Here is a 72,089-nt window from a genome sequence, read left to right as displayed (position 1 = left end):
TGTAAGGTGTTTCATTGAATGAGGCATATACTACTGTCAGATAATTTTTTATTCCTGTTACCAAAGACATCCCAAAATGAAACTTACACCAAATAGCGACCACATTAAACTGTGTAACCATACTTCATTCTCCACAAATTGAACATATACAGGGTGTCGCAAAACATAAACGCTAGGGTGCTGGTAGATATCATAAAACAAGTAACTTTTCCCTATAAAGTTTACCTCGAAAGCGCTTAATTTCTGGGCTATAAGCGCTTAAAATCTATCCTGTACGTATGAAATCCAACACACCAAACACTTGCTCTGACATAACTACCAGGGGCGCGTGCCAGGGTTGCCACTAGCGTTCTTCGCTAAGAGAGACGACTTAAAAACAACAACTTGGGAGTATTGCCCGAGCGAAATCCTAAACGTTAATGATACTTGCGATGTTGTAAGAAGCATTGACAGTATTTATAAACTGACCAAGACAAATAATGGGCAGACTGAAATTCAAGATTACTCATTCCAAAATATCTCTATGATTGATTAATTGATTTGGTTTATTTTAATTCGCTTATCTGCCACCTTTGACTAATCGCAAAGATGAAGATGTTATGATGAAATAACAAATGATACCAATGTCTAGACCAGGATTTAAACCCGAGACACCTGGCGCCGTAGCGAGCTGTGCTAACCACGTTACCAGGGAGTGTTTCGTGTATCATGCAATATCAACAATTGCAAGGGACACGTGAGGTAGGGGAAATCTACGAACGAACAAATGTAAATAATACGCAAATGTGCAATACGAGTGTCCTTTACAGTTCAGCTCTTGATATAAGTATGCATTTCTTTGCTTTGGTTTTTAATAAGCACTAGTTTTAATGCGTGAATTTGAAACGACGTTTTTCATTAAATTAAAAGTCGGGCCCCTTGGTGGAGTAGTTAGAACATCGAGCTACGATGCCAGGGGTCTTGGATTCGAACACCGGCTTGGGCATGGATGTTTGTGAGTATCCATTCATCAATTTCATCATATCATCACTCATCCCCATCTTCGCAAATTAGCCAAAAGTCGCACAAAAAGCGCGAAGTAAAATAAAGCAAATCAATCAATCATTAAATTAAAAGACCCTTGAAATTATTTCCTTATGAGAGGAACACGATTAGCAATAACGCTAGCACAGATAGGAATAATTTTCAAAATTGTAATAACATTACAGTCTGCGTGTTCGATACGAGGCAGCAAACACATTATGTATACATTTGTTCGTTCGTGGAGTTCCCCTACCTCACGTGTCCCTTGCAATTGTTGATAATGCATGATACACGAAACACTCCGTGGTGACGCGGTTAGCACAGCTCGCTACGGCGCCAGGTATCTCGGGTTTAAATCCTGGTCTAGACATTGGTATCATTTGTTATTTCATCATATCATCCTCATCTTCGCGATTAGCCAAAGGTGACAGAAAAGCGAATTAAAATAAACCAAATCAATCAATCAATCATGGAAATATTTTAGAATGAGTAATCTTGAATTTCAGTCTGCCCATTATTATTTGCCTTGGTCAGTTTATAAATACTGTCAATGCTTCTTACAACATCGCAAGTATCATTAACGTTTTCGATTTTGCTCAGGCAAGACTCCCAAGTTGTTGTTTTCAAGTCGTCTCTCTTAGCCAGTAACGCTAGTGGCAACCCTGCCACGCGCCCTGTTATAGTTATGTCAGAGCAAGCTTTTGCTGTGTTGAGTTGCATACGTACAGGATAGATTTTACGCGCTTATAGCGCAGAAGTTAAGCGCTTTCGATGTAAACTTTATAGGGAAAAGTTACTTGTTTTTATGATATCTACCAGCACCAAAGCGTTGTTGAAAGAGTTTTGCGACACCCTGTATATGTTAATATATGCAAGGTCAAAGATCACATCATGTGACCGTGAGTGAAAGTTTCAATATTTTCATATAAAGATATATATTTTTGAAAACTATGCTCCATTAGCTTAACCAAGCCCAAGGTGAAAGTTATACCATAATTGGAAGCAAAGTTATGAATTGTTTTATTTGACCTTGTAAGCACGTAAATTCTACATACATTTGTTATAATGTTAGCAATTCGGCTGTATGAATACTGTGTATCACTGAGGGCTAAAGTTTTACACATGTAAGTTAATTCATGTCTTCTACCATCCTAACAAATTTCATGAAAATCAGAAATGATCGGGTTGTAAAGTTTATTTTTTGTGATGATTTGGCATGGAATAACGCATATCCATGTACATAAAGTTTGAATTATGAAGATTTATTAATAGAAGCAGTGAAAATGCCACTAATGTTGTTTTATAGTCTTTTAGAACATACTTTGAGCATTAATTCAAGAAAAAATACCAATATGACTGTAAGGCCTTTCAGTAATAATGCAATTTTATTAACGTCAAACGTTGACTCAAAAAACATTATTTACAATACAAGATTTTCTTCTGACTCTCAGTGCAACAACTTTTTAATTGAAATATAGCTACATATATCTATTAACTTTAGAAAAAAAATCAAAGTGATATATCGATTTGACTTTGGGATATAACTTTTCTTTTAAGTACAGCAGTCCACCACAATGGCCTCAACAATGATCGATTCCTGAAGTATTTAAACTCCTCTTTCTCAGAAACCATGAGGTTTAATGAAGAAAATAAATTGATTGATTGATTGAATTGTTGTTTTAAGTCTACCTTATGCACAGAAAGTCTAATCGGGACTAGACATACAGTTTAAAGTAGGATCGGAACCACTATGTGCCTCCACCGGGTATCGAAACCGGTATCACTAGATAACAAGGCGACGACGCAACATTTAGAAAAGAAAAATTCTCCATGTGTTCATACATTCGTAGTATTAACAAATACAACAAGTTTCATTAAAATCTGAATCTGTGGGATCATGGCCTGGGTGATTTGACGCAGAATCAGTAACTTTCAATAACTTTAACTTGATTATTTACTTGTACAATCAATTGAAGTTGTCAAGTTGAACATTATAGCAGAGCGTATAGAAGAGGAAGTGTGCGCACTTCGGTTTCTTCCCGTAAGCCAAGTGAATAGAGCGGTGTCCCACCGAAACACTGGCAGCACCTTCGCTTGCGACGAGCGTCTTCTGCTTGCAGTGCGGCCGCGCATTATGTAGAGCGTTGTGTTGTGTTGTGCTAGAATAACATTGTGTACTATTATTAATGACAACGTTGTTACGTTATTCAGTTTAGTGTCGTTAGATTTGTGATTGATCCGTTGTGACTAGTTTGTGTTGTGTTCAACGCATTATTATTGTGTTTGAGACAGCAGCGAGCGAAAACTACAAGATGCCTACGTGTTTCGTACCCGGCTGTAGATCTGGATATGACTCCTGCACAGGCAATATATAAAGGATCAGAAGCACATACAACTTTAATAAAATGGAATGCTGTCCTTAGAGATAATCGAAATTCCTTCGCTTCAGAAAAAAAACGCTAGAGTCCTTAAGAGTGACTTTAGAAAGTACTTTTGAAGTGTCCGAATATTTGTGGAAGAACAATTACAAGTACGTTTTGACAGGAAAATTTAATCATTAATTTGGGCCATTTTGGTATATTGCGGTCGTTCACTTGTGATGATCATCCCTCCACTGTGGATTTTCTGCACTTACATATGTGCAATCAATTTACGTACCAGCAAAACTTGCTTTATTTTCGGGCGGAAACTGTGAATACAGTGTCCTCTGACGTATTTTGTTAATGAAATGCGAACTCTGGCAAGAGCAACCGAAAATAAAAATCTTTCGGTGAAGAAGCAACCTGAAAATAAAATAAGGGAAAAAATTTCCATTGTTGAAGATGAAATTCAAATACCGGACTGGGAAAGCAACATACCGTACTTAAATGAACAAAGTGTTGGTAAAGAATACTTGGTGTATCATTTGGCAGGATACACAGTGCGGTATATTTCAAAAGTGACGCATTGTAAACTGTGTACAACTTTTCTGCACGGGAACCAACTAACGTACCTGCCTCACTTACGCTAATCCAAGACCATAGGCGCCGACTCCATGGGGCTTAATTGTGCCCCATGAACTTAACTTTAAATTCACATTTGAAATGTACTAGACCATCAACTTTGGGGGGCTGAGACCGCTAAACCATCAACTTTGAGGGGGGGGGGTATGACCAGAGACAGCAAAACACATGACTTATTATTATATGCTAAGTATGTAATTATGAGTATTGTTAAAATTGATATTTTTGAGAAATTCATGGACTTTTATGAGATTCCGAACACTGAGGCCAAAACTTAAAAAAGGGAGAGTGATTCATTCATTAATTTATTTCAGTGATCAGAGCGCCCCCCCCCCCAATAATTTTGACAAGTCGGCGACCCTGTCCAAGACTATGGTTCGGGTGACGGCTGTAAATACCTTACCTATGCATCGAAAAGTGTTTATGATGTGCTGTTACGAGTGGAAGATGTTGTTGCAGAGAAATTATCATGTGCTAATAGTTTATGGGGGGATATATTTTTTGAGTATTTGGACAATTTAAATATAAATGCTGTAAAAACTTCGCAATTAGGATGCTGTGAAGATCATGTGCTGCGTACGCTACCTAAACTCGTATTTCACTATCTGAAATGTCGATTTTTCTTCCGCACCAAGGAGATAAGAAAGGAATTAAGTGCCTCGAAGACAGCAAAATCATCTCCGAAATTCTTCAAACTATCCAGCTGCTGAGCTCTTCTCCAAACGTAAGTAACATGCATTTTTGTTTCTTATGTAATTAGCTATGTAAGCAACGCGAGCATCTTTCGCGCAGTCTCAAACGTCACCACTGCCATCTAGGCTGTGGACCACGGCAACTCAGGGAGTGCACACACTATTCCTTCTATACGCTCTGATTATAGCTTGCGTTCTGATAAACATCGTAACATTTTAACGAACGTTTGATTTTTTTTAAAAGTAAACTTAAGACTTTTTGAATATGGGTTTCCAAATAATTAAGTTAAATAGAATGCTGTTATGTTCTTCATTTGGCACTATCCCTCGTGTATTTTACAAACTACAGTGACTACAAACTACAAACTACTACTACTAAGGACGTTTGGGTTCATGTTTCACTCTTTGTCTTGAGATTGTTCAACATGTTTAAATGCGTGCTATGTTAAATACGTAATAAAATACACTAGAAGACAGGGAGGGACGGTTTTGACAAGGAAATTATTAGTTCTCTTACAATTTTAACAATCATTATAAACTCACCAATTTTTCCATGCGAGTATTTGATTCGAGAAACAAAATTTTCTTCTATGCAAAAATAAAAGCAACAGTAACTGCAAGAGTTCTTATTTCACAAAAGTATGTGTCCTCTCTAATTTCAAAAACTGTCGTTTAAATAGTGATGGGTATATCTGTTGATTCACCTAATACTTACAATTGCTTGAATAACCCTGTGTCGTTTCAAACCTGAATTGGAAACTTGGCAGATTCAGGTCTCGAGCCCACTCCTTCTTTGTTATCCACAGAGATTTTTCGACTGGCCATGTCAAATTCACGAAGTCCTGCTCTGTAGGTTTAACAAGAGCATATTGTAAATCGCTTAGCAAAAGTTTTCAGACAACAACATTTTACACTAGAGAACTCAAACAAACAAACAAACATTTTATCAAAAATAATGTATTTATTTTTCAGCAGCAATGTTATATTATCTCATTTTACACACCACTGAATATTTGGCTAAACGTCTGTAATGGTTGCTTTGTATGTTGGTAATAATTACGTGAAGCGGAGTGTATCGACCCCCAAAAACAGTTTTTGAAAATTTTGAAAAGGAAATATCCAAATTTTTACCATTATACGAACATTGTGTTATATTAGGCGACCTAAACTTCGACTTCCTGAGCTCCAAACCGGAAGTACGGAATTACAAAGACACCATATCGTCTCTCAACCTGTCAGCCTGCCCGTTAGAAGCTACACATCGTTCTCAACAAAGCGATACTCTTATTGACCACATATTAACAACTAACCCACAAAAAATTCTAAATTTAGGACAATTCCCAGTCCCAGGCATATCGAAGCACGATCTTATTTTTATGTCCTATTCTCTTAAAACATATAAATACAAACCAAAAGTAATCTCCCTCAGAGATTTTAAACGACTTGACATTCAAGCCCTGAATATTGAAGCAGAAAATATGCCATGGCACCTGGTCGCTTCTCTTCAAACGGTGGATGAGAAAGTGAACTTCCTAAACTACCTCATCCTACAGATTTACGACAAGCACGCGCCCGTGAAAAGAAAGAGAGTTGCGAGACCTCCCAGCCCGTGGATTACCTCCGAGATCCTGCAGATGATGTCCCGCAGGGATGCAGCATACAGGCAATATAAGTCCGCACTCAAATCGAACCTGCAGTCAGTGCGTGATTATTTCGAAGAATACCGCATTCTTCGGAATCCGTGCACGCAGGAAATACGAAAGAGAAAGTTTTCTTTTGCCGGACAACTCTTAAACTATAGATCCCAACCGAAATCGCTGTGGAATAAACTTAAAATGTTCGGCGTTGGGAAAAAACGTGATAGAAATGAAATAATTGGCATTTCCACTGAAGAACTAAATGGTCATTTTCAGAACTCATCAGACATAAATCCTAAAATTAAGAAACGTACTATCGACTCCATAAGTGTTCACAAAAGCAAAAACAAAAATTGTTTTGATTTCTCTTTTATAACTCATGCTAAGGTTCAAACTGCAATTAATAAAATCAAATCCAATGCAACCGGAGCAGATGAAATTTCTATAAACATGTTAAAATGTATCGCTTCCCACATCTCGTTTGCAATTGCAGACGTTTTCAACACATCCCTGTATACTGGCACGTTCCCAAATATTTGGAAACTCGCTCACATACGCCCCCTGGCTAAAATCACCAACCCAGTAAGCGCCCAAGATTTTCGACCGATCAGTATTCTCCCCACTTTGTCAAAAGTATTTGAACACATCGCGCACGAGCAAATTTTTAATTATGTAAAATCGAAAAATATGTTAAACCCCTTCCAGTCCGGTTTTCGCCCACAACACAGCACCAGCACAGCGCTCATTAAAGTGGTGGATGATGTAAAGTCAGCAATGGATAAGAGATATCTGACAGTGTTGGTTCTCCTCGATTACAGCAAAGCCTTCCAAACCGTCGACCACGATATCCTGCTGGCAAAATTGTCATCGTATTTCAATTTCTCCCAACACGCTGTTGACTGGACTCGATCATTCTTAGCAGCCAGACAGCAATGCACATTAGTTTCTGAAAATAAGTCGTCATGGCTGCCGATAAATTGCGGTGTTCCCCAAGGAAGCGTTTTGTCTCCGCTACTGTTCTCCATGTACATAAATGATATATCGGAAACATTTCAATCAACGAATTACCATCTGTACGCTGATGACGTCCAATGTTACTTATCGTTCCCTAAAACAAACATCAATATGGCCATCAAAGCCCTAAACGCGGATATTATGAACGTCTGCAAGTGGTCTCAGGTAAACGGTCTACGAGTAAATGCTGAGAAAACTAAATGTATTTTAATTGGCTCAAGGCACCTCATATCCACAACAGCGAAGTCCTCAATCCCGGACATTCTTGTAGACGGAAAACCCATATCACTATCACTTTCGGTCAAAGACCTGGGAATTGTTGTGGACGAAAACCTCACCTGGAGTGACCATGTGAAGGCCATATGCAAGAAATCTTACGCAGCATTACACTCACTGTACCGCCTAAAAAACATCTTACCACAAGAGGTAAAGAAAACACTTGTGGAATCGCTAGTTTTGTCGCAAATAGACTACTGCGACTTGACGTATGTTGACCTCAACGGTGAACTAGCAAGACGTCTACAGCGAATACAAAATGCATGTGTACGTTTCATTTATAACATCAAACATTTTGACCACCTTACCCCGGCTTTCAAAGACCTAGGCTGGTTTGACCTTTCAACACGCCGTCGCTTCCATGCTCTTACAGCGCTCTACAAAATAGTGCATTCAAGAGAACCCCCTTACCTATTTTCACGATTTCAACCCCTAAGCGCAGCACACACCTTTGCTACCCGTTCACGAAACAACTCCCTGCTCACCATCCCCTCCCACAAGACAGAATTTTACGGCAATTCCTTCACTGTCAATGCCACCAGAACGTGGAACGACCTCCCCAATGACATAAGAAACTCTTCTTCTTTTCTCGGCAATTTCAAATCAAAATTAAGAAAGCATCTTCTGGAGGCAACTTACCAGTACTGAAAACAAGGAAAGAAAATAGAATGAAACCTTTCTTGATCTAAATTTGTAGGACAAACACCGACCGACTTTTGTGTATTTTAAGTATTTTTGTTATGTGTGTGTTCATGCTGCACGTGCATTTTTTACGTTTCTTACAGCATATATATGTATTTTTGTATTTTGACTTTTTGTGTTTTTCTTTCTTTTTTGTGTTTTTTCTTCTTTCTTTTTTGTTTTTTCTCTTTTTATGTTTTTTTATTTTCTTTGGTATTTTGATCTTTTATATTTCGCAAACTTTTAGATATTTCAACTAAATTTGTAAAATGTGAAGTAGATGGTTAAGTGTAAGAAAAGGCTTGTGCCTTAACTTCGCCATCCAAAAGAAGAAGTAAATAAATAAATAAATAAATAAATATAAATAAATATGTTTAGTGTGGCACGGATAACTAGTAACATGAGGACAATTGGATAGACCAACTTGTAGATATCCAATGGACAATGAGTTTTGCCGCTAAGTGATACGAAACTGGTCCTCCGAAATTCTGCTATGCTAAAAGGACTGATGACGTCGAGAGATTAGTCCTGAGTTTTGGAGAAAAATATATTTCCTTGAGCGAGTTGCTCGAAAATTAGTTCCTGTATATGCATTTATTTCAGAGTAAGAATAATAATTATTATCTCAAATTAGACATAGTTATATCCTGATCAGTTACAAGTAAATTTATTCGTTTGTATGAAATACAATATTCAATTAATTCAATGACATGTTGGTGCACAAGCTTCACGTAATTATTACCAACATACAAAGCAACCATTACAGACGTTTAGCCAAATATTCAGTGGTGTGTAAAATGAGATAATATAACATTGCTGCTGAAAAATAAATACATTATTTTTGATAAAATGTTTGTTTGTTTGTTTGAGTTCTCTAGTGTAAAATGTTGTTGTCTGAAAACTTTTGCTAAGCGATTTACAATATGCTCTTGTTCTACCTACAGAGCAGGACTTCGTGAATTTGACATGGCCAGTCGAAAAATCTCTGTGGATAACAAAGAAGGAGTGGGCTCGAGACCTGAATCTGCCAAGTTTCCAATTCAGGTTTGAAACGACACAGGGTTATTCAAGCAATTGTAAGTATTAGGTGAATCAACAGATATACCCATCACTATTTAAACGACAGTTTTTGAAATTAGAGAGGACACATACTTTTGTGAAATAAGAACTCTTGCAGTTACTGTTGCTTTTATTTTTGCATAGAAGAAAATTTTGTTTCTCGAATCAAATACTCGCATGGAAAAATTGGTGAGTTTATAATGATTGTTAAAATTGTAAGAGAACTAATAATTTCCTTGTCAAAACCGTCCCTCCCTGTCTTCTAGTGTATTTTATTACGTATTTAACATAGCACGCATTTAAACATGTTGAACAATCTCAAGACAAAGAGTGAAACATGAACCCAAACGTCCTTAGTAGTAGTAGTTTGTAGTTTGTAGTTTGTAGTCACTGTAGTTTGTAAAATACACGAGGGATAGTGCCAAATGAAGAACATAACAGCATTCTATTTAACTTAATTATTTGGAAACCCATATTCAAAAAGTCTTAAGTTTACTTTTAAAAAAAATCAAACGTTCGTTAAAATGTTACGATGTTTATCAGAACGCAAGCTATAATCAGAGCGTATAGAAGGAATAGTGTGTGCACTCCCTGAGTTGCCGTGGTCCACAGCCTAGATGGCAGTGGTGACGTTTGAGACTGCGCGAAAGATGCTCGCGTTGCTTACATAGCTAATTACATAAGAAACAAAAATGCATGTTACTTACGTTTGGAGAAGAGCTCAGCAGCTGGATAGTTTGAAGAATTTCGGAGATGATTTTGCTGTCTTCGAGGCACTTAATTCCTTTCTTATCTCCTTGGTGCGGAAGAAAAATCGACATTTCAGATAGTGAAATACGAGTTTAGGTAGCGTACGCAGCACATGATCTTCACAGCATCCTAATTGCGAAGTTTTTACAGCATTTATATTTAAATTGTCCAAATACTCAAAAAATATATCCCCCCATAAACTATTAGCACATGATAATTTCTCTGCAACAACATCTTCCACTCGTAACAGCACATCATAAACACTTTTCGATGCATAGGTAAGGTATTTACAGCCGTCACCCGAACCATAGTCTTGGACAGGGTCGCCGACTTGTCAAAATTATTGGGGGGGGGGGGGGCGCTCTGATCACTGAAATAAATTAATGAATGAATCACTCTCCCTTTTTTAAGTTTTGGCCTCAGTGTTCGGAATCTCATAAAAGCCCATGAATTTCTCAAAAATATCAATTTTAACAATACTCATAATTACATACTTAGCATATAATAATAAGTCATGTGTTTTGCTGTCTCTGGTCATACCCCCCCCCTCAAAGTTGATGGTTTAGCGGTCTCAGCCCCCCAAAGTTGATGGTCTAGTACATTTCAAATGTGAATTTAAAGTTAAGTTCATGGGGCACAATTAAGCCCCATGGAGTCGGCGCCTATGGTCTTGGATTAGCGTAAGTGAGGCAGGTACGTTAGTTGGTTCCCGTGCAGAAAAGTTGTACACAGTTTACAATGCGTCACTTTTGAAATATACCGCACTGTGTATCCTGCCAAATGATACACCAAGTATTCTTTACCAACACTTTGTTCATTTAAGTACGGTATGTTGCTTTCCCAGTCCGGTATTTGAATTTCATCTTCAACAATGGAAATTTTTTCCCTTATTTTATTTTCAGGTTGCTTCTTCACCGAAAGATTTTTATTTTCGGTTGCTCTTGCCAGAGTTCGCATTTCATTAACAAAATACGTCAGAGGACACTGTATTCACAGTTTCCGCCCGAAAATAAAGCAAGTTTTGCTGGTACGTAAATTGATTGCACATATGTAAGTGCAGAAAATCCACAGTGGAGGGATGATCATCACAAGTGAACGACCGCAATATACCAAAATGGCCCAAATTAATGATTAAATTTTCCTGTCAAAACGTACTTGTAATTGTTCTTCCACAAATATTCGGACACTTCAAAAGTACTTTCTAAAGTCACTCTTAAGGACTCTAGCGTTTTTTTTCTGAAGCGAAGGAATTTCGATTATCTCTAAGGACAGCATTCCATTTTATTAAAGTTGTATGTGCTTCTGATCCTTTATATATTGCCTGTGCAGGAGTCATATCCAGATCTACAGCCGGGTACGAAACACGTAGGCATCTTGTAGTTTTCGCTCGCTGCTGTCTCAAACACAATAATAATGCGTTGAACACAACACAAACTAGTCACAACGGATCAATCACAAATCTAACGACACTAAACTGAATAACGTAACAACGTTGTCATTAATAAAAGTACACAATGTTATTCTAGCACAACACAACACAACGCTCTACATAATGCGCGGCCGCACTGCAAGCAGAAGACGCTCGTCGCAAGCGAAGGTGCTGCCAGTGTTTCGGTGGGACACCGCTCTATTCACATGTAATAACAATATGATTTTTTATTATGTCACTGGACTATTAAATTTAAAATGTATTATTACTTATTTTATGGATATTATTGCGTGCGAGACAAATGTGAGGACAACTACAAATAACTTCAAATACGTGTGTGGCACACGAGCGCGCATGCAGTTACACACATACGTACACGCACACACATACTTACTTGTCGAGTTATTTGTGCGTATAACAGGTGGTATATTCTTGTTATAATCCTCGTCCAAAATTACAGTGTACAGAGATTCAGCTTCTTCTTCGGTTAAATTTAAGTAAAAATAACCGAAGCACAGACGTACACTATAAGGAAGAAATATAAAACACATTAAATAAATGTAAGTGCGATTAACGTTCAGTTGTTCTCTAACACTTAGAGTTGCAACATGCTATAAACCATTGTAAAAATGTATTAAGGGGGTTCTAAAACCATGCTAAAGCATAGACCTAAATTTCTAAGGGTAACCGTACAACTAATATAGATTCGGTAAGGAAGAAATTTTCCGATATAAAAGATTGTTTTATTCACTAGAACATGTGAACCTTAAAATTTTGTTACGATTAAAGGGATTTAAGTAAATAACAGAAAATATAAGGTCTCCGTCATGTTCAAACTGCTGCGTACAGATGGCGCTGAAGTGGTAGTTTTGTTAATACCGGTGCATTTTCTTTCTTTTATGACTAGTATGGAAGATTTCGTGGTGAAACAAAGATCACATGTTCTTCCCGCAAGCATCTTAAATACTATGTGAAAAAATGAAAACATTTCGTACCTTCAGAGAGTAGTGCCTATCATTAAAACTTTTGAAGTGGCGTTTCGTCGTAATATACTACGTGGTGCAGATTTAGCATACACTGTTGCCAATATTTCATTCCGTGTTGTCTAACGATATGATCAATGCAAGTTCTTGAAAGAGTGAAAATCAAACCAAGCTACCAGAGGATATCGAATCCCGTACAGATACGAGAACAAGGGAACAAATATTCCACGGAGGATGTTAAAAGGCTGAACAAGCTCGAAGGTAAGTCTTAATATTTAATTGCTTGTTGCTTAATATTATCCATCAAAAGCAAAATGTTTGAAATTTAGGCAAAATGTATAATTTATTTACATGTTGAAGAAATATCTTCTGATGTAATATCGGTGAGAATATCGCTTGACACTGCATGATTTTTTTAACTTCCAAACGAAGTTGATAATTCTTTGTAAATGTAAAATCATAATAGAATGTTATATTTTACGTTAGGCATAATCCTAATAACTACCGTTTTGAGATCATTACTATAACATAAAATATACGTAGCTTAATATGGATTATATCTGATGTCATTAAATCAATATTGAATAAAATGCTCTATTTTCATTCCTGTAAGTTAATTTCCAAACCTACGAAACTCGTGCTATTCACATGTACAACATCGGAATGTTTATTACAAATCAGTAGTTTGTTTAAATGTTTTTTACTTTGTCCTTGTACATGGTTGAAACGAGTACTTGCTGACCTATTTTCTACAAGAGTTTGTGGCTCAGTCTGTAACGCGTCTCACTACCATGCTAAAGGTCCCGGGTTCGATCCCCGGCCGGTTCAAATCCGGGAACTTTTCTAACGATGGAAGCGGCCCCGGCGCCCACCCAGCGTCGAATAACATGGGTACCTGGGGGAAACCCTGGGGGGTAAAGGCGGTCAGGGGCGTGATGCTGATCACTTCACCTCCACTCACGACCGGATCAAGAAAGTGTGGGGCGTTACCCCCACACCCCCTATACGCCTTCATGGCGGGGTGCTATGCACAGGGGAGCACTTTACCTTTTTTGTTTGTCTCTTTTTATTTTTGAAGCAGCTCGCAAATATTCATATGTATTAAGTAGGTCAGGCTAAGTTAGGTTTGATTCGAATAGATGTAATGTGAGATCCCTGACTGTTGCAAGTTTCGGACACAGTTCTGTTATCTTCCTTTACAGAAACACGTCAGAAAACCGGTTTTGTATACTGTATGAACCTCTTCTGTTTTCTTGCCCTTTTATAATTTAGGACTTCTCATAATGAGAGTGCATTTCGTCCAATAACTTGATGCTGTATATATTTAAAGTGTAAAAGTACACCCTAACAGTTATGAGACTAAAATCTTACCGTCTATCGAATACAAGTCTGTATGTTTACTTAGAATTTCAAAATGAGTACCGGTATAGATAAATGTTCCCATACTTGCAAGTACAAGGGCAATAATTTAATTGTGGATGACACAGAGCTTCATAGAAATCATAATTTGTCCTGATTATGCTACGTATATTTGGTTCAATATCAGATTGGATTTCAGTAGCCGTTTGTACTAAATAGTTTACTTCAAATATCAGTGAGTTTGAAGCTTGACTAGTTTTTCTCTCAGACCTATGACTAATTGATTTTGCATGGATGCCTATTATTAACATTCCATGCAGATAAAAGTTTATTGAAGCTTTTTTTGCTTCTTGGCTGGTCTAATATAATAATTCAATAAAAATATAGTAGGAACTGAATTTGCATTTCATAATGTATTTCTGTTATTTTACCTCCAACTTCTGCTCCTTGGAACAATGATGATGAATAATGATTTGATAAAATGGATGATTGGAACAAAGATAATGATTAAATACATACATGAAACCATGATTCGAACCTGGAGGAACCTCACTCCATATAGCGTTGCAATCATCACTCTACTATGAAAATATTTCTAACAATTATTTTGCCAATTTCTGTTTTAGGCTCATCATATTTAACATTCATTATAAAGTTAGATCATTAAAGTGAGCTCATATCGTGAACCAAACTGCCCTTTAATAACAGGACGATATCGTTAAGCATTATAGTGCAAATTGGATCCATTATTTTCAAATCCATTTACTCAACATCTCTGTAAGTTCCATTATTAACTCAACTTGTCTAAGGTTGTAACAATGTAATATCAATATTTTTTAAACATGTTTTGTAAGTTCATAGTCTCATATACGATGTTAAAACTATTTTTATTTGTTCCTTTTGCAGATGAGCATTTGAGAAACTAATCGAAGTGTCTTCTACCAATAGTAAAGAGCACTATTGAAATTTGTACAAAAGGACAATAGGTTTGACCGACAATGGCAGTTGCGTACCATGGCAGTTGATGTATAAGCTTCTACGGAATATACTGTAAATCAACAAAGTGGACTGTTTGAACTTTACATGGAAGAGTACATACATTTTTGCTTGCTAGCGTAGACACTTGATTGAATGGTGATGATTTACTAGAAATCAAGAGTCCAAAATATGCACAAGAAATTATGTTTCAAGCTTTAATAATATCTGATAGCAAGTGGTCATCAATTGTAAATTGTATATTAGGGGAAACAGGAGAATAAAAAACAGTGCCAGGGGTGTGACTTACTTGTCTTGTATGTCAAGCATTGGTACGCATTCATTGATATTCTTGCAAGTTTAAATTTTTAGAGGTATTTTCAAAAATCCTAAGGAAATAAATTTCTTCCTGAATACGAAGATGATTTGCAAAAAGCATATCTCTCAGACAGTGGCGGCAATTAGGGGGAGGGGCAGATGGCTCCCACTTTTACCCCAATACTATACAAAACCTGATCTACCAATGAAAATTAAAGTGTCCCTGCCCTCTCCCAGTTTTGGAACCCAATCGCCAACACTGCTCTCAGAGAACGCAATAATGTTTTGCAGGGTACGATAAAGAAAAATAATAAATATGCATTGAAACAACAACGAAAATATGATTTTATATATCCCGAAAATCTAGTTTTAGTAGTCCCTGTAAACAATTATTTTGTAAGCTATTGACCTTTTATTCTAATTGTATTTATTACTGTATTGTATCTTCCCTCGAAATACGTTTTTTAAATCTTCTTTATACACAGAAAGGCTAATTGGGACTGGACCTACAGTTTAAAGTGGGATCCAAACCACTATATACAGTCACCGGCAATAAAAATGGGACACCTATATTCTGAAATACCTGCATCCCTGCAATGCGTTATGTGTGTTGCCTAACTCAACGGCAGTGACAGAACTTGCCATTACATCACTCATCGCCGTAGATTTAGACAACACACAAGACGCATTGCAGAGAAGGGAGACTTTCAGGATCTAGTTGTCCCATTTTTATTTGACGATCACTGTACACTCACCGTCAATCGAACCTGGGACTCCTGTATTACAAGGTGATTACGTTACCACTTTGCCAAGGGGGAGGCTCAACTTCCCTCGCAATTCATACTAATATGTTGCTGAACTCGATGATATATCAGCGGTGTTTGAATAGTTACTCTTTAAAAGTAACTCCGAGTTAATCACTTGAGAAAGTAATTCGCATATAATTACTGTTATTACTGTTCTTTAGAAAGTACTTGACATAGTTATTATTACATTTACTTTACTCTAAATTTGTTTAATTTCGTAAGACGTTGTTCGGATCATGAGTTGCAAGCGCGATGTTCTTTTCGCCACCGATGACCACTAAATGCTAGCATTAAGTTTCATGAAATTATAACTTATTTCTTACATTTCATGTACAAACATTGAGGCAATAAAATTCACAGTAAACTTCTGTTACAAAGCAATGACGATTAACATTTCATTTCATTTTGTTGAGCAAACCAAATATTTTTTAGAATTTTTGTTGAACTATAAAATTACTGTCCATGAGGATTGTTGGAGATTATGTATGTAGTCTTATATGGTAAGTGTTCTAATAAAAATAAACTTGAGATACATCCTGGCTCTTGACGAAAAAAATACAAACTTGTCCTCATGGTCTCGAGATTTTAATAATCATCAATTGATTGATTTGCTTTATTTTACTTCGCTTTTTGTGTCACTTTTGGCTAGTTTACGATGATAGACATGAGTGGATATGATGAAATTGATGAATGGACACTCACGAACATCCATGTCCAGGCCAGGATTCGAAACCGGGACCCCTGGCGTCGTTGCGCGATGTGCTAACCACTCCGCCACGGGGGCCGGCTTTAATAATCGTCAATTTACCCATTCTTTGAGGAGAACATTTGGTTCAATTTAATATTTCTTTCCATGCAGTAAAGTAATTGTACAACTTACTAGTTAGGTGGAAAAATAACTGAGTTACAATTACTAATTTCATAACGTAAGTAGTTTACAGTTACTGTTACTTGAAAATGTTATTGATACTTCCAAAGATTCTACATCAGCTCCAGAACTGAAAACCAGAATAGACCAAATCCGTAAAGAACTATGAAACAGGACATTGTGTGGTGACATGACATGCAAATAAATTAGATGCGCTACAAAACTGTATTTAATATTCAACTATTACAAAAATAACAAATATGTCTTCTATTGTGTATCCAGGATTCTTCTGACATTTTTCTTTCAAAATCGCGATATTAAAACTCAGTAAAAATAAGGGTGCAGAATTACATGTTTATTCACTTGAAGGATAAAAGATTGAGGATCGTTAGAGAGCGCTAATATTTATAAATATTTACAAGATGTTCACTGAAATTCTGCAAATTTATGAAGAAAATCTGCTAACGTCACCAATAAAAGATATAAATATGTTCAAGTACTGTCATATAAAGTGAATTCTACAGTCAATGCAGCATTCGCTTTAAACGTAATTGCAAAATGTTTTCAATTATTTCAATTACTCTTCTTATTTTATGCATTTCGTGTTTGAATTAACTACAGCTATCTTTGTATGTTCTCTTCTGCTTTCGAAATATTAAAAGAAATACATAATACAATACAATACAAGGGATTTTATATTACTATTACGACTATTACTATCTTGCATTGCTGATAAATTGTTGTATTTTTTTTCAATAAGAACATACAACTAAAATCTCATGATAAACAATTACGTTGCTCCACATCTAGTTAGATTTTTCAATAAAATCTGTTAACCAACGTGACGTCATATCCCATCAAGGAGTACCCTAATCAACCAACCTGTATGTATCTACCTTGATTACGCGGAGATCTGGCAACATGGCCCTCGGTTGCCATGGCAAACTGTGCTGCCATCTGTTAGCGAAAAATTACCACAAAATTGCCTTTAGTACGGCCTTAACGTACTTATTAAAGATTGTTGATTATGGGTGAAAGTTTGTTCTTGAATGAAGTGTGTAAAAGTTAATAACAAAATAAAATAACTATGCATTTCAATGCATTGTCTGGATGAAAGATATGATGGAAGCCACTTGTGCAGTATATTGACTCATCTAGTGGATCGAAGATAAGTTTGACCAAGGATAAAATAAGAATAATAACTTTGGAATAGAATTGGTCTATTATTAACAGGTTATAATAGTTATTATTGTAAAAATCATTAGCATGCTAATAATAATCATTCTTGTTATTAAGTTTGCTATTCAACTTTTCACAAAACTTTTTGGCGACACCAAAGACACTCGGTGATGATGTGTACGGTGGTTTAAAATGATTATCGGCACAAATGCTGCCAATGAGATGTAAAAAAGGACCTTTCTGGTGAATTGCCAAGAGGTAATTTCACTTTTACAGGCTAATAAAACCTTGGTATATGGGTCCACAGGCATCATAATCCTCTGTTGATGAGTTGTCGTTACGTATACTGAGTGTCCCTCACAAATATGGGAATTATATCTTCACCCTATGTTTTACAGTATTGTTAATAAAACATTGATGATGAAGAGGAGTTCTAATCAGAACACACTTTGTAGATATTTAACGAAAAATGCATGCTCGATCACGAAGTTTGGGATACATCGTGCTACTTCATGATCGTTCGCTTTATGCATTTAGTGATACTTGTGTCTCCTAAAATTCTAAAATCGAAAATCAAGGTTTCACTTTAGCTTTAGAGAGGAAACAAGAGAGCGCAGGTATCTTCTTGACACCTCCTACAGGTAACAATGGATGTGGAATACAAATGCATCAGCAGAAATTTGAGGACGAAAACACCCATGCCCAAGGCCTTGATTCGAACCCTGGATCCCCTGGCGTCGTAGCACCTGTACTAATCACTCCATCATGGATTTTGGATTATTCAAGTAAATGATTATTTTATCAATCTTACATTTCAATATCTAAAATAGCCATATAAATCATGTTTCATTAATTTAAGAAAATTTGATTATAATTTTAGGATATTTTGAGTAAATTCTTAAGTTATCAACTTCCGAACCCTGGTTATGAATGATGAATACATAACAAATGTTTGCTTTCGTGCAATAAATAATATAGCAACGGGTCCCGTGTTTGAATTCCAGTCTGGGGATGAGTATTGTTTATGAGCGTCCCTTCATCAATTTCATCATATCAGCACCCATCCTCATCGTCGCAATTAGCCGAAAAATGCAGAAAATCGACGAATTACGAATTACCTCCTCTCACCACCCACCCACAAATATATTAACAATATAAAGGGTTTACGTGATTCCAATGTACCCAAAAGTTCTAATTCAATTCAATTACACGGTATATACAGTGGTATATTTTAATTATTTAAGGTGCGGAGTTTAGATTTGCCATTGCACATACTCAGACTCGAAATCCATCTACAAATACAAGTCACAAATTAAGGGATATACTAATCCATGAAAATTTGTTAATTGTATGAGAAATTCAAACTCAAATTTACGTAATGAACTTCAAGATGTATATATATATATATATATATATATATATATATATATATATATATATATATAATCTTGCAATAATATTCGGTCTGCCAGATAGATTGTTCTGAAAAGGACACTAGCAAAGTAAACGAACTGCGAGAATTCTGTTATATGTTCCACGCATCTTTCCTTTTCTTTCTCTATAAAAAATAAAACCTAAACTGCGAAAAACTTGCCTCAGGGCATTTATAAATATATATAAATTAAATGACATTTGGATTAATAGAACTTAAAGTGTACTATGAAACGGCCCCGGCGCACACCCAGCGTCGAATAACATGGGTACCTGGGGGAAACCCTGGGGGGTAAAGGCGGTCAGGGGCGTGATGCTGATCACATCACCCCCACTCACGACCGGATCAAGAAAGTGTGGGGCGTTACCCCCACACCCCCTATACGCCTTCATGGCGTGGTGCTAAGCACAGGGGAGAACTTTACTTTTTTTTTTACTTTTGTACTATGAAAAATTCACGCTTAATTCCAGGAGTTAATAATTCACGCATACTTCCCGAAATTCAAGGAATTTGCGGTGAGTAGCTACCCTGACCTAATAAGCTCCGTAAGCAAAAGGTCTTTCACGCACGCGCGCATACACACACACACACACACAGAGAGAGAGAGAGAGAGAGAGAGAGAGAGAGAGAGAGAAAACAAGACTATATTGCAAATATACAAGATAAGAAAAGTATACGAAGTGCTAACAAAGACCACATACCTTAACAAGAGTATTGCGAATATTGCTGCACCCATCACATCTAATTACTTCATACTAGGAAACCAAGTGATACATTGCGTTTTGCTTTGCGTTCAATGGTAAAACCTGAAAAATAAATTAAAACATTGAAGACAACTAGACAAGTCGAAATTTAGATTTTTTTAAATATTTCCATTTGTTATTTTTTTAAATTCACATGTGAATAATAATTGTGCACACTTTTATCTCTCTCAGTTATTTTAACTCTTTTAACATTATGGCTACACTAAATCTTGGGAAAGTTTCTTTAACTTAATCATGTTTATTTGTAGGCCTACCACGTGTATTTTTCTTATATGTGTGAAATTTGGTAGGGAGCATACAATAAGCCGTTACATAAAGGGGAATATTTCAAAGAATAATGTAAATAATAAAAGTGACCTTCAGGTTTCAGTTTATAGAAAAGCACGCGCACACACACACACGTGCTAGAGGCGCCGGGTTTGAATCCCGAACTGTGCATCGGTGTTCTTTGTGAGTGTCCCTCTACCAATTTCATTATATCACCAATCACCCTTATTTTCGCGATTAGCCGAAAGTGTCTACACCAAATCTAAACCAAATTAAATTAGCCTCCCCGATGGCACAGTGGTAGCGTCGCCGCCTTGTAATCAAGGGGTCCTTGGTTCGATACCCGGTGGAGGCACATAGTGGTTCGGATTCCACTTTAAACCGTAGGTCCTTTCCCGATTAGTCTTACTGTGCATAAAGTGGACTTAATACATTAAATCAACCAAACAACCAAATTAAATTAAATCAATCAATTCGACACAGATATATGTATGATTATTTAAGTTACATCTGTGGTACATAGTTTTTAGTATGGAAGAGAACGTGCAATACGCAGAGACACAATAACTGATTGATTGATTTGATTTGCATTCTAGCATTTACTACCATCGTGCTATTCTTTTGTATGGAACACAAGCTGGAGTGTTATGAAACCATTATTATTATTATTATTATTATTATTATTATTATTGATAATAAGAAAACCTTAAAATAACTCGCAGAGAATTATTTCTTCGCCCAAATATGTTTCTCGATCATTCATGGTCCATTCTCATCTCTATTTCTCACAAATTGTTACTGCATTTTACACATTTTCTCTAGCAAAATGTCTCTGATTTTGTTGGACCAATATATTATCGTTTGTTCTATCTTTATGTATGGATTGCCAGGAACATATGAAAATTTTCGTCTTCTTGTACAAGAATGTAATGTGAGAATGGCTACAAAACTAGTTTAGGCATAGATTTAACTACATATTATTGTTTTCTAAGAAATACTTAAAACATTATTGAATACGTAAGGTGGGTTTTGGAATGGTCAATTATGGTGTACATGAGGCTTGAGCAACTAACTTACAGTTGTGGAGAGCAGCTACCGATCCGTGCGGTGAGAACATCCCGCCCGCACACTGCTTGATCGCGACGGACGAAGTCTGCTGCCTCGCTCCTTTCCAACGCTCTTATAACGCTGCAGTACCGCTGCTCGCTCTTCAGTCTCACGTGCATTCGAGATCACTCTTACACAAATACAACGGGTTATGAGGTCAGGTGGAGTCAATTCGTTGGAATCAATATGGTCGACCTCATCACAAAGTGTCGTATCTCAATGTTTGCAATTTGTCAGCTGAGCCATTTAACGGTTTTTACACATTTTAAAACTATTACTACAGAAATAATATTTCACTTCTGAAACTAATATATCGAATGCAGCAATTACAGATTTTAGTACTTACATACCGTGAAACTGTAGTTAGCAAATCGTCGATTATAACATAGTGTAGTTTCCTGGCATTTAGACACGTAAACAATTTGTTGTGAATCACAGTCAACACATCTCACATTGGTAGTTGACAAGAAAACAATTCTCAAACCCTCCTTTTTATCAATTGCACTCTGACGACCTGTTAATTTTTTCATGTAGGTAAGATTTAGATTCAATTTTCAATCATGAAAGGTTTATCAGAGAGTGCACGGTAATTTTTGGGTTGATGTAAAGTCAAATTCACACTGTTAAGTTTTTTTGTCGTGTTTTGAGAAACTACACCGAAGAAGGAATATTGCACAGTGATTCGTATCACACAAACTGTGGGTCCAGTCGCGATTAACCTCTCGTTGCACAAAGTGGACTTAGAACAAAACTCGTTTTGTGAAATTTGTGCCTTGTCTCTTGGGGATGGATAACTGTCATACATTTTAATGATAGTCAAATCTGGATTCCAATGTTATTAGAAGACTGAATACTTCCAAAATGACATTCTACTCTTAGAACTCTCTTTAAATAAACGATAGGCGTGGAATCCTACAGAGCCCGCATAGGACTTTTCAACTCTTCTAAATGGAAGAAAATCACATGAAACGGGGCTGGTAACGGGCAATGGCTTGCCCAATGTGTTTTGTGTTTTGGAGTTCTCTGCACGCTGCTCATCATCGGAGGAATAGAGCAAAACCCGGGTCCAGACTCTGAGAAGATGACAATCGAGAATCTGTATAGGTTGCTGAAGGAAGGTCAGGAACAGTTATCGTCCCAAGTGAACGAGATAAATAAGAACGTGCTGTGTTTCCGGGAAGAACTGTCGTCTCTCAAAAAAGATGTGAAGGCCATTAAGCAAGAAATGGACTTCTTAAAAGAAGAGAACGCCAGGTTAAATGATCAAGTATCCTACCCTGAGTCCCAATCTAAAAGGAACAACCTCGTTTTTTACAACGTCCAGGAGGAAGAACGGGAAACATGGGAGAGGACTGAGGAAATACTATGCCAAGTGATAGAAAAGAATACAGGCATCGCGCTAGGAAGAACTTCGTTTGAGAGGGTCCATCGCTTTGGCTCAAGAAGAGGCTGCCGTCCGATTGTAGCCAAGTTTCTCTCGTTCAAAGACAGGACGAAAATACTGATGAAATCTAAAAGTTTCAAACAGTGCGGTGTAGCAGTTTCGGAACATTACTCTGATCGTGTGCGTCAGATTAGAAACGAGCTAAAACCTCATCTCGAAGAAGCCAGGAAGTGCGGTGACAGTGCGTTCCTTCGTTACGATCATCTCGTTGTTAACGGTGTGCGTTATTCCTTGCAACAGTGCGAAGAATATGCAAGATCGCGTTCCGTTGAAAGAAATATGGCAACGCAGGAAATTCCTGGAAATGCATCTGTGAATGAGAATATAAGTGTCGAACGTGAATCACGAGTGTCTGCTGCTATCCCCACCCCAACACCACGTCACCCCCGGCTATCGAACTGCGAGGATTCCAGGATGCAGCTGAGAAACCGAAACAAGTGAGTCCTGTGGAGTGGGAGATCGGGTCAAAGGGGAGGTAAGAATCCGTCGAGCAGTGACCTAGCATTAGAAACTATCACCATATTTCATAGCAACGTTCAAGGTTTGATATCAAAAGCGTCAGAGATAGATATATTTTTCGAGGAACAAAAAGAAAACAACAATGAAATTACTATTTTTTGTTGCACTGAACACTGGTTAGCGAAAGATGAAACAAAGTTTAATTATATTGATAATTTATGTATTGCATCTAGTTACAGTAGGAAAAATATAATAAGAGGCGGGTCTTTAATTTTCACTCAGAATGAACTTAAAAGTAACGTAGTTGAAATAAAACAAGCTGTTGAGTTCTCTGTAGAACAAGACTTCGAATGCGCAGCAATTGAAATAGCTATTTACAACTTATGCATAATATCAATATATAGAACGCCTAGTGGAAACATGGATGTCTTCTTAAATAAGTTAACATTATTACTAAATCTCGTAACAAAAAGCTCCAAAAAGAATATTGTTGTTTGTGGAGATTTTAACATTGATGTAGCTAAAGACACTGCAGAAAAAAATAGTTTTCTGGATGTAATGAACTCTTTTGGTCTGTTTCATACAATTACAACTCCAACTAGAATCACCAAAAAAACAAAAAGTACAATAGACAATATTTTTACCAATATAAACGTTAATAAATATTCAGTAGAAACTTGCATAGGTTTTTCTGACCATGATTCTCAGCTTATTAAGGTAAACGTAATAGAAGACAAGCGAAATCATAAACCACGCGCAAAATTCAGATCTGTCAGACCCACAAACAATGATGAGAACATTTCAAAATTCAGAAAAGCGCTTAAATCAGAAACATGGGATTTTATAAACAATATGGCTGTACACGTAAACGAGAAATTCGAAAAATTTCTTGATACTGTAAGATACCATTTTAATAAATGTTTTCCCATAAAAAAAAGCACGAGTTCACAACAAAAACAATTACCTATGGATAACCAAGGACATTAAAAATCTTAGCAAATTAAAGCGATCATTGCATAAACAGAGTAAATATGCAAACAGCCCAACCCTTAAAGATAATTACAAACAGTTCAACAAAAATTACAAGAAAACATTAAAACATTGCAAGCAATTATATGTTGATAAAAAGTTGAATAATTCAGAAAAAACTGCAGAACTATGGAAAATAGTTAATCATATTACAGGTAAAAAAACGAACACGAATCAAGATATCATATTAGAAACAGGTAATGTAATAGAGACAGATCCGCAAAAAATAGCTAATACTTTTAATAATTATTTTGTTAATGTAGCACTTAACCTGCAACGTAACATCAGCGTAACGGTATAGCCCTTTCTTTCTTGCTCTGTTTCGGATTTAAGATTATTTGTTTTAATTGGGATTAAACATACCCTTCCGATTGACAGATGAAAGATAGCTATGAACCTGCATACTGGACCCCCATAAGTACGTGGTACACCATGCATCAAGTAATTTAATTACTAGAATATGAAGTTCACTGGATAGGATTGGATGACAGTTTATTTAACAAAACTTAACTTTGTAATGAACAATAATATTAGATACATACACCAACTGTCATTAATAATTATGACCTCAACGAGAACAATATATATATATATATATATCACGATAATTTTCACTAGTTATTCTTAACTAATAGTTGGCTTTCTCTCCTTGTGCTGACTATTTAATTGGTCTCATTATTCATCCATGTTCAAATGATTGCCTAAAAGAATATTTCTATGTTAAATTTCCCCCTTTTCCTACTTGTCTGTAATGACGATCACTCGGTAAAGATCAACAAGCAAATTAATATCATACTACGAACTACTCTACAAAATTAAATAGAATACTATTAAACTATTTCTCTACTAAAGAAATGAAATTAAACCATCACCACTACGTTCGTCTAAGTCCCCTGTTGACCTCTCCCGTCACGTCGAATGCCCTGTTGGATTGTGATGTTGAACGTGTGCCAGCTGGAAGTGGAGTGTGGAGGTATAGGATTCTTACCTCCAACCGGCAAACTGAATGACGTAACCTGCGATCAGTGCCATCTATTGGCTTTTACCTTCTTTCATTCAGAGAGAGAGAAACCAAAATCTTACACAGGCTATAAACTGCCCTCCCCCAATACTTGAACATTACCTGTGGAGGATTTTAACATATATATAGAACAATATTGATCGCTTACAATAAACAAAATAACACAATTAGATACTATAGTTGCTTCTCACAAATATCCTTCAATGTCCTTAGGATTCCTTTTTCATTAGATGTTGATTGTCGACATATCTGTACCATTGAGGAATACCTGTCAATACAAAACAAGCAACAGTATCTCAACTCACATTTTACAACACATTCAAGAATATATATATATGATGATTATGAACATGAAAAAACACCATTGTTTGACTGACTCACTTCCTGGACACTCTATACAGTTTTATCTGATCAATATGACAACGTTTTTCAATAGATGGATTTTCCACCTTCTCTAACAATACAGAAACTGGGCTTAAAAACTTCTTGATTACATATGGACCCTCATACAGCATACTTAATGACCTTGTAATACCATCCAGCAATGATGCTTTAGGATGAGTCCTTACAACTACTTTATCATTGATTTGATACGTCACATTACTGTATTTTTTCTTGTAACCTTTTTCACGTTTATGCCACTCACTTTTCATTTTTTCTAATGCACGAGACCATTTTATTTGATTACCTTGGGTAAAATCTAACATTTCATTATCAGTCAATTGCCAATTTTGCAACAATGGATCAAAAAGTTTCCTTCCTAAGAAGAGTTCTGCAGGGGTACAATCTATTGATTGATGATTAGTGTTATTGAAACAATATTGTAAATGATACAAATATTTTGACCACGTCGATTGGTTGGTGGAACAAAAACATCTTAGAGCTTGTTTCAGATTTCTAATCATTCTTTCACACAAGTTTGCTTTTGGATTCCATGGACTAATTGTAATATGTTTTCAACCAATACCATACAGAAATTCACTGAATAACTCAGAAGTATAATAACTAGCGTTATCTGAACAAAATTGAGAAAAATATCCAAAATTTGAACAATATCTTTGTAAATGTTGAATTATTATTTTCGACGAAACTTGTCGTAATGCTTGATACCAAACATATCTACTAGCATTATCTACTACTACTAATACATACTTAAAACCATTTGAATTTGGCAAAGGTCCCAAAATATCACAACTCACTCTCTGTAAGGGATGCTTAATGATTTCTGATGACAAAACACCCATTGGAGTTTTATTTCTTTCCTTAGCTAATTGACACAATTTACAGCTTGTTACTCTATCCTTTACAACATCGACCATATTTTCCCAAGTAAAATTTCTTTGAAGTTTTCTCAAAGTTTTGGACCAATTTGAATGTCCTCCACCTATGGCATTGGTGTCATAATATTGAATTAACGGTTCAATTACATGTTTGGGGACTAGTACCTTGAATGGCTGTCCTTTATTTCTAGTTTTCTTGTATACAATTCCATTACGCACACAATAATTAGGAACTTGTTCATTGGCCTTGATTTTGTTCTTTATGACCTTTATCTCATCATCTTTATCTTGCTCAGATAAAATGGAATTTAACAATGTAGGAAAACCCCATAAATTTAAACAAACAGAATCAATTTCAGATTTATCTAAATCATCGGTATCGTACTGAGAATGATCATACATTCTTGAAAGAAAATCTGCAATTACATTACTGGATGATGGAATATGATGTAAATCGAAACTAAATGAAGAAATAAATTCAACCCACCTTGCAAATTTACTATATTTCTTCGCTCTCTTCAACATGTGAAATAAGGCCATATTATCTACTCTAATGGTAAATCTTTTACATTGCAAAAAATATTTGAATTTCTCTAATGCTTGAACTAGACTGGTTAATTCTAGTACATATATTGTTTTATTACGTTCTGTCTCCTTTAATCTCCTTGAAAAGAAATATACTGGCTTTAGTTTACCTGAATCATCTTCTTGCATTAGACAAGCACCATAGGCTTTCAATGAACTGTCACATTCAAGAACGAATTTTTTTGAAAAATCAGGGAGAGCTAGGAATACATGCTCAAGAAATTTACCTTTTATTTCTCTGAAGGCATTTTCATGAAATTCAGTCCAACGAAATTTATCTTCGGGCTTCTAAGTTCATTTAATGGTCCTATTATTAGAGCGTATTCTGGGACAAATGAACTATAATAATTAAGTACGCCTAAAATTCGCATTAATGATCTACGATTTTTAGGTCGAGGAATACATTGAATCGCTTTGATTCTTTCAGAATCAATGTGCATTTGCTTGTCTTTAATTACATAACCAAGAAATTTTATTTCTTTCAACATAAATTTACTTTTGGATTTGGAAATTGTAACACCATATTTTTTGAGTCTAACACAATACGTATGTGTTCAAGATGTTCATTTTCATTTTTTGAAACAATGACTATATCATCGGAAAAATATTCAACAATTTTACCCCGTAAATCTCCCAACATTATTTGCATCATGCGTGCTAGACAAGCACTACCAATTGAGATTCCAAAGGGTACTGATTTGAATCTATAATTTGATGTTGATGTTGAGAATGAAGTACAATCTCTAGAAGCTTTACTTAATCGTACCTGATGATACGCCTTTCTAACATCTATAACAGTAAATACTGACCCTTTGCTAAGGTTACTTAACGACTCTTGCATTAAATTTGCTGGGAAACCATCAAAAATTACCTTTTCATTTAGTTTTTGGTAATTGACAACAAGCCTTTTACTATTATTCTTCCCTCGTACAACGAAACATGGAGCTGAATAAGCAGATTGTGATTTCTCAATAAGATCAAGATCTAAAAGTTCTTTTACACAATCGTCCACTTCCTTTTGTTTTTCGCGTGACTGTACATAAGGTTGTTCGCACACTGGTATTTTGTCTTTCAGATGAATCGTGTATTCAAATTCATTAAATACACCAACTTTATCAGAAAATACTTCAGGATATAAATTTAATAACATACCTAGTTCTTCCGTGTATTCATGCGATGTTCCTGGACATTGTTGCTGTTCTCGTTCATGTAGACAGACAGACGGATTATCAGGAATCGACGTATCTTCTGCCGCGATCATGTTGTAGCTACCAGCTGTTGCTCTGGAACGCCAAGGTTGCCTTCGGGTGATACTTCCTTGCGAAACTCTGTTCCTGCCACCAGACCAGCTTTGCGGAGTTCTCGATTGCCAATGTGACCTTGAACTTGAAACATCACAAACATTAGTTCCTTTACATTTACGTGTTTCCTGAAATGAATGGCTCGTATTAATAACACTGTCCGAAATCCACTTCATTTGCACCTTTTCACGAGAATACGGAAATGTAATAGTTTTGTCATGAAAATTTAATATAAATTGTCTATCCTTAATGAACTGAACTCCTATGATAAAGTCAATAGGTAAGTCTTCACACACAAATGCACTAATAGGCCATGACATGTTACACAGTTTCAAACTCAAGTCAACTACTTTGTTCAACTTTAAGCTACGTCCTGCACCCAATGTTATTGTCACTTCTTGAAATCTCTCTTTTACATTACAACCTTGTCGCAGTTCATTATATAAACGTTTGTTAATCAAATTGTAAGTACTTCCCGTATCTAAACATGCACTGACACGCTTATTATTGATTTCACTATCAGCAAATACCGCAATTACATCTTGATTATTGCCATCAGTTCTTTTCACTACTGGTAAAGCTGAATTCAAAGTTTGATTATAATTACGCCAAACATTTTCTTTCCTTGGTTCATTAAATCTTGACGAAACTGGTGTAGTGCGAAATGACACTTTACTGGGAAACTGAACATTTTGTACTTTCTTCTGTTTTTCTTGTCCATAAAAATCACGTTTCACATACTGATGCCATTGCATCTTTTCTAATGTTAGCTTAAGTTTACTTAGTGAATCTGGTATTTCAGTAAACAAGAATTTTTCACTAACGTTAGGAACCAATCTGTCTACTAATAATCTAATAAATTCCGGTTCACTCCAATTGACACGTAACAGTTGGGCAGCACATTTCCTGTCCTTCAAAAATTGAAGTGCATCCTCATCTTCCTTTTGTTTACAAAGCACGAATTCTTGGAGCAATTCATTTCTATCTAATGATGTTACATATCTATCTAACAAGTATTCAACCATGTTACTCCACGTTTTTCCTTCAATAATGAATTGCAACCAACTTTCTATCAATTGATGATTAACTTTAGGCGTTACTGCAATGAGTATATTACGCAGTGGAAATAGATTCAAGTCAATGATTTGTTTTAATTTAAACATAAATTCAAAAATTGATCTGGCGTTTAGATTATGCATTAGTGGAAGATGTATTATCATATTATTCAGTGTGTCATGAGCTATTTTATTTGATACCTTTTGCAAAGCATTTCCTTCAAATACACATGGCATATTTCCTAATACATTACTTTCCCGATTATCATTCAAAGGTGTACTACTCACATTATCCTGCCCAAGATCAATTAAATCAGTTACAGTTTTTACTTGAGTTTCCTTATTGTAACATTCCATTTGTTCGATTCTACCACTATCTAGACAAGTGAAATCTAATGGATCTTCCCCTATTGCAAATGGTCTTTGAAATGTGGACGACATTTGAGGTCGTATCCCGGGTTGCCAATCCGGAGCCCCTATCTGACTTACCGTAACAAATGGATTACTTCTCTGAAAGTTTGACATTATCTCTTTTCCATTTCTACCAATTATGATAATGAATATTACTTGTCATAGTTCTATCGAACCATGCTCTGCCTTTTATAGCCCTTTCTTTCTTGCTCTGTTTCGGATTTAAGATTATTTGTTTTAATTGGGATTAAACATACCCTTCCGATTGACAGATGAAAGATAGCTATGAACCTGCATACTGGACCCCCATAAGTACGTGGTACACCATACATCAAGTAATTTAATTACTAGAATATGAAGTTCACTGGATAGGATTGGATGACAGTTTATTTAACAAAACTTAACTTTGTAATGAACAATAATATTAGATACATACACCAACTGTCATTAATAATTATGACCTCAACGAGAACAATATATATATATATATATATATATATATATATATATATATATCACGATAATTTTCACTAGTTATTCTTAACTAATAATTGGCTTTCTCTCCTTGTGCTGACTATTTAATTGGTCTCATTATTCATCCATGTTCAAATGATTGCCTAAAAGAATATTTCTATGTTAAATTTCCCCCCTTTTCCTACTTGTCTGTAATGACGATCACTCGGTAAAGATCAACAAGCAAATTAATATCATACTACGAACTACTCTACAAAATTAAATAAAATACTATTAAACTATTTCTCTACTAAAGAAATGAAATTAAACCATCACCACTACGTTCGTCTAAGTCCCCTGTTGACCTCTCCCGTCACGTCGAATGCCCTGTTGGATTGTGATGTTGAACGTGTGCCAGCTGGAAGTGGAGTGTGGAGGTATAGGATTCTTACCTCCAACCGGCAAACTGAATGACGTAACCTGCGATCAGTGCCATCTATTGGCTTTTACCTTCTTTCATTCAGAGAGAGAGAAACCAAAATCTTACACAGGCTATAACGGACACATACAAAGAAAAGTTAAATAACGTCAAAAGATCTTTCACGCATTCTTTTTATATGACCCCTACTACAGACGAAGACATTTCCAACATAATTCGAAATATGAAAAACAAAAAGTCAACAGGGCTAGATTCAATGCCGATTAACGTGATCAAAGAGGTTTGCACGTACATTAAGGAGCCCTTGGCTAAATTAATTAACGAGTGTGTGGAAAATGGCAGCTTCCCAGATTGTCTAAAGATATCAAAAGTAATACCCTTGTATAAGAAAGGAAATAAAACAAAAATTGAAAACTACAGACCAATTTCCTTATTGTCAATTTTTTCAAAAATTTTCGAAAAATTAATCTATAATAGGATAATAAAGTATGCAAAAGATAAAAAGATACTCATAAAGCAACAAAATGGGTTTGTGAAATCGAAAACAACAAAAAATGCCATTTTTGATGTAATTGATAATATTCTTTCCGCCATAAACAAAACGTATTCTGTTGTTGCAATTTTTTGTGATTTATCAAAATCGTTTGACTGTGTGAATCATCACTTGCTACTAGAGAAATTAAAATACTACGGAATCCGCGGTGTATCAAACAAATTAATAGAATCCTATTTATCGAATAGAAAACAGAGCGTTGCAATAAATAGCATATCCAATAATGGGACGCAAATAACATATTACTTCGAACTTAAAGATGTGGTTATTGGAATCCCCCAAGGATCGATACTAGGACCCCTGTTGTTTTTATTGTTCATAAATGACCTTCCAGCAAATGTTGATACCGCCCAAATTACTCTTTTCGCTGATGATACTACGGCTTTGGTAGATTCTGTTAACGATGTAACATTAATTCAAAAAACGGAAGAAGCTCTTACTGAACTACAAAGCTGGTTTTCAGCAAACAAACTTTCTATGAACAACGAAAAAACTAATATAATAAAATTTGGTGTATCTAGAGCCAAAAACTCTTCTATTAAGCAATATAATTTCACAGTAGGGCATGCCGTTATAACAGCTACTAACAATACAAAATTTCTTGGAATATTTATAGACGAGTGTCTAAACTGGAAAGTTCACATAGATCATTTATGCAAGAGGCTAAACACCGTATGTTACCAATTAAGAACCTTAAAAAATAGTTTCAATACAGTATGTTTGCTAAATATCTATTTCTCAAACTTCGAAAGTATTTTGAGGTACGTTATCCAATTTTGGGGAAACTCGGCTCAATCGCAGAGGATTTTTAAAATTCAAAAAAGAGCATTGCGTATTTTGGCAAATGCACATAAAACTGATACATGTAAACCGCTTTTCAAAAAATTACGTATATTAACACTTCCAAGTCTGTACATACTTGAAACACTTACTTTCATACACGAAACAAAATCGAACTATCCAAGGAACATAGACACTCACGATTACAATACCAGACAAAAAGATAACTTCCACATTCCCAAAGTGCGGCTAACTGCATTCCAAACAGGACCTTTTTACTCAGGCATCCAGTTATACAATATATTACCAAAAAGTTACAAAAATTTTGAGAGAACCACAATCTTTAAAAGTAAAGTGAAAAAATTGTTATTGGAATACACATTATATTCAGTTCAAGAATTTCAAGAATTAACTAACTTCATAAAATAAATTTAGATTGTATACACTATATAACATGTACTTTTACAGCACTAGTTCACTTCAACAAATAATTTGTCATTGTGTGTTTTACTATTATATTATGTTATATTATTATTAAGAAAATTGCCAAATTGATGTATAGATATATATATGTGCGATGTCAACATGTCTTTTGTAATGTACATGCACCAATGCCCCCAGGGGTACTCTCGGTGTGAAAATTGCTCAAACTCAATAAAGCAAACTCAATAAAGCATAGTCCCAAGCCACTTTTTGTAATCTCATTTCTGTCTTGAAAGCATTTGTAGGGGACACCTCTCTCTCTTCTCTATTTCCAAAACGGTGCATTCATTCATGTTTTAAAGTGTAGTTTTAACAACTCTTCCTGATATTTTGAAAGTATTTAGGAAAGTAGTATTCCATACTTCCAGTTTTTCATTAGTAGAGGAAGGGAGAAAATAAACATAGTCTTCAAACAACGAACCACTTCGTTGATTATGTTTAATTTTGTGTTTTGAACAGGAACAAACCTAGCAATAAATTCTCTTTTCAACTTAAAGAAAAGAGTTTTCATAATATAAAATATTTGCTCTTGTTCACCAGATCTTAGTCGACACATTTTTCCAATTTTTTACAGTGAAGTTCATTACATCGTTATCTCAGAAGGTGCTGAGGAACAAACGTCTTCTTCGTTCTAAGATTCCAACTTTGACTTCTTAGTCTATCAGCATTTTTATATTTGTTAATTTTGAAGACCAATCTTGTATCCAGGCCAATTTTGTTGTGACTCTTAACTTAAAAATATTCAGGATTCGTTGGCTGATCCCCAAAGGGAGTGAGTGGTTGTTTCCTTAAACATCCTAATTGGTTTATGATTATTTTTTAACCTTATATTGATTGATTGATTGATTGATTGATTGGTGTTTAAGTCCACTTTATGCACAGAAAGGCTAATCGGAACTGGACCTACAGTTTAAAGTGGGATCCTAACCACTTGTGCCTCCACAGGGTATCGAATCCAGGACCTCTTAGTTATAAAGCGACGACGCTACCACTGCGCCATCGGGGAGGCCATACACCTTATATTGTTTTGAAATGATCCCAGCACATTAAATAAACACACTTGGTACAGTCACAACTTCCTTCTTACATGAAGGACCTCACATGACATCTACAAAAAAGTATGATTTGTTAGTAAGCACAGAAATCGATATATGAATTTAGGTCGAAATACTCAATGGCGGGTTTCTTCGTTTTATGTTGTATCTGCCACAAAGGAACATCACTGCCAGATGAGGAATTCCCGTTGTTTCCAGTAAATAGCAATAATCACTATTCCTGTATACTACTTTTGTTCTGGCTTTCTGGGGTGCCCATAGGGAGGGGGGATTATCGAGCAGGCTGCGACATCAAGATAAATGCGGGGGATTTTTTTCCCTTCAAATTATGTAAAATTCAACATTTTTATGTTTTCCAAAATACAGTATATGTAAAAGATTTGCGCCTTAGATTCACCATATTTAATCCATTAGATTAATAAAAGAAAGTGTTTAAGGGCATTATCGAAGGGAGGAGGAGATAAATATCCAACTCGTACATATAAGCCTTAATTGTCACGTGGGTTCGAGGGGGATTCTGAATTAAATGTTGGGAGGGGGGAGGACAGTATCCAACTTCGTCTTAGATTTTGGCGGGTAATTTAGTTAGAGGGGGATAGAGAATGAAATTTAGGGAGGTATCCAATTCTTGTATATCGTAGCGTTCCTCTGAACGCGGGGATCTTAAATAGGGATGTACTATTAGTACTAGTTGATGGTAGAGACAGCCCTGAACGGGCAGGTACAAATATCTAATTATTCATTAAAATAGACTCATGATTCGTTTCTAGACTGAAGTGAGCAATGCAAATGGCAGAATGGGTGTAGACTAGCTTACCCTGTTCGGTTTAGAAATAAGACCAGTAGCTCCTGCTTCTCCGATGATTCCAGATTAAAAGACCTCGTGTCGCTCTCATGCGCACGTATTTAAACACTCGCTTGGCCTCTCGTCACCTCTTACCAAAGGCCAGTGTTCTTACCATTTCCTGTAGAATGCTTATTCTACACATTCTGAGCAGGAGCTGACAAGGTCTGCCAGGGTCAATATTTCTTAATCGAACGGGGTATGGTACGACACCCCCTCTTGCAAGACAATTTCTAAAATTGAAATTGTAGTCATGAAAAGTTTAAATTGAACCTTCTGCCATTCACCAAAATTTAAAAGGTTTTTGTTTATTACATTGAAAAAAAAAAAGGTTACATAAAATAAAATAATAAAAAAAAATGTCGGAGACCCTTCACCGAAAATTAAATGGAACAGAATTAAGCTCAAGCTTGAAAGCTGAAAGAAAGTCTTTTGTTTTCATTAGCCACACGCTGGAAGAGTCTTTCGTAATCAACAATGCTGACGGTTGGTCAACATGCGATATAAAGTGTTGTTCGCAGGTCCGTGGAGTCAGCGGAAAGTTCAACACACTGCATCGTAACGCGATACATGCGACTTGCTTCTAAACAAAGTGCTGAATAAACACAGAACGTAGTCCGTGAGAAACTTTAATGCCGCATGCTCGCAATCTTCCGACTCATCAGGATGACAGTTCGAGGCGAGAGCAAAGGACCGTGGTAAACACCAAATTCCATTGGACTGCGCACAACCACACGAAGATTAAAAAATAGATGAAGGTTATGTTTGCACTTGCCACGGACGTTCTTAGCACACTATGTGTGCACACTATGACCTGAGAAATGAGACGGCAGGGCAATCCAAATACATTCCAACCCCGGAGTCCTGGGGTACGAAGCACTGTTCTGTGACATACACGGTCCTTGACCGATCATTTTGACTGGGGGACCGGATTCGAATCCCGGTGTGGAAAGTTCTGGAATACTGTTCAGTACAGGTCAGAAGAAAAGACGTTGGCCGTGGGGCGGGCGAACACAGGGTAGTCCATGGAAAGCCACTCCAAGTAGCGTTTCCACGCCCCAAAAAATGCGGTGTCCAATGGCGAACACTGGGGGGTTTTTATGATAGGCCCCCAAAGTTCACAGCAGACGCCATTGCTTATTTCCGGCACACATCGAATGGCGACACATTTCGTACGCTGGTTGCATGTGAAAACGGAAGGTGTACCGTGCTGCGAACACTCCAAGAAGGGGAACAGTAAATATGGCCACTGGTAGGATGAAACTGTTCACAGGTGGCTGGCAGGTTGCTGATCCACAGGGGTGGGTCTCAACACATTTGGGTCGTTGACTGTACCCGGAAAGTTCCAATATGCGGTGAAATATACTGCCTGGCCTTACAGAGCAAAAGGGGACGATGTACATGAAAGATGTTCATGCTTCTTCTTAAGGGGGGTTAGAGTCGTGGAGGGGGTTTGCTCTGTAAGATGACATTTCTTCTTATGTTTCTGACGCTCTTCTGATCCTGGGATGTCACTTGGAATAGGGATTTCGGTGCTGCTACGTGACATACACCGCTGAAGCCCAAAGGAGGCTGGTGGGCTCCAAAGCCTTTAGGAATGCGTTCTTCTTGCGGCCTCAAAAAAAAATCGCTGGGCGACTTTCGAAATTCCTTGAACTCGTGGAATTCCCGAACAGGGGAGGAAACAGGTTGGACATGGGAAAAACTGCATTGCTCTCAGTCAGTCAATATTGAAAATATATAAAAAATGTGTAAAGTAATCGTCTTTTATAGGCAAGTGAAAATCATGAGTAAAGATAAGTAAACTAAAATAAAATAAACTGCCCAATAAGTGATATAAAGTATAAAACAAAGTTTGAATGAAGGCTAAAGAAAATAAAAGGCGGAAAATGTCATTTGACGCCTTAACACTGGAACACCATTAAAATGAAAATCTGACTTCATCAAAAGTAATATATGTATATATTGACTAAAGTATATATATATATATATATAGCCCCTGGCTTCTCCCAAAATATAAAATAATGTGCAATATAAAACTAAAGTTATGACATGGCACTAAATGCCCTGTGTTGGGACATGATCAATATACAATGAAATAAACGAAAATATCTAGAATTAAATATTGATAAATACATAAAAGTAATATGTAGATGGTATAAAATATATCCCCTGGTATAAGAAAATTAACCCGACGAAATCCATTAATATCATGTCAGAAGTGTCAAAGTATTGTAAAAAATGAGGAACTGTCGAAAAAAAAATAATTAACCCAAAATTTGGTAACGTCACAGCTGTTAAAACGGACCTAGCCACAAGTAAATTCGGGATCACTAAGATATAATAAAAGAGTAAATGACATGGCTCCAATGACGTTAAAATCATTAATTACAAAAGTACATAAAAATGGATAAATAAATCAAGGCGACATAGTGACACAACGTTAACGGTCACTAGTCAAGGTTTGTTTGCGCTTGCATACGCCTGACGTATAGCATAAATAAACAGTTAAAATGAAGTTCCAAATTAGTAATAGGATAATAGTAACGGGAAAATGGGACAAAAATATTTCATGAAATTTGGGTTCGTTCGCGATTGACTGATTTAATTTCTCCATGGCCAGTCGAAAGTCAGTCCAATCAGGAAGAATTACATTTGAAAAATTTACAGAGGTATTAAAAAGTGGAGAAATTGCTCGAATAGCTATTTCTGTATCTAAAACTCTACGAGAGTGGATGATTTCATCATCAAAAATCAATTGATCAAAATTCTTATAATTACAGAAAAAGGATGTTCCTTCAGACACTGTTATTGTTTTGTGTGTATTTAAATTGCCGTTTAAAGTTTGTGATTGGATAAATTTGCCTGTGCCGGAAACTATCACTCCTGTTCGAGTGCGAACTTTCGTGAGGTGGCCCCCGACGTTGGATTTTATTTCTGTGGAGCAGGAAATAGTGGAATTATGAAATAGAATACTTGTTAAACATTTTATATTATCGTGAATTGAAAGTTCCGTATGAATACAAACGTAAATGAAGGAATTAAATTTACAATGACTATCAAGAATTTCCACGATTTGGGTTTGACCATTATGTTCCATTTTATATGATAATTGGGGAACCTTAACCCGGAACCATTTATTATCAACAAAAGTGCCAACATTTATAGTCCGATAAACGGGAGAAATGGCGTTACGTAGTAAATTGGGAGTTTCTAACAAAATATGAAAAGAATGAGTGGATAAGTCATAATTGACAAGGTAGACATTGGTTAAAGCGTAAAAGAGACCAAGATCCGTCATATACAGGGTGTCCTTAAAGTCAGAATGAAGACTGAGAAAAACACGGAGCCAATCGGGAGAAATCATATGATAAGACAGTTTATTCATCGATAGATCGGTTACCATAAAATCAATACGGGTAAATAATTCTGAAGCGTGCAAAAGTGCCATTAGGTGCCTTTCTTCCGTATAGATGTCACAAAATTTCGAAACTAAATCCGCTTTAAGAGCAATAAGAGAACGTTTGAAGATTACCAAAATGTTATTAACAACTCGGAAAGTCTGGATTTCGTCTTTCTTCATTTCCTGTAATTCTGCCTGAATCTGATCTTGATTATGTTTTAGAGCTTGAACAGAAGAGCTAAGGTGATGAATTGAAAAGGAGTTATAAATGGAAAGGCCTGCCGAAAATAAATTCATTAAATTAAAAAAAATCGATCTTTTCCCTCGAGTGCTCCCAGATACATTTTTCCACACCCCATGGCAATTCGGCCGGCTATCGCTGGTTTTAAAACGACAAGGGAGGTAAAGTGAAATTTCGCGTAAGTATTGCTGAATACGATCATGGGTATCATTTTGAATAGCTGACCACTTAACACAGCCTGAGTGGTTATCAGTCCGAATGTTAATATCAATGTGAATATTGGCGGTTGTATATATGTAATCGGAACTGTGAACCATAAGACCTTGTTGTTCGTAAAATAAGCCCAACCCACTTACAAAAATATCCTCATTTTCATTTGCAACTGTATATTGAAAGGTGGGAAGGGTTGTCAGGAATAGAAAAAGACACCTCCAATAAAATTGCGTGATGTCAGCCATGCTTGGTATCTGAAAGGGAGAGAAAAGTTGGTGACGTAACATAAAGTGATCCAAATGGAAAAAATGTAGATTCACCAGTAAACCAATAAAATACAGAATGACAAAATCAGGGGTAAAAGGGTAAAATCAGCAAAACATTAAATGAAGATTGCATAAACATCCGGTGTGTGACCCTAGGAGGTTGCCTTGACCGGTTTGAAACCGTCGCCAAATAAGGGGGGGGGGGCGCATTTGTCTCTCTTAGGTAAAAATGTAAATTTAAAACTGAAACTAATCTGGGTTATTGATTTAGAAAACATTTCTTGGCTATCACGTTCCTTTCGTATGATATTGCTTCAACTAAAGTCTATGACGTGTGGGAGATTAAGATATAAGCACAATTACTCGCTATTACCTACTTTACGAAGATTAACATGAAATTAATCTGTAAGAAGTAATTAAATTTCATTTGGGAACCTTTTGAAAATTCTGAAGGAACGACAAAACGTTGCATAAATAAGCGCCCTTGAAGAGGCTATTATTCACACCTCGTTTGGAGACTAGGAATTTCATTGCCGAAGCCAGCTGAGTGTAAAGTTCATCCACAACAAAGAAAGGTGTCATCAAATTCTCTGCGAGGGAAATGCAATTCAGCATAAAGCAGGAACTCGAAGAGTCTAGCTAAAGACATCGTTCATCTCTGCTGGATGTGTGATCTGAGTCGGGAGGGGGGGAAAGGGGAAAAGTATATGGCGGCCGTTCTGGATGGGCGGAGCCCCCCGTGAGTGATGACCAATAACAGGAACGTGTTCTTTCTCTGCGATGAACACGACGATAGAAACTTAGGACTGGTAACGAGGGAGGCGGTGCCAAGGAGCAAATAGGAAGAGGAAGAAAGTACCTTTCATGAACTTTTGGTTCTTGATGTACCTGGATTTCATCGAGACAGAGAACCAGAGGAAAAAATAAAAGGGGGGAATCTTGCTCGGCGCCCCAGGCTAGTACGAACTCGGTTGCATAACGGCTAGGGGAGTGCGTGGAAAAACAGCTTGATTATATGTCGTCATAAAACATGTTTTGAATGAAAGGGACAATTGGTTCAGAGTGGCGCTGGGGGTCGTCGGTTCGAGACACATCTACGTTTTGTGTTTTCACCGTAACTCCTTTAACTCTTTTTACTTTAACAGGATTAGTTTGAACAGAGCGAGATGAGGTGTTAACATCATCTAACTTTAATGGATTAAGAGTTTGACATGCAACATTAAATGTATCTAGACGGACGGGAGGAATTTCAAGTGGGATAATTACGTTCGGAGTATCTGCTTGGTCATAAAAGGGGTCTTGAAAGGTAAAAACTGACTCAAGATTTCGACATGTAACGGGTTGGGTGGGACCACTGTGCCAAGAATCGCTATCCGACTGGGATATATTTAAAAATTGTACACTTGAAGACGTGTTTACTCGTTCCATTTCCCTTGGGCAATTATTTTCCAAAACTTTTAACTTTTTACATCTTCGCCGACAACAAATGAAGGCAAGAATTAACATACAAAATAAAAACTAGTGTTAACGTAATTACTGAACAAATGATGTACGGGTATTGGAAAGATCTTATGACCACTTCCTTGAAGGATAGGGAATTGACATGAGATATAAATGCAATTAAAATTAATAAATATAGGAAAAACTGCATCTTGTTGAAATATGTAGCAATTATTGAACCTAAACTTGCTAAAATGACCACAACTGTTATTTTAGTTATTATTGAAAATAAATGAATTACTTTACGGCCAATAAATATCAAATCAATAAATTTGATAAATCACATATTTTTACACAAAATAAATTTAACTTAAAATTTTCTCGGGTATTTTAGTTAGTTTTTAGAAACAATGCAATTAGTGCAATGTAAATAGGAATTATTCAAGGATGGGTCAAGAAGATAAAGTCAAACTGTCGGCCAGGAATAATTTTAACTGAAAATAGAAAATAGATAAAAAAAAAAAATATCTCGTCAAACGTATGAAACTTCACACCTTGCTTATTATTAGCACAAATTACATGGTCTAAATGAGAACTTGGTTCTCAGCTTCATTTTAGTCGGCTTACGCAGACTTCTTTCTTTATTTAAGGCTAAATGTCACGGGGACATTAACATTTCTTACGTTATTAACTATAATAACGGGTCTTTTCACATACTACCGGTAGGTTTAATATACACAATAGAAAAAACAAATATACACTAGATAACGCTCGTGCCGCACTTTCGTTGCTTTAATTAACTAAGTGAGCTCACTGACAACATATTCAATTCTTTTTATAACTCATGCATGGATGGAAAAAATGCACATATATTTCAGAGCGTGTTTATAAATAACTTCATATATAAAACATGCAATTGCCTAACAAAATAGTTTTACTTCTACGAGAAAACAACAATGGTGCGTACATTAGGTTTTATACGTTTGGCGAGAAAACGAAGTGACGTATTGATACTTTTAGGGAAATGGAACGAAAAATAAAATTAAAGTAAAATATAAAATTATAAAAATAAGGTCCACACAGAGAGTAAACAACTACGACCTGTGCTTTGGGCTACGTATGGGCGGTTACTGGTTCGAAATCTTCTTCTTGAAGAGATACGATATTCGTTTCTTCCTCACCCCCTGAAGGGCGGTGATAGCGTTTTAACCTTTGCACAGCCACTAAATCGGACACAATCTTGCCGCGCTTATTTTGATATTCCACTAAATAGGCATTGCTATTTTCCTTTCTTACTATTACCGCGGGCCCAAAATAAACACCTGAAAAGCACTTAGCCGTTTTTGCCTTCTGAGTGGGGTTATATAATAATACCAATTCACCAGGAGCGTAACTTGTTGCTTGATGACGTCTGTCATAATACTTCTTTTGGGACTCAAATCGTTTACGTAAATTTTCTTGAGCCGCGTCTCGTGCCTTGTTTAGTCTTTCAAGTTTGTCCGTGTTCGCACTATTTTCGCAGGGGTCTGCGTGAAGCATACTTTCCCAGGGCAGACGGGCTTCGAACCCATGCATGAGGTAAAACGGACTAAAACGAGTGGAATCGCCGCGCGTAACATTATACGTAAACACAGCTGGTTGTAGATAGGTAATCCAGTCATCATGTTTCGGGGTTACAAAATGCTTAATTATACTTTGCAAAATACCGATACCTCGTTCCTCTAAACCGGAAGTATTATGGTGATACGCAGTAACAAATTTTAACTGAATACCGAGTTTAGCACTAAGTTCTTTAAATACAGAGGAATTAAATGAACCACCCCTATCACTGTTGATAATTTTCGGACAACCAAATCTTAATATTATGTGCTCGTAGAGAAAGTTAGCAGCCGTTTGAGCAGTGGTATCGACCACAGGAGCAGCAATCATATATCGGGTACCAAAATCCATGCATGATAAAATGTATTTACATTTATTTGGGCCACTGGGAGGGAAAGGTCCCGCGAAATCTATAGCTAGGCGTTCAAAAGGGCGACAGCTTGGAAAGGTCTGGAGTTCACCTTGTGGCAACCCTGTAGGGCGCTTGTTTGTTTGACAAGATAGGCACTGGCGACATTTGTCCTGTATAAAACGTTTCATATAGGGAAAATATATGCGATTGAGCGCATTGTAATATGTTTTAGTAAACCCTAAATGACCACCACCACACGGGTGAGAATGTAATTGTTCAACTACAGTATGACGTAAGGACTTAGGTATACAAAGTAATTTCTTACTTCCCCCACCCATCTTATGGTTCCTGTATAAAAGACCATTTTCCAGCACATAATAAAAAGCCTGTCTTTCGAAGGGGGGTTGGGCGTCATCTGCCCCCTCCAAAACTTTTATGATTTCTGAAAAAAATGAGTCGTCGCGCTGGTGTTTTCCCACATCTATCGATTCATCCTGGAGGAGAAATATACGAGGTTCGCCCAATTCTGGCGATTCGTCGTCCGGGGGGTTGGTTGATTCCCTGCTAATAGCGTCGGAAATATTTTGTGTAGATTTACAATGAACGACCGTGAAGTCGTATGAATCAAGCTCTGCACTCCACCGCGAGAGCTTCGAACTCAAATTACGGGTGGTACGCAAATAACTGACTGCTTTATTATCTGTTACAATTTCGAAATGTTTCCCAATTAAATAAAACCTAAAGGTTTTGAGGGCATACAGAACCGCTGATAGTTCTAGTTCCATGATGGACAATTTTTCTTCCCCTTTTTTGAGTGTTCGACTTGCATATGCTACAGGAAGGAAATCATTATTTGCATTTGGCTGTGTTAAAATAGCACCAAGGCCTTTCAGACTTGCATCACAGTAGACGCGTGTTTCTTTAGAAGGGTCATAGGGTAGCAAAACTGGGGCAGTTATTAAAGCGTGTTTTAAGTTTGTAAAAGCTGTTTCTTGGTCCTCCCCCCATACAAATTTTTTTCCTTTGCCCAAAAGGGACTGGAGAGGTTGGGCCTTCTCTGAAAAGGATGGGACGTATCTACGGACATATGAACATAAACCTAAAAATCGTTTAACTTGTTTTGTGGTGGAGGGGGTGCGGTAAGTCTTAATGGAAGATATAATACGGTCACTCAAGCGTAGGCCATAACGACCCACCAAATGTCCAAGGGCGAGTATCTCAAAATAACCAAATTTACATTTGTGTGGAGAAATTTTCAAGCCAGCGTTTTGTAGACACTGAAACAATTTTTCCAGTGTTGTCAACATTTCATCAAAGGTATGGCCCCAGGTAAATAAATCATCCATATAGAAGGCGAAGTTATCACTTTGCATTCCGCTACAAGCCAATTGAACTGTTCGATTCATCGCTGCTGGCGAGGTAATATGACCTTGACTTAAAACATTAAATTCAAAATGACCTAGGTTGGGAATAGAGAAGGCTGTGTACTGTTTACTGTCTTCTGTGAGTGGTATTTGAAAAAAACCTGAACGTAAATCGCAACTAGAATAGTATTGCTTGCCCCCCATATCGTGCAAGATAGACTGAATGGAGGGCATGGCCATCGCATCAAACACAGAGCGTTTATTCAAAAAGCGACCGTCTTGAATAAAACGGTAACTTCCGTCACGCTTTTTCACAAGAATAACTGGTGAGTTATAAGGACTTGTACTATCCCGGATTATTCCCTGTTTTTTTCAAATTTTCAATTTGTTTCTTTATCTCTGTTCGCAAATGTACCGGGATCGGATATTGCTGCTTATGGAACGGAGTAGGATCAGAAAGCTTTATCCTGTGTTTGTAATTGGTGGCAAGGCCCATGTCATTTTCGGACCAACTGAAAACATTTTTGTATTTTAACAAAAGCTCTAAAAGTTGATTTTTCTCATGTTCCTCCAATTGAGGATTAATGTCAAATTTGGATATATCCACTTGTGGGATATCGTCGTTTTCTGATTCTTCCTTTGTTAAATTAACTGTTACAGAACTATTTTCCTGATCCACCGTTGCCAACTCACAAGATTCTGCGCCACCGATCCGAGTACCTTTGCGAATTACAATTCTATAATTCAAAGGGTTGGATACCCAAACAAGTTGTGTAGCAGGGTTAAGTATCGACCTTGGTACCATTATGCCAGATTTAGCCTGAAAATTTGCATCCGGCTCAAGTAAAGTTAAATTTTGATTTGCTGTATTGACTAATTTTAAAGGGATGCACAAATGTGATCTTGGTTTCACAACAATTCGTTTAGAAGCCACATATTCAGGTTCAACAGTATGTACCAGCAAACCTGCCAATTTAACGGAAACATAAAAAGCTTTCTTCGATTCAAACCGAATGCGGTTGCGTGGGGGAGTGCCAAATCTGCTCAAAGCCAATTTATTGCTTTCAAAATCTAAAGTTGCATTTTGGGCTTTGAGAAAATCATTACCAAGGATGGTATCATGACCAAAATCTTGTATCACCCTGAAGGGGTGCCTAAATGTAAAGCCATTTAGAGAAAAATCTAAAAGTACAATTTCTTTAATTGTTAAACAATTATTCGTGACACCTTTAACTAGAGTGTTGATTTTAAACCTCCTAGCATGGGCAGGAATACCCTTATCACTTGTTACACTTATTTGGCTCCCACAATCGACAATAAACCTTTGACGTTCCCCATTTACATTGGCATGTACATAAATGAGATCTTCAGACGGGAAAGTAGAGACTAAAATCTTTTTACTGCCCGCAGGTATGTCTCCATTACTTGCGGTTAATTGGCGTTTAAATCTTCTGGATTTTGAAGACAAAATTCTTGGTGGTGATTAGTAAAAACCACATTTATAACACAGTTGTTGGCCACGCCGGTCACCTTGATCGGGACGACCGCGGGAGGCTGGTGAACCTCGCCCCCGGCCACGCTGAAAATTGGAACGATTCTGAAACCGGCCGTTGTTTGAACGGTAGCCTCTACTTCCCCTGCCCTGAAAGCCTCGTCTGTTGCTTGAACCACGATTGTGATTAAAATTACCCCTTTGATAATTTTGGCCTACAGTTTGAAAATTTTCGTGATCGTGTGACTGTATAACTTCCTCGACTTTTAACGCTAGGTTGCTAACCTGCTTAGCCAAAGCTTCTACAGCGGACGGTTCTGAAGTTGGGAGAGACGTTTGTTGTCTTTTGACAAGGTCCAATTCAGCTTGCAAGGTTTGCAGCTGATTAGTCATGTCTTGATTTGCCCGAGGTGCTGATTCCGGAGCAACCGCCGTAGTGCTAACTACGGGGTTCTGGTGAGGAATGCGCAACTCAGCAGGAGACGGAAAAAGAGTTTCCTTTTGAGCCGAATGCAAGAGCTCTTGCACCGTTCTACGGCGCATAAGGAACTTTGCCTTTTCATATTCCTTGAGGTCTTTCAAAAGCTCCGGAACTGAATTATATTGTTTTTTGTATATCTCCCTGATAAATTCCGGTTGAAGACCTGCGTTTATGTATTTAAGCTGCTTATTTACAGCCATGTTAGGGTCCATCTTAAACAAGAGGGTCTGCTTGTCCCTAACATAGGAGGATACCGGTTCATCATCCCTGTGGAACCGATATCTGATCTGCTCCTCGATCTGCAGCTGATCAAGGGTTCCTGTGAATTCTTCAATAAGTTTTTTCTTGACGTCCTCATAACTGACTAAATTGACGCCTGGTTGCTGGCTAATTGCATTAAACCAGCGGAGGGCTGGGCCACATAACAACGCCGGGAATAATTGCCGTTTTTTCGTCTCGTCCCAATTGTTCAGAATCGCCGCACTTTCGAAACGGTCTATGAATTTAGAAACATCCTCCCCCGAGGCACCCTGAAACTGAATGCTCTCGAACAAGAAGGGGTGAACAAAAGGTAGTTGAGCCATGGTGGGTGGGTCCACAAGAACTGTGGGACGATTATCAATTTGAAAGTGAGCCTGCGCGCGTGCGCGGCTTCTAGTTAATGGAGGACATCTGATTGGGGTGGATGAGGCACAAGGTAGGCCCTCCACATCAAAAGATGGACCAACAGCATTATTGGCGAGAATGATGAGCCTATCCAATGTGGTATCAAGCTCGTCGTCCAACTCTATAAATGACATAAGGCATTACTAACAATGGTGACGTACCTTATTTTAAAAAATAACCCCCCGTTAGTAAAAAAATTCCGCGAAGAAACAAGTCTAACATGATATTAATGCATTTCGATTTGCATTTATTTCAGAGTGAATTAAATGAAAAAAATCCGCAGCCTACCCTTTCAATTTTCATGTCTGTTTAGGAAAACAAGGCATGACGCTTTTATTTCCAAAAAAAAACCACGTTGGTCTATTTTTCATTACATTTCCGTATAAACCCACGTAGCGATGCCTATCCTTTCAATTTCCGTTTATTTCAAATTATATAAATGAATAAAACAAAGCATAACGCTTTTCATTTCCAAAAGAAAATGAAAATGACCGCATCAATCCACCACGTAGCGTTCCTCTGAACGTGGGGATCTTAAATAGGGATGTACTATTAGTACTAGTTGATGGTAGAGACAGCCCTGAACGGGCAGGTACAAATATCTAATTATTCATTAAAATAGACTCATGATTCGTTTCTAGACTGAAGTGAGCAATGCAAATGGCAGAATGGGTGTAGACTAGCTTACCCTGTTCGGTTTAGAAATAAGACCAGTAGCTCCTGCTTCTCCGATGATTCCAGATTAAAAGACCTCGTGTCGCTCTCATGCGCACGTATTTAAACACTCGCTTGGCCTCTCGTCACCTCTTACCAAAGGCCAGTGTTCTTACCATTTCCTGTAGAATGCTTATTCTACACATTCTGAGCAGGAGCTGACAAGGTCTGCCAGGGTCAATATTTCTTAATCGAACGGGGTATGGTACGATATTACTATTGTCTTAGATATTGCGGATATTCTGGAGTGGAGACTGAGAATTAGCTTTTGGAGGAGGCAATATACACTCTTCAATATCAACAGTAAGTCTAAATTTGGCTTGGAAATTATGTTGGTAGGATTGAGTATTAAATTTTAAGGGGGAGATAGGAAGCTCTTGATAAAATGTTGAAACTTAGATTGTCAAGGGGTTTCTATAGTGAGGAGAGAGTTCGAACATTAAATTTTAGAAATTGTGCACACGTTTTCGACCCCGAACGTGCCAAAAGAGAAGCTGGAAAATACTAAATATCTCGGGGTCCTAAGAAAGTATTGACACCCCATGAAATTAATATTCTTGAAAGCCTGCAAAGAAATGGATGTCATTTTTTTTTTCTTGCTTCGCTCACAATGGTATATATCGAGAATCCGTATTTGGAGCTTTGCTGAGGTGAATGTGAAGTTTTATACTATAGCTGAATTAAAAGACAAAAACGATATTCTCGATACTCATTAATAACATAACTTCTTCAAATATAATGCTTAGTGTTGGTATATTGCTTAATTTTAAGCAGGTGCATAATTTGTAACAAAAAGCTAAGATAAAAGTTACTTTCGGTGGACACGCTTGTCGTAATTAAATACTTTGTAGGTATTGCGATATGGTTTGAGGGCGCGAATGATATGATTTGGGGGGACGTATGACATGAATTTTTTTGGGGAGATACGCTATTCGCCTTGGGGGGATGGGCACCCGTGCTGGCTTCCAAAGATTTGAACTTTGTTAACTTGTTTTAAAGTATTTTCACTAGAAAAAATCATTGTTAAGTGGATACAACAATCTTGACACGTGCCATCTTGCTTCTAAACTCAAATATCCATCTTGCTTCATTTTCTAGTAACAAATTACAATAACTAAGCAAGTATAGAAATGTGTGTCGTAAATAGACTGTAAGCAATGTATAATACATACGTACAATTGTTTACCACGTTAAGGCACATAGTGTTTCAGATCTCACTTTAAACTGTTGACCCAGGTCCGATTAGCCTTACTGCGTATAAAGTGGCCTTAAAACACCAAATCAATCAATCAATAATTACTACCATTTTTAATGACTGTAAAGCCTTTTGGTGCTCCTTTTTCTGTTTTCGACAAAGTGAAAGCTTTTTACTTGCAACAATATGTCCAACAATTCTGTCAGTGTCAAAAAACATTTACTTCCCATCGATATACATGGTATTTACAAACAAGGGACCAGGCGGGCGCATCTCAGTTTATGCTGGAAAATTTTCGTCACAAAGAGACGTAACTCAAGATACGAAAGTTTGTGACAATAACTTTTTCGCTATATGTTGAGATACGACACTTTGACAAATCCTAAAAAACTGAATATCTCGAAAACGGATCATAGTTCAGGGATGTCGACCTGCCAGATTGTGGGTACTACTACACGCAAGTGGAATATTTCATATTTCGCTTTTTTTTGACACTCTGTGACGGGGTCGACGAAGTGCCGAAATTTCAGTTTCCATGGATTGATTTATTGATTTGCTTTATTTTACTTCGCTTTTTGTGCCACTTTTTGGCTAATTTGCGAAGATGGGGATGAATGATGATATGATGAAACTGATGAATAGACACTCACAAACATTCATGCCCAGGTCAGGATTCGAACCAGAGACCCCTGGTGTCACTTTCCATGGAAATTGAGTTACATGTAGGCTATAACTTAGAATTGTGAAGTATCAACATTTCAGTGCTATACCCTGTTCCAGCTAACTCTGGATCAAGGCCACGCATAGCGTCAGAGAATGGGAGGATATCGAGTGCGCAGAAGGAAGTAGCACACGCCGCTACGAAGGCTGGTAACTGCAGTCGCTTTTTCCCCTCCACGCAGTCCTGATCTCTCTCAAGTGTTCATTGGTGGAGCAGTCTCGCGTCACTACTTGTGTAGAGACTTGTTTTCGTTCGCCTGCTACAGAGATAGATGGGACAGAGTATGGAAGTAAGTATCTCCTAAGTTTCAAATTCTTGCTCATAGAGGCACCACTGTGTTTGTGCTCCAACAGCTAGACATAGCACTAAAGTATCTAAATGTGCGTTATTCTCAAAACGGTCTTGTTACATCACGTATGGACTGAATCCCTCACATGATTAAATTGATGAGCGAACACCGTAGGAATTCGAATCCAGGTCCTCTGGCGTAGTAGCGAGCTGCGCTAACCGCTCTGCCACGGAGGTCTGCCAAGGATATTTGATTATATTGAATCCCTTCTGTTAATTAACACCCTGTTGAGAAGTGAAATGTGCAATGCAACTCTCTGCTGGCATTAAAGCCCCATGGAGAAAAAACCTTCTTCCACATTTGTGCCAGGGCATTGCTCACCGTTCTCGTGAACACAGCTCCAACAAGTCTATCCTGCATTTCTCGAACTTCCAACTCGGCGACGGAGTCGACTTGTGCATTGTAAACGTTCTAATTTCGTTCTTACTAATTTTACGGCAGTGTGAGTAATGTAGAAGTGGTCAAATTAAGTCACATCAGAAATAGACGGAAGGGAAGCTCCGGAATGAGAGACAGCGTCGAAGAAAAGCATTGATCGACAAGGAGGTCAAGCCATATGAATAAATAACAAACACGCTTGTGGTAATTTTATGTAATGTAAATATCAGAAATGTTGGGACAGCGTTGGAGTGAAACAAATAATCACTGTTGCCAACCCATTTCACTTCTCACGTACAGTGTGTCAAGGAGTTGGAATTTGTGCTGATGAAAATTAATTCTCTTAGCTGGTTTATCAGTTTACTTTTTGTAAAAAGAAATGATGACGTTCCTTATTTTTTGTTATATTATATTATAATTTAGGCCTTTTGAAAACACAGAAAAATCTAATTTTTATTAGCCATTAGAGTTGGTAATTGTGCGTCTCTTGTGATAGTAGACAGCTTTGGTAAGAGTTTCATAGATCGGAGACACATTTCTTCAATTCTACACAAGAAACTACTTTCGGAAATGAGTTTCTCCAAGGTTTACGACGTTCATCGAGGTATTGTCTTCCTAAAACTTCACCGTAGAATGCAGCAAAACAATAAATAATCAGTTTTGATGTAATAATATTGACTTTTGTGAAGATCGAGAACATCATGCCGTCGTTTCCATTATGTACCTGCATATGGATCTAGCGTCGGAAGTTCCGCGATCTCGCTAGTGGAATCAGGGTTTCCAAACGCACGCTTTTTTTCGTGAAACGTGCACCTTTTTTTTCGAGAAAATGGCATGTCATGGATGTGACTTTAGGTTATTATCGGGCGTAGAAGATCCCTTAAATTATTGTATAAGGAATTCAACAAACAAAATCCCAAGGCGAGGAAACATTTCCTGGAGGAGAAAATCGAGAAAAACCGATGTTGTCCGGATATGCGTGATTGAACGTACTGAGGACATTTGTCGATGATGAAGCACATATTTAGGGGTGAAATGAGTGCTAATGGAACCTAACCTTACAGGCCAAACCTAACCTCGTAGGTATACCTCGTTCCCGTTGATGATTAGTGACAGAAAGTGTCAAAAAAAATTACTTACCCTACGGATGCCGGAGCGCCGGCTGCGGGCAAGAAGGATGTGTCATGGAATAAATACGTGAAAGATGCTGTGAAGGTAAGTTAATCTCTTAATTTTTACTAACGCAACCTAAACAAACCAAACCTACCCTAACCTGGCTAACTTTGCATGTTTCGTGACTTGAAAGTATAATTTCAAAAACCCAATAATTCCTAGAATATAGAAATCTTCAGGCACAATAGACTTGGAAACACTGATATTCGAAAACAAAAGAAGCGTTATCATTCGCAAAGCAGGCGATATCTCACCGTGACGTGCTTTCCGTAGCATTCAGGAAAGTGGCTTATTTTAGCAGAAAATGCTAAAAAAAATGCTTCGACTATGTTCCACAATACATAATTGGTAAGTACTAACCACGAGAAACACAAAATACCCGATTTAAGTGTGTCTCCGATCCATGAAACTGTTACCGAAAGCTTCTAATAGAGATGGGTGAGTGGAAGAGGATTTGCTGATATATCAAGTTTCTTTGTACACCATACATCAGAGTAAGCAATTTCTACGCATTATCATCATTATTTTGCACTAACGTATGCACCACTCCAGGACTACATAGCAGAATTGTTATTATTATATAAGAAAACTGGGCTCCCCTGTGTTTCGGACCTCGCCATGAAGGCATATATGGGATGTGGAGTTAGCCCCGCTCTTTCTTGATCACAGAACAAGGTAGTGGTTATGTGATCAGCACCATGCCCCTGGCCGCCTTTACCCCGAAGAGCAGACCTTAATTCCGAACAGCAAACAATTAGCTACGTTTAACTGTATTTCTAAAGACCATATGGGTAGCAATACTTACAAAAAGGAACGAAGTTTATAATATTTTCCTTCTAGGCTTCCTCAGTCACAGATCCTCTTTAAATACACTAAAATAATCGAATATAGTGCGATTATATTCGTAACATCCCTGACTATTTTGCATTAGAAGCTTCAGAACGAGTTATGCATATCAAATCTTCCTATTACTTAAAGCGTTTCTCAGCGAGTCCTTGCCGTCATCTGGATTCTACCTAATAGCTTTCCCTCTTGTTCACGCTTTCTACCACTGGTAGGCAGGATAGCTAGACATCTTGGTCTGTAGATTTTGCGAAAACAATATGATTTCAACAGTTTCAATACTACGAGTAACCTTGTAAACAAGGAGTCCCTTGTTCGGTACCCGGTGAAGGTACATAGTGATTCGTATCCCACTTAAAAACTGTAGGTCCAGTCCCGATTAGATTATTTGTACACAAAGTTGACTTTCAAAAAAAACTCAAACAGCAAAATCCTACTAGGATTCCTACAATAGACGCCAGTTCAATAAAGGCGATTCTATTATATTTTATTCTAGAATAGAACCTTATTAGCAAAAGGGTTGCTTACAGTACACAAGACTGTAAGACAAAAGGTCTAAATATTTTCTGTGGTTGGTTATTCATTCATTCACTTCGACACATACACATTAGTATTTAACAGTAACTAAAGGAATTAAATCATGTGTTATTATCAATTATAAACTAATCATGATTGGAACAACAAATACATGGGAATCCAATGAACAGAGAAAGCTTGAAGGTGAGTTGCATTGCTAAACTAGCTTTTTTCGACCTATAGAAAGTTGAAAGTTGAAATTGCTTTTTAATTAAAAGACATTTCAGATTTGACTTTCAAGCAGGAACTATTTCGTTCTTTGAGTTTCGCTACACAATGAATATTAGCTGCTAGCGACAGCTTGATCAACTTTGTGATATACTGTTAGCACGACATTATAACGCTACGTATTTGTCTCCTGACTCAGCAGCAACGATTGGGTTCCAAAACTAGGATGGCAAAGACACTTTACTTTACCTTGGTAGATAAGATTTAGCATAGCGAGGGAGCAAAACTGGCAAATATAGGGAGGCAAATTCCCCTCTCGCCCCTCCTAATCCCTGTGGCTGATCATGTGCAAAATAGGCTAACAACACTAAACCCTACCTGCCTAACCTACTCACATGTTTAATTCTGATATTAGATGCATACGTGAGACGTAGACGAAAGCATTATCCTTAGCATTTTTCTTAACATTTGTACCATGATCAAAATGTTACCGTCTAAAGTGAAAGATTTTATGACATTTCAGATGCCATTGCATATTCATTGCATTTCTCAAGGATAGGATCGGTCCTATTTCCGAAGCATTTTTCGTAGCGTATCTGCCCGACCATGTGGCCGAGTGGTAAGCACATCGCGCTGCGACGCCAGGGGTCCCGGGTTCGAATCCCGGTCGGGCTTGGTTGTTTGTGAATGTCCATTCATCAATTTCATCATTTCATCACTCATCCCCATCTTCGCAAATTAGCCAAGAGGCACAAAACGCGAAGTAAAATAAACTAAAATCAAATCACATCACATCAAATCAAATCGTAGCGTATCTAATCAGAAGCGATCTCTAGGTCGCGAGTACAGCTGTCATGGCTGCCGAGTGAGATGTAAGCAATGTGTCACTTCATACGCTTAAACGCCGTTAACTATTCAACAGAGATGAATAACGTTTCCTATTAAAAGGTAATTAGGTTCAAATCAATGGCGCTCCTTAAATACATACTTTATAGTTTACTGTACACGTATTGAAGGATATTTTAGCTTTTTCAATTGTAAACAACGTAAACTCACCATAGATGGTGTAACTCACGTGTCTTTAGTGCTGTATATATTATACATTGCAAAAGCTTACCGAAATGTTACATGAAATGCTTCCGTGTAAAGTACTATCTACTATAAGATTTCTGGAATCATTTACGTAGAATTTACGCTAGCAAAAATGTTGCAGGTCAGGATTGGTGCTGTTAGCATATATATTCAAGTTGCTATAGCTGTTGATAGCTGCTCGTATGAAGAATAAAGGAATTATCGACCAAGACAGTACATGGTCTTTAATAAATATCCTATGATTCAACATTTTAGGCCGGCCCTCTCCGGGGAGTGGTTAACACATCGCGCTACGACGCCAGGGGTCCCGGGTTCGAATCCATGCCTGGGCACGGATGTTTGGAATTAGCCAAAACTGGCAAAAAGTGAAGTAAAATAAAGCAAATAAAGAAATCTACAGTTTAGAAAGTAGAAATGTTAAAGTTACATATTTCCTTGGTATTCTACATATCTCTCTGTCCATTGGTGTTACGATGCCAGGGGTCCCGGGATCGTATTCCGGCCTACGCATGGATATTTGTAAGTGTCCATTCATCAATTTCATCCTATCATCACTCATCCCCATCTTCGCAGATTAGCCAAAAGTTGCACAAGAAGCGAAGTAAAATAAAGTAAATCAATCAATCAATCTGTCAATTGGTCAAGTACTAACATACAAAGTAAACCTGTTACACCTATCGTTTTTCTACTGCCAATAAAAGAAAACAACACATTGAGAAAATAGAGCATTACTTACACTGGCAGTCGTTGCGAACTGTCAAATGCAATATCAAGGTATAGCAACACACTTCACAAAAGAATCATTTTCCCTACTGTTCCCCTGAACCGTTGCTACCTCAGTTGCAGAACTTCCCACACAATGGAAATATGAGAGTAAATATTTGCGCGAGAAGCTGAATAGCTGTTATAGAGCACGTAAAGCGGTTAGTTAATGTTTCTATCGATCACTCTCTCTGAAATCAAATTTAATTTTCCTTACGATACATAGAAACTCATTTCAATGCCACATGGAAGGCACAGTTCTCTTATAAAAGTTTGTATCTATATGGAGCATTAACTTCGAAAATATGTAACTTCCAAAAAGCATATATTGCACACAAAATCACTCACATTCTAAATTTTCGACAAAACTAAATGTACTCGTATTGGCGTAGCAGCATATCGTGATGAAATTGTCATTCCCAGAATGTGGGGGCCCCATCCCGTCTTTAAATTGAAATCTCAATGTATATCGATACAAAATCTTCAGTCATACGTCAGTAGTAAGGAGGCACCTGAGCACAAGGCCTCTGATTGGTCGAGACGTGTCACGTGACTCTACGGGGGGCGTGGCTATGTGTGTGTAGTCTTGAAGGGTCTAAGTTAACCTAACTTTTGTGACGTCACGTGTCACGTGACTCTACGTAGGTTTACGGGGGGCGTGGCTATGTGTTTGTAGTCTTGGAGGGTCTTAGTTAACCTAATTTTTGTGACGTCACGGGTCACGTGACTCTACGTAGTGTTTATGGTGACGTGACTATGGATTTGTAGCGTTGGACGGCATAAGCTAACCACGTGGATGCTGTGGAAGACGGTGCGTTGACCTTTGTATGGAATGAGGCAAGTGTGTATTTGTATTGACACGGGTCACTGGAATTTTCCATGGAACAGGCTTATACATGCTTTGTGACGTGTAAGATAACGGCATTGTAGATTTTGGTGAAGACGAGGAAGATCAGTTTATTGCAAGTTGTGGAAGAAGTAAGTCATGAATTCTGCATTGGGGCGAATTGTTCCTAAACGTCCTAGTATGAAGCGACGACAGGAGGGTGTGGAGGAGAATGGATCAAAATATCTGAAGCAGGCACAAAAACAAGTGGAGGATGAAGGGGATAAGACGGAGGAGGATGAGGAAGGAACAGAGAAGAAGACTGAACGTACACCAATCCGACAGGGTCTATTGGAGGTATGCTATAATCTGGGTGAAAGAGGAGGATCAAAACATATTGTTGTTGGTTTGGATCCGGTGAAGAACTTTTCTTCTTTTGTTCGTGTATTCAAAGTGGTCAGCATGGTGTAATATTGAACGTGGACGAGTGGAAAACTTTAATGAATGTGCAAGTGATTGTGGATAATTATTTTGAGAACGAGAGTTCAAAACGTCTTCCTGGTATAAAACTTGGAGCGAATCTGAATGTGCGTTTTTGGCGTTTCCATGGAAACAAGGTGATAAGTTTGGAGCCTGTTTGTAATGTGGAATACAGTTTATGTGTATGTCTGGCCCAAAAGGGATGGGAAGGGCTTCTGAATCTCCGTCCGTGTGTTGATTATGCGTTAGAGCAAATGCAGAAGAATGAGAAACCTGTGGCGGAATGGTTTCAGCGTTATCTGGCAAAGTGTGCAGAGAATGTACGTGACAGTTGTAATGCTTGTCGGGATGATTCCCAGATTCATGGATGTATTGAACCGGAATTTATTCTTAGCCATAAAGGTTCTGAACCCGTTGGAATTGACAGTGCTAGTATTGATGTTGAAAGATTATTGCTTGAAGTGGAATATTTTTGCAAGGATATGATTATTGACAATTTGGCGCCTACTTTATTGGCTTCTGCAAGAACAATTGATTTTTTCAATTTTAACTAGAAAAATCTTTGAAATTTGTAAGAATATTGGGGAAATGTTTACAAATATATGTAAAAAAAAATGAAAAAATAAATTTCTAAAATATATGTTGTTTTTTTTTATTTTAGTACCTTATTTTTCTATTTTGTTACTAATTCAGATACATAGTAGGTACGGTATTTTCTAGAGTAGTGCTTGTATATTGGAAAAAAAAGACTTAATATGCGAGAGCTGTGCTAGAAATTACCATGTGTGCCCCACTTCGTATTTGTGTTAGTAAATTATTATACGTTGAAAAATTGTGAGTATTCTAGAGAATATTTCTATTTAAAAAAGGTGGTGATAATAATAAATATAAGATAATGTTGATATTATTTTATTGTTCATTATTTCTACTAGATTAGATTGTCATAAATTTAACAGTAATCTGCTTGATACAAGTTTGATACAAGTTTGGAAAAACATTTAATTGAGTAGAACAAAATTAACATCTTAAAAAACATATTGTTTATATATTTTTTTCTGTTTTACATGAGAAGAAAATAAGTTTATAGTATATTATATATTACACAGAATAATGATAATAATATATGTACACTAAGAAAAAAATTATATATTTGACGAATCTCTGGTCATTGTTCAGGACAAAAAAATGTCTTTTGTTCGATATCAAACTTTACATACACATACACACGCACAGAAAATACACTCAGTTTATCTGATTACTGTAGAAAGGTGGGAAAGAGTATCTATGAATTGGTTGTAATGGTGGAACACATGAAAAATTCGAAAGTCTGAAGATTTTTTCTGTTTTCTTCTTCCCAAGATGAACACAGGTGCGTATTATTAACTACTGGTTTGCTATCCGATAGTCATTTTAGGTTCCTCTGAAAAATAAAATAAAAGATACAATTAAAATTGTTTTATCTAGAAAAAATACAATTAAAATTTTTATTTATTTTGGTGAAACAAAAAAAGGAGTGTATATATATATATATAAAATTATAACCAAAGATTTTTTACCTTGGGTTGCAAATTTGAAGTTCCAAGCTTGAACAATTGTAGTTTTCAATGTTTTTCACAATAGGTGAGACTTTTTTTCTAACATATGTGTCATTCCAAGAAGTATTATTTGTAAATTGGGATAGAAATTTGTTCAAAGACTTTCCATGTGTTCTGTGTGTGATGTAAAAAAGACAGTAATGCCCACATACGGTGCTGTTCAAACCTTGCAACCGGATTGGGTTGAACAAAAAAGATAGAGTATTGTTTTGCAGAAAATTACGTACTTGCGTTATTTGTGGTGGTACCCCAAAACTGTCAAAATATTCTCCACTTCTTGAGGAGTCGATATAAATAGCAACCCAATGGGTTCCAGGTTTATAGTCGGGGTCTGTGTTTACAATTATAGAAGCCGGCGTGGTTACATTATAAGGGAGTCTATTTGAAGGGTATACACCAATGTGCCTCTGATTAGGGAGTTGTCGAAGAAACGACAGTAGTTGAATTGTGTCCATATTTCCAACGTGCAAGCACGTAAGCGTTTGAGAGTGAGCAGGCGAATGTAGATTTGATGTGTGCGTGGTGAAAACAGCGAGGTCCAGTTATATTTTTCGAGAGTAAGTTTATGGAAGGGCAATTGTGGTAGTTGAGATCTTCAACTTGCCTGTTGAGCAGAAATGTTAAAAATCGGGTTCTCTCTGAACCTTTACAAAATAAGGTTTGGTAAGGTGCTAGAGCATGTTGCATTAGACGCTGTAAGGAGGAAAAAGGAACTGCTCCATCAGACCAGGATAGCCCGTGATGGTTTCTCTGTAGCCATTTAACAGTTTGTAGATTTTTATAGGAGAGATTTTGTATAGGATATGGGGGTTGAAGGAACCAATGAACTGATTGACTACCATCACCACTATATATAGCTATTTCCTTTGGTATAAATGTTTTGTCTACATTAAAACCCTGCAAATCGACTACTACAAAACCCATCTTTTATTCAACTGAAATAGAATGAACAATGGACTCACCTTTTGTACTATTAGTTTGTGTAGTCGGTGATGACGTTGCGATCCTTGTCCACCTCGAGTAGATTCTGGAACTCTCCGTACACCACACTGTTGACTGTCTCTGCCAATGGTGTATTGAAATGGATTTCCATCCGGACGGTCCCATGTCGTAAAAGGTTCCAATGTGTTGAAGTGTGAGCTGAGAGATCAGGAGTTAAATCGAATGCAAATAGAGTATATCCATTCCCGTAGTCTTCTCTGGAGATTCCATTCCCATCGTTCTGATATTGTATCCCGGTACTGTCATATAATGTCTGATAGGCACGGAGAGATAGATTGTTTTGAAAATCAGGTTGTAACGGTGTAGACGGTATTTGTTTTCCATCCATATACAGACATAGAAAATTGATATTGAAATGTTTAAAATTGAATGGGTTTTTAGTATAATCTCCATTGAAAGCAGTATTAGTTACAAAACCGATGATTATACGTTTTGGAAGCTGTCCGAGAAATAAGTTGTCGACGGTTTTGTTTAAAATTCCTCTTGGAAAAGTTACCACCTTCATATGCACACGGTTGATTGGGTACTTTGCAGTTGCTTTTTGTAACATGATGGAATGTGCGATTTTAATGCTGGGGTTCAGCGATACTTTTCTAACGAATAAAGTTGCATCTTCGATTTGAATTTTGAATGTGTTATTTTCTGCCATCAGACAAAAAGAATCCTTGGCCCGAACCAACTTCACACGCATCTCGACGTTGTTCAGAAGAAGACGTTCCAGGTTGAAAATATCACAGTGGAGATGACCAATCAAATCCAATGATTTACTGTTGGAAATCAACTTTTTTCTACTCTTAAAACCTTCGTTTTCATCCCCGTTTACAGAATCCATGTATCCTGGGGTATCCTTGAACCATAAACATGATGTAAGATGGGATTCTTTTGCAGCAGGGTTGTAGTTAAGAAGATTCTCAATGTATGCTCTGTATGGGTATGTATAAGATGGTGATGTAACAAGTTTCTGATTAAGAAATACATCAACTTGATTAAAAAGAGAATGAATGAAATTGTTGACAGGTGCAACTTTATCTGTAACGGTGATTGTTGTATTATCGGAATTATAAATTTTTACTTTGACATGAAGAAAAGTATGTGGTAGATCCAAGTAGTCTTCGCCATGCCCTGGAACCGAAAATTCTAAGGGAGCATCATCCTTGATGGAAGCCAGTGGCTTGTATGAAATAAACTGTCCAGATTGTATACTTGTCTGCGTCGGGGGGACGGAGAAAATTTCCAATTCCGAATTTGCACACTGACATGAAAGATTGTTAATAAAAGACATGTTCCAGAGAACCTTATTCTTTGACAATCAAAGTAAAACTGACCAGTTTGTACCTCTGTGAACGACGTTATGAGAATAAATCCTGGTGAGATGTTTTAAGCAAATATATCCATCTTTGTTTTACGTGCAGTCTGTTTTTTCTTCTTTATATTTTTTCTTGACGATTCACTTATTTTCTTTTTTGTATTACTGTTGTTTTTCTGTTTTTTACCAACATTTGAGAGTTTTCTTTTTTTTCTGCCTGAACCAACCATAGTTTTAATTTTGTTTTCAGCTTTTCGTTTCAATCTGTCTCCTGCTTCCGCAAATCTTGTCTGTAACGACTGTTTTATAGGATGGTTCTGAGAAATATCACCTAATACATTGATACCTGTGTTAAGCATCTCCCTACCAACAGCTTTTGCTCCTTTGGTTATAAGTGGAACTACAGACCTAAAAAGACCTCCAAGGAAACTGCCAATACCGTGTCCTTTCTGGAAGCGTGCCCCTTGGTATATGTTGGAAACTCCATTCCCATGAAGATTGTGGTAGTGATATATGTAGGGATTCATCACTGCAGAGACCGTTTAAAGTGAAGTTTTAGCGACACTTCCCCGAAAAGAAATGGTATTTTCTGTCCGGTGTGGTCTCTAATATCTATTTCCAAAGTATCAAACTGTTTTTTCATCAGTGGAACATAATGTAAAGCATAAAACTCAATATGTGCGTCACTACCGAACACAAAATTTCGAACATCTGTACCCACAATCTTCAGAAGTGGCGCAAAACTGTCCCCTACAATTTGAGGTTCCAATATATCACAGTAGATGAACATTTGTTGTGGTACACCTAATGCTAGGTTTGTGGGAGCAGAGGAGTGTATGCGTTGAACCCCACTTAGTTTGATAATTTTGAAAGGATCGAACCCTAGTTGTGTTGCTAGTTTTGGTGAAAACCTAATTTCGGTGAATATTATTGTACTAAGCCCCTCTTTTATAATTTCGGTGTTTTGTCTCAAAAGAATATGCTGATCATCCAAAAGGGAGATGTGAAATGGGACACCAGAGTTCTGAATTGCTGTTACAACTTGTGTCATGTCTCTATAATATCCAGCTGGGATCTTTACTTTTTTCGATTCATCAGCATCTGGATTTAGATTATAATAGATTATATTTTGTCTTTCTGTTACGTTGTACATAAAATTAGGATAGTGAATTTCTGCTACAGCAACTTCCCACGGACCTTGAAGTTCTATATCCTTCGGTAATTTCGTCACAAAATTCGATAATGTATTATCAGGAAATATATTCATAGAACTGTTACTTGGTAATGTTATATAGAACGAAGAAGACATTATGATACTGTTTTGAGACTGGAGTAGGGTATCCACCGGTTAAACATTGACGGATAACCTCTCCACTGAACAAAAACTTCTCGTCTGGTACCTTTTCCTCTGGTCTTCAATATTTTATCAATTTTAAAAGTTTTTGGTAGTTTTACTTTTTGAAGTTCTTGTCTGTAGAATGTACCATCAACAGAATTTTTGTCCAAATCTTGAATTTTGTAAACAACAGGATTCCGTGATATTATGGAAACAACTCTGAAAATTTCCTCCGACCATTTTCCTATGTACCCTTTTTCAAATGCTGATGTTTCTCTAGCAATTCTCACATAATCACCTTTTTGAAGAAAATGTCGAGTAGTTTTTTTAACACTGGGTGATGATATTTTTAAACGTCCGCTACGTAGATTTTCCCAAACTTGGAGAACATTATTTGGTTTGACTTCGCTGGGTGACATTTTGATTGTTGAATGTTTAGTATTGTTGTAAGCTTTCATTATCTTCGGTAAGTCGTCGATGTAATAGTATGACTGTTTTGATGTGAAATACTTCCACATTTTTTCCTTCAATGTTCTGTTAAATCTTTCAACAATACTTGCTTTTACATCAGGGTTTTTTGTTGTAAAATGGTGAATATTACTGTTCTTGAAAAATTGTCGGACTGTAATATTCAGAAACTCTTTTCCTTTGTCTGTTTGAATAGTAATTGGTTTTCTTCCATCTGGATTCTGTAGAATACTCCGGAATGCTTTTATTATACTTGCGGCTGTTTTGTCTGGTAGAGGAACTGCCCATGCATACTTGGAGAATGTGTCAATAACTGTCAACATATATTTATAATTTTTGTTGTGGGTACTAATACCTCTCAAGTCTACAAGATCTGCCTGCCACAAATCATCAATATTGTTAACGATGTATCGATTCCGAGGGAATTTTCTTCTTATAGGTCTATGTATTGTGTAGGTTTCCTGTCCCTGTAACCATTCTTCAATTTTTTTTTGTGGATATTTTCTGTTTGTAGCCCTCCATATTTTGTCTAAGGTGGAATACCCTGCAGGGTTGGAGACGTTATAATAAGTGTTCCTTAAAGTAGAATTCATTACTCACAAATAATAGGGTGACTGTGTGTGAGAGATATTAATAGTTTAGCCAATTGGATGCACTATTCTTTTTTTTAGATGGTTCCATTTTAAATTTCTCTATTAATTCCCAACGTCGAGAGTTACCAATAATTTCCTGAGGAATATTCACATTTGCAAGGAGTCGAGAGAAGATATTGTTACCCCTAGGGTTACTATTCTGTCTGTTTCGTAATACATCACTGATAAGGTCTATGATGTTACTACCAGGGATTAACTTCTCATATATTTTTGTTTCCCCTCGAGAATCCCATTGGATATCACTGCTTGTTTTCAGACGATGATACAGTAATTCTGCTTTGGAGTGAAACTTTTTTGGTATTGTCGATATTATTTCTTCATAGATAGGGTCTGAGATATCACTTCCATGTTCCACTTCTTGATCTGGTTGTTTACTTACTTTCTCATTTTGATGTTCCATTTGTGATACTATGGGGAGTTTGATAGGGGTGTTTAATTTTTGAACAAAATGAAGATATCTACCGAGAACTTGATGGTACTTATTCCATTTTTCTTCATCAGATAAATTTTTTTCATCCAATATTTTACCCATCTCTTTATCCAGATTGGAGAGTGGTACAATGTTTTGATGCTGGTGATGTAGTTTTCGAAATGTATCTTGTGGTACCAAAATCATTTTATCTGCATACTCCATTATTTAAAAAGACTAGAAAAAATTCCACCAATTAAGGGACCGATGAGATACGGTAGAAATCCGCCTGCCTGTATAATATACTTTCTTTTGTTCTTCCACGATGTTCCACGCTTAACTAGTTTTCTTAGCACTTGCTTGTAACGAGAAAGTTTCTTTTTCTGACTGCTGTTTAACGGAACATTTCCTTTTAAAGTATTGTGGGCACATTCACAGATGTCGTGGACCAAGGATTCATCTGCATTCTTGAGGATGGTCTGTCTGATTCCAGATTTACATTTGGATAAAGTTCGGAGTAACGCCCCGTTCTTGATCGTAGGAGACATTGTGATAGAATGATATTTCTCCAGGGTGTTTAATATACTTATTTAGGTACATAAACATAATTATGTTCATCATCGGGAAACACACAGGTTCTGAATCGAAACTTTTCTGGTGTGGTTTGTTTGAGATCGAGGAATATGTATCCATAAGGCGGGGTTGTAGCATCCTTGTAAATTTCAACGAAAAATTTTTTGTTTTCAGGATATATTTGAGAAGACAAACAACCAATCTGACCTTTATCCCTAGGGTTTTTAAAGCAAACAAGATAGTGGCAGTTCAGAGATATATCGCGGGATCCTTTGCTCTGATGAAATACATTTTGAGAGAGAAATATTAAACTGATATTCCTGTGATGGCATCCTTTTGTGAAAAGGTCAACAACTCTATTATCTGCCTCTCTCATCAGATCGTCAAGTATAATCAAATGAGGTCCTTGTTCTACTGTGTATGTATCCATGTTGGGGAGTCCTTTCGAAAAGTGCACATCACTTGAAACTCTACTGTATAATGGCTGCCATTCACTGTAACACCATGTAATGTTCATAAAATCCAAATTCACTAAACTCTTCAGATGTGTTAAAATCCTCGAAACAAAGTTTGACTTTCCGCATCCAGATGGTCCAGCTAGAATCATTGAAAATGGATGTTCCCATTTGTACTCCATTTTAAAATTAATACCCGATTATTTTTTCAGAATTTAGATATTTACAGAGATTCTGCACGTGGTGGTGTCCGGAATGCTTCTGTTAGATTTACACTGTTCGCTGTTTCTTTTGTGGGATAACGTACCCAAACGGCACAGTGTTGATATCCTCAACAATTCTTCTTTTTGTATAAACCACCCTTTGGATTTTACTTTCGGGTCTGTTAAATACTCTGAAATCTTTACTTCTAGATATCTTCCTCCTATTGTGAACAGTAATTTGCTGGGTCTTGTGAAATACCATATTCTTCAGGGATGCTATATTTATTTTCTTCCTGTTTTCATAGTTAAGGGTGATACCTTTCACTTTGCAGACACTACTTAGAACTTGGGTGGTAGGGTTTTTCACAGTAAATGCATATGATTTCGGGCCTGTGGAGACAAACTCTGTAATGTAACTCCCTTCACCGTACACTTCCAATTCATCGGTCATGTCACCAAGACAGTTACCGGTCTCTGGTTCATATTCTCCATCCCTGGAAATGTATATAACACTGTCTGTGTCGTAGTATAACACACGTTTCTCCAAATTCTCCAGATACTGGTAAAGGTGAAGTCGTGCTCCCGCCGTGGTATATGCAGCAATAACTACATTCACAGTGGCTAGTTCGGCGACTGCCTCCTCTATCTGCTGCCAGTTTATAACCAAAGCATTTTCATCAATAGGTAAAAGTGCATTAACACTAATAGAGGGATTAGTAAGTGCTGTATACAGCTCAGATGGTTGTGTTACAATAGATGTTTTGGGTAAATTACACCTCTGTCCAAATTTTCCCCAAAAACTGTTCAACATCAGCTTGGCAAGACAGCGTTTTCCAGGGTTCACCTCAATTTTATTGTAGTCTAGTAGAATTCCTTCCTTTTTCTGATATTCTGCGATGAAATCAGTCTTTTCTTGTTCGGTTATACAATTAGATGGCCACCCACTAGCTTCCTGTTTCATTTTTAGAAACTTATTTATGTAGTCCACAAACAAACCCCCTTGACCTGTTTCAGAATCGAAACTTGTTACTTTATATTGCCAGACCTCGTACATCTTTACAATTTGGTACCCTTTCTGCACTGCCTTTCTTACTTCGTCTGCAACCCATGTACCTGTGAAACACCTTTCTTCTAGGGTATGTGAGCAGTCCTCCTGGTTATCTTCTTCCACACAGGTTCTACATAATGCGAAAAATAATTTACCTTTCATTTTCATAGGTAGCACCGGGTGGTAGAGATCTTTTGGGGGTAAAACAGTACATAATACAAGCCCCTCGATTTGGTCAATATTGGGGCAGTTTTTGTCGAGAAATATTGTTGGATGGCCTACTGGGAACTTCCCATACTTGCAAATGTAAGGGTAGAGAGAGCAGATATCAATATATTTTATCTTTTCAGTGCCACCAGCTTTGTAGTATAATTTTGCAGCGTTAGTTCGACCGCCAGTAAGACTTGCTCTGGGGTCCAAAGGCTTCTGGATGGTCATCGGATGATGCTTCACAAAATCTTCAATTTCAGGGTGATCTTTTTTCATTTTTTTCCACTCGCATTCCCACATCACTTCGACCTTGTAACCACTTTTCTCCAGACGACTGGTAACTCTCTGTGTCCTCTCTCTTCGGGCATTCATTGTGTCACCCCCACCTAACTGCTCTCCACCGTTTTTGTTACCGTAACATCTCTCACAATAATGGTAGTAACATCCGTGAAATTGTAACACATGACCTTTTCCTTCAGCATCTTCATAATATCCATCCACTTTAATTCCTAAGATTTTTCTTTCTCTTCCTTTCCCAGCATGTTCGATAAATACTTTTCTTTTTCTTTCCTCGTACACAAGCCACTCGATAGCTGCAATGGATTGCTTGTCACCCCACCGGTACCCTGTGACCGGTATCACGCCAATTGTATTCTCATGTAGAAACTTTCTTCTGTACAAAAGGTTGCACGCACCAGAGATAGTCACACCTTCTCTCCAAACATCAATACCGTTTTCCCCTAGGAACGTCTCTCTAAACTTCATACAAGCCAATCGAAGAATCTCAACATCTTTGATGCAGTACTCCACAAGTTCAGTTTCAGCGTTAAAAATATAATTCTTCTCTTGTTGTTCGTGATACCATTTCTCAAATTTTTGCTTTTCTTCCAACTTCATTTGTTCCGGTGTGTAATATTCCATATTAGGTAGCTGTCCAATATAGAATCTATTTTGGGTTGTATTGAAAAGATGAGGATAGTACCCTTTTTTCATCCCTTCTGGTAAATCAAATGCCTTAGGTAGACTTGATAGAGGCATAGGTAGAAAATTGAGTGAATCTAGAAACCGTATGTGACCCTTTTGCATCAGCAAAATTTTCGAACCATTCATGATAATTTCCGGGCAAACCTTGAATTTGGTGATCATAGCTCGCAGCATAAAATGTCCATCATACCCTTTCATGTTGTGGCATATACAGTATATGTCAAACTTGTGGGGTAGTCTCTTAATGTAGGAAAGAAATTCTTCTACTGGCGATTTTTTGAAGATATGTTCTCTGGGTCCACATGTGTTGCAGGGGATTGACACATCCGGAACATGTCTGCAGTCGTTGCATACTTGTTGCGCGACACACAGATTCGGTTTGTGTTCTGTTCTATCGATATAATCTCCATATTTCTCATCTTGTGTGCACTCGAGATCATAAAACACAAAGATGTATGGTTTTTTCATATCCGGTGGGGTGGATTTCTGAATATAACACAGATGACCATTCGGGTAGTGTTTGTTACATATTCTACAATAGACTTCACCACAAATATGCTTGGTTTTTCTCTGGTCCATTTTAATAACTGTTAGGCACTTGGGGCATTGGTGGAGTTTTTCACAAATATTTTTTCCATTCTGTGCTTTCTGTTTATGGTGATTGAAACATTCCTCACCGTGGAATTGTCTGTGGCAATCCAAACATTCCTTTAGGTTTAGTGACTCGGCGTGGGGCTGGAAACATTTCGTACATACGCGTGGACATTGTGTATGTTTTGTAATAGAAGCATATTTTTTCTTACAGTGTTCACAGTAATAAGTACATGCAAATGCAGATGTTAATGATGTAATAACACTGTAGTGATTTTCGTTGTGTAGAAGAAAAAGAGAAGTTCTTTTCATGTCAGTATTACCCTCAAACATGACATTCTCACCAGTAAGATCAGCAAAAACCACAATTCTATACTGTGGAAGAATATTTTGGAATTTCTCCAGCTCCGAAATACCACATCCATGTTCTGTAATAACTACACCTGCTTGCTCACATAGTTGTAAGGCTTCTGTTTTTACAATCGGACGCCCCATTCTGTATTTCTTCCTTTTATTATCATCCTTAGTTTCAGCATATGCTCGAGCAACAACAAGTGCACGTGGGAGACACATAGAATCCTTGTTTTTTATGCAAACAATCCCAGAACGTCTTCGGCAAAGTTCCTCCAAACTTTCCAATCCTTGCTTAATACGTCCAGTTCCTAAAGGTACTTTTACTCTGTGGAGATGGAAAACCAGTTGATCAGATATTAGGAAGGTGCTGTTACTCTGGAGTAGTTTCTCGAAGCTTTCCCAAACAACATCTGCATTTAGTTCACTTCCTAGTCGGAAACTGACCCAGAAGGGGTCTCTGGGGGAATTAACATTCCTAATCGTTAACCCCACATGGTCTCGGTCATCAACATCCCTCGTTAGTAACTCCACTACCTCGTTTACACCCTCATGGATCCACTGTACAGGATTTTCGTTATCCGGAACAGGGCGAAGACGTACATTCATCTGCCTACCTTGTAGATTAAACCTTCTATATTGACGATCAAATTCTTGAATTACCACAAAATGTTTATTTTCACTTCTACTTTCATCATTCTGCTCCTGCGTTTTCCGTGTGCCCCCACCGCCTGTTTGAATAACTTGGAAAAATTGGGTTGTATCTACTTCCGTCGGCTGATTCTGCGTTGGAGGTCCAAGAAAAGCATCTATATCACCTATTATTTTCTGGGTACAAACGTTTTTATTCTGAGACATCTGAGTCACTGTCGAGGTCAGTTGAGAGGTGCAAATTTCTAACCGGGGAACATCCCCTGTTGTGTCTGTGGAAAGTTCTACATGTTTGTTAATGTCCATCAGTATCTCCTGGGTAGTTATATTTCTGTCCCAATTGTTTTCTTGATTGTTTCGGGTTTTCCCTACTGGTCTGTCCGCCGTCGGGGGCACTCGGGTAGATTCGGATTTAATCTGGTGCAAACCTGAATTCATCGAACCCTCCCCGGTTGAATACCCAGCAAAGTTGTTAATATCGTTTAATATTTGCTGGGTAGACAAAATATATTCTCCTTCTTGACTTTCGAATACATCACATAAATCTTGTGGGGAATGGATTTGACACTCTATTTTATGCAAAATTTCCTGTGTAGATATATTAATCAACTCAGTATCACTGTTCATATTACCAACGGTATTACTAGAAACACCTCGCATAGATGATGATGAGGGAGACGATTGATCTGGAATACAAAAAAAATACCCTTTCTGAGTTTCCACCCTTGAAAAATTATTCACATAAAACAAAATCAATTAATGCCACCACAACTTCGAACTTCTGAACCTGCACTTTAAAGTGTAATCTGAACCACTATACCGCGTACATCCACCGGGGTATAAAACCATGGGCCACCGGTGTATAAAACCCTGGGACCCTTGATTACAAAATCATGACGTAACAAATACATCATCTACATAAAAACAGTTTAAAATATTAGTAACTTACCCATCCTTATTCTTCACTTCCACAGCCAGAATATAAAATGTATCTCGTTAGTATGCACTAGATGCTGTAAACTTCTTCTTCTTCGTCTTCACCTCGCACAAATACAGAATAAATTCATTCTTAACACGATGAACTATCGATCAAGAGTCAAACTTTTAACCACCCGCAAACAGACGCATACGTAAACTCGAAACTATACTCGACACTGTAAATTTCTTGCTCTTTTCACGTTGACTACAGATACTTTATAACGGTTGAAAACCACAACCACGAATCATACCAAACAGTTTCTACTCGGAACTATATATACTACAAACCTCGCGTCAACTTTGTCCCTATTTACTTTTGTAAAATAAATAGAACATCGGGTATTGTTATCTGAAACAATGTTGCCGGGCCTGATTCGGAGCAAGTAAATCGTCAGCCCCTCTTATTTCCTTGCCGTTCAACGGGAAGTTTCTATTTTTTTTAAACCACATTCAATATATATATATATATATATATATATATATATATATATATATATATATATATATATATATATATATATACAGTATATATATATATATATATATATATATATATACTGTATATATACTGTATATTTCATTAATATTCATAAATTTCTCACGTTGTTAATTCATTATGGTAAAATACGAAGTGGATCTCCCGCCTTGCATTTTTTTTTAGCAACGCTCTCGCATAATAAAACACCTCAGGATCATCCAGAGTTTATAGAAACAAATAAAAATCAAGTAATTCAGTTCACGCTATTCATTCGCAATGGCTAATACACAGTACAGCCCCGTAGCAAAACTATTCGGGACTGGACCTACAGTTTCAAGTCGAATCCGAACCACTTGTGTCTCCGTAGAGTATCGACCCCGGGACACTTTGTATCCGAACCAATTAATTAATTAACATTCTGTATTATATTCACTTTATGGACAGGAAAGCCAATCGGGACTGGGCCTACAGTTTCAAGTCGCATCCGAACCACTTGTGTCTCCGTAGAGTATCGACCCCGGGACACTTTGAATCCGAACCAATTAATTAATTAACATTCTGTATTATATTCACTTTATGGACAGGAAAGCCAATCGGTACTGGGCCTACAGTTTCAAGTTGCATCCGAACCACTTGTGTCTCTGTAGAGTATCCATCCCGGGACTCTTTGAATCCAAACCAATTAATTAATTAACATTCTGTATTAAGTGCACTTTATAGACAGAAAAGCCAATCGGGACTGGGCCTACAGTTTCAAGTCGAATCCGGACCACTTGTGTCTCCGTAGAGTATCGACCCCGGGACACTTTGAATCCAAACCAAATAATTAATCAACATTCTGTATTATATTCACTTTATAGACAATGAAGCCAATCGGGACTGGGTCTACAGTTTCAAGTCAAATCCGAACCACTTGTGTCTTCGTAGAGTATCAACCCTGGGACACTTTGAATCCAAACCAATTAATTAATTAACATTCTGTATTAAGTTCACTTTATAGACAGTAAGCCCAGTCGGGGTTGGACCTACAGTTTCAAGTTTTAAGTTCACTTTATAGACGACAGTAGACCAAATCGGGACTGCGCCTACAGTTTAAATTGTAAATTTCCTTACGATATTCGTTCACAGTGGTAAATACGAAGTGCACCCCCGCTTTGCATTTTTTAGCAACGCTCTCGCATTATAAAACAACTTGGGAAATATACAACATTACCATAATTATTAGAATCATTATTTTTATTGTTATTACAATGTAGCCCTCAAAAATACACTCATCCTTTACTTTTGACCACCGATACCAATGACCTCTCCAACGTTGACCCCGAATAGACGCTCGTACAGACTCATTTACCGTACACATACTTCCTATCAAAACATGATCAACAAGATTTATCTGGAGCCGACAAAACCACCCTTTCTGCAACTGCTGAACTTCAACCCAACAAACATACTTGACCAATTCCCCCTACTAAGTCGATGAAACCTGATGATGTCAAACACCACAAACACTCACGTAGAGTGACCAAATCTATCAAACTTTAGGACGTTAACCCTCAACACCCTTGCTACATACATACATCTGTCATGCTCCGCAGGCAAGCCTTATCTATAACTTTGTCTACAAACAAGAGATAGACTTCACTTGGCTCCATCATCGACAGACGTCCGGGCGACAGGTTGACCCCACCAAACCAAAAACACACTCCGCTCAATTCTTATCTATCACATAGTCAACAAAACAATACGTCAGCCCAGCAATACTCTCAACCCCATCCACACACAACAGAACATCCCCAGCCGAAATTAAATCAAACTCCACTGGAAAATTCCAGTGACCCGTGTCAATACAAATACACACTTGCCTCATTCCATACAAAGGTCAACGCACCGTCTTCCACAGCATCCACGTGGTTAGCTTATGCCGTCCAACGCTACAAATCCATAGTCACGTCACCATAAACACTACGTAGAGTCACGTGACCCGTGACGTCACAAAAATTAGGTTAACTAAGACCCTCCAAGACTACAAACACATAGCCACGCCCCCCGTAAACCTACGTAGAGTCACGTGACACGTGACGTCACAAAAGTTAGGTTAACTTAGACCCTTCAAGACTACACACACATAGCCACGCCCCCCGTAGAGTCACGTGACACGTCTCGACCAATCAGAGGCCTTGTGCTCAGGTGCCTCCTTACTACTTACGTCAGGAAAATTATGATCAAATAATAATAAAAATACTGATTAAAATTATGTTTAATCATTTCACTTACACTAAAAATGTATTTCTCTGCTTTCTCTGGAAGTGAATTTACTCACGACTTCTGAATAGTTCCGAGATGAGCCGATTCTCTCTATGGACAATATTGCCAGTAATGACACTCGTTCTTTTGACATGGTTGTTACAAGGCACTGGCGTACACAGAGGGGGAGCTGAGGAAGCTACAACCCGCTCCGATTTTTTTAGGAAATGAACATTTTCAAAGAAAATCAGGTAAGAACAAGGGAAAAACCAGTGGTAAATGCAAACTCGCATTAAAATGACACCCGATTTGCAATTTTTTAGAGTAACCAGTTTTTAATATAGGAAATATCTTATCATGAATGTCGCCCCCAGTAAGAAGCTATGCACTATCCACCTGGACAATTGCAGCCTCTCCAGAAAGAAATCCTGCATGCGCCAGGATTCCGAGGTAAGCTTTTATTATCTCCAAGCTGAAAAAGCTTATTCCATTCTTCTACTCTCAGTGCCCATTGTTGCGTAGTGCAAGCAGAAGCGCTCATTCCAAAATTTCATTAAGCATAACACGAACAACCACCACAAATTCGAAAAGATATTATTTATATTCCTAGCTTAATTCTAGTGGCGTGGCTTTTAAGCTAGAATTTTAAGGCAAATAAAAACAGAATGTTGTAGTTTTATTGCCCACAAGACAGCCTTTTCCATCAGCTTTTTCTCACTTCTATTCCTCACAGTATTTTTGGACAAGCCCCATGGGATGCGAGGCTCCGGGATGTAGCCCATTTCATTCAACTTTTGCTAAGCCTATGGCCAGACGCACACCGGTTCTGACAGGACGCGACACGAAGCAAGGCAACACGACGAGTCACAAAGAGACACGACGAGTCATTTTGTTAGTTAGCTAAAATCCAGGTACGCAATAGGTTTAGGTCTGTATTAGGAAGCGGG

The 72,089-nt window shown here is 37.4% G+C and overlaps 1 protein-coding gene across 1 annotated transcript; it reads right to left on the bottom strand.

Annotated features, from left to right (window-relative positions):
- Nucleotides 1–63,674: 63,674 nt before the first annotated feature.
- On the bottom strand, nucleotides 63,675–65,786 carry LOC146003433 (uncharacterized). Its single transcript, XM_083141716.1, has one exon. The coding sequence runs from the start codon at nucleotides 65,784–65,786 to the stop codon at nucleotides 63,675–63,677; it is 2,112 nt and encodes a 703-aa protein (XP_082997842.1).
- Nucleotides 65,787–72,089: the final 6,303 nt, after the last annotated feature.

The sequence above is a fragment of the Lepisma saccharinum genome, chromosome 20 (genome assembly GCF_977018435.1).
Source record: "Lepisma saccharinum chromosome 20, izLepSacc3.1, whole genome shotgun sequence".
In the NCBI taxonomy this organism is placed as follows: domain Eukaryota; kingdom Metazoa; phylum Arthropoda; class Insecta; order Zygentoma; family Lepismatidae; genus Lepisma; species Lepisma saccharinum.
This window is presented reverse-complemented; position numbering and strand designations above follow the sequence as displayed.

What these genes read in the sequence shown, in the direction of transcription:
- LOC146003433 (XM_083141716.1), bottom strand. Translation starts at nt 65,786, where the DNA reads ATGGAATATTACACACCGGAACAAATGAAGTTGGAAGAAAAGCAAAAA.